The sequence below is a fragment of the Cinclus cinclus genome, chromosome 6 (assembly GCF_963662255.1).
Source record: "Cinclus cinclus chromosome 6, bCinCin1.1, whole genome shotgun sequence".
In the NCBI taxonomy this organism is placed as follows: domain Eukaryota; kingdom Metazoa; phylum Chordata; class Aves; order Passeriformes; family Cinclidae; genus Cinclus; species Cinclus cinclus.
This window is the reverse complement of record NC_085051.1, coordinates 19,440,710-19,512,798: the sequence shown is the minus strand read 5'-3', so window position 1 is coordinate 19,512,798 and position 72,089 is coordinate 19,440,710. Positions and strand designations below refer to the sequence as shown.

At 41.5% G+C, this 72,089-nt stretch overlaps 1 protein-coding gene across 4 annotated transcripts; it reads left to right on the top strand.

Moving 5' to 3' along the window:
* The first annotated feature begins 16,432 nt into the window (after positions 1 to 16,432).
* PAMR1 (peptidase domain containing associated with muscle regeneration 1) lies at positions 16,433 to 70,796 on the top strand. 4 transcript variants are annotated; one of them, XM_062494612.1, is made up of 12 exons: positions 16,433 to 16,505; positions 25,065 to 25,241; positions 25,990 to 26,118; positions 31,881 to 31,995; positions 37,300 to 37,517; positions 42,680 to 42,787; positions 60,253 to 60,423; positions 63,091 to 63,303; positions 64,869 to 64,935; positions 67,048 to 67,280; positions 68,652 to 68,947; positions 70,260 to 70,796. In XM_062494612.1, exons 1-12 carry the CDS (start codon positions 16,433 to 16,435, stop codon positions 70,794 to 70,796), a joined length of 2,337 nt encoding a protein of 778 aa, XP_062350596.1. The 4 variants fall into 4 exon arrangements, with proteins under 4 accessions (XP_062350596.1, XP_062350595.1, XP_062350598.1 ...); XM_062494611.1 differs by having other exon boundaries at positions 60,223 to 60,423; XM_062494614.1 differs by lacking the exon at positions 60,253 to 60,423.
* Positions 70,797 to 72,089: the final 1,293 nt, after the last annotated feature.

Here is a 72,089-nt window from a genome sequence, read left to right as displayed (position 1 = left end):
GCTGTTCCCTTTGCATTGCATTTGCAATGCAAAGATCTGCACCTGGATTTCCAGGCTCCTGTAGCTGCTCTCTCCTCATCATGTATGTCCAATAAGTTGGAAGTCATCTTTGTGAAAAAGACATATTTCCTTGTAAAAAAATGGTTCAGATTTAACTGTTTTTTAATTTTAAAAAGTGACATCACAAGAATGCTTCTCAGCACTCAATGACAATAACACCTGAATCTCAGGCATAGTGACTACATATCTGTTTCTTATTCAACTGCTCTGAGCATCTCTTTCCCAGACTGGAATTTTCTCCTTCTGTAAGGTGATACTGCATTTCCCCACTGCCCTTGCCCTTACCACAGAACCCGTGCTGTAAGACTGTCCCAGGCTGTGAGGACTCTTAAGGAGGAGACATATGGCCGGGACATCTGCTGCTCTGAGGACAGGACAGGCTACTTCCACACAGCAAGGCTGCTCTGAGCCCCAGTGTGATGTGAGCTGTGCTCTGTGTGTGTGCAGAAGGTCTGTGTAGCTGCTCAGAGCACTGACTGCACTGCAGCAAAGCAATGACAGTCACAGCAAACCTGCCCTCTTCAGTGATGCTCTTTCTGTGTCCACGCTGCTCAGGGTTTGGAGACAACATGCCAGGCTGGCAAGATGGATGAAGAGTAGCAGCAGCAGTAGAGGAGGAGATGAAGTTTCATGAGTGTTAATTCCTCCCTCAGAAGATCAGACTGAGGAAGCAACTCTTGCCTTCAGCATGTTTTCCAACATGTGGGGCAGGAACAGGACAGTGGTTATTTCTCTCCCACAATCTACCATTTGATCTTAGACTAGTTCCTTCATTACTTGTTGTAAAAGTTCCCTTTTGCTATAATGATAGGGTAAGAATGCCCTCCTTTGTGAGGTGTTTTGGAGGAAAAACATCATATCAGAGTTACAAATTATTAGTTTTATCACAGCTATCTTACTCTTGAATAAAGCCTCCCATTTGTACAAAAGACATCATTGTTGAGTATCTCTCCCTGGTGTCACACTGAAATATACCTGCTTCCATTGTACAGAAAGAAAGAGAGTTGTGTTCCTTCATTCAAGGACCCAGTAAACTTTTCAATGTGTGCCCTGGCAAGGCATCATGAGGAGAGGGTAAAAGAGCAAATGAGAATAATGACAACCTTTTTCTTTGGCTTCTGTCTCAGTGGATTTCTTTTCCTTCAGCTTCAGCAACTTCCAAGTTAAAAAAAAATGCAAGTAATTTATGTTTTTCATTATTACATCCAAATTTCCTCAGAACCGGGACCAGCTACCTTCCAGACAAAAAGATCCTTTCTGTCTAAAGTTCTCAAGAGTGTAACACTTATTCTGTGCAATGTTGTGTTTCAGCTGAGCACATTTCACACAGCTTTGTTCAGGACTCTCATGTTACAGCAGCTTTTCAAGGACAGCACAGTGCAGTGTTCTACCCTCACCCTATTTTGTGCACATGTGAACAGCTTCTGTCTCTGATAAACTCTGGTTCAGTGCTGCTCAAGGAGCACTGGGGATCCCTGTGGCACTGTTTCCTGAGGCAGGCCTGGTAAGTTTTGCATGGAGGTAGAACCCAAGATTCATGAAATAACCATGGGATTAGAGGTATTCTTGTTCAGATGAGTGTCTTTTGAAGGCTGAAAAACTTTTGGTTTTCACTACATCACCTGTGTGCCTCTTGTGTAATGGAAAGCAGCCTACTGACCCTGAGCAGGAGAAATAAAAACAACTCTTAGAATTATAGGATTATTTAGGTTGTAAAAGGTCGAGTCCAGCATAAACCTACCACTGACAACTCCACCAATAAACCATGTCCTTAAGCACCTTGTCTACAAACCTTTTAAATACCTCCATGGTGACTTAACCACAGCTTTTCCCAGCCTTTGGAGATGATGCCAAGTGAGAAGCACATAAGTCTGTGCCTTTGTTTTGCATTCTTCTATCTATAAAGAAAGCCTGAAAGCATTTGCATTTTACAGATTTTCTCAGAGGACTTTTCAGCAGATACCTTGCACATGAAAAATTCAGATTTTGTCTCTTCTCTTTTTCCTGATAAACCCTCTGGACAGCTTAAGAACTAATAGGATTATGATATCTATGATAAAGGTATGGCACAAATAACTTAGAGAAAAAGTAAATTATATCTTGACTGTTTAAAATTCTGGCTTTTGTTAGTACATGTTTAATGCAACACTGCTATATACAGCTGGAAGAAAAAATTAACAATTTGCTGAAGACTCATCTCAGTCTGTTCTGTACAGCCAGTAACACAGATATCCTTGCATTTCCACAAGGAAAAGCAATTCTGATAAGTCTTGACCTTTCTGATCCTTGAAAAGTTAAAAACAAGAAGAGAATGGATGTTTTTCAGGAGGAAGAAAATGTCCCACTTTTCAAGCCTTTTCTTATTTGTCTCTGAAAGGAACAAGGACAGCACAGACTCACCCTGCATTTCCTTTTGCCATTTCTCTTTTCTGCTTCTCCTTGTATCTCAACAAATGTCAGAAAGGAGCCTCAGTCAAGGCAGAAGTTTCTGGCTGGAGAGTCACCAAGTCACAGGCAGCCCAGCTGTGCATCTCACCCTCAGCCTTGAGAGGCCAACCTTGCAGCTCATTCTGGGCTTGAAATGTCTCAGAATGTTTAAAATAATGGAATAAAAACAAAACAGCAATTGCTCAGACAGCAGGGTTTCCAGGGAGCACTGAAAGTCCTGGACATAGGCGCATCATCCAAACAAGCATTTCTACCAATTGCTTTGCTTATCTTGTACAAAATGACACAAAGGGAGAGAGCTTTGTGAAATGTTGCCTTATGGTGTTTAACCAAGGGTAGGAAGTGGTCAGACATCTGCCTTATAGCCTTCAGAAATTGGTAGTATTGTGGAGAATTAAATCAGGGAATACAAGAAGGAGACCATGCCTTCTTCTCTAACAGGCAGAATCCAGCAGATTTTATCCACAGTTCTGTTAAAGAGTGGCACAGAAAACCCACACACTTCATCTGGGTTTCTTAAGCCAAGCTTTTCACCTGTTTCAATTTGGTTTTTCCAGATTCCTCACTTGGCATCCAAAGATTGGACCACCAGAAGGATGGTCAAGGACAGTAATGGAAGTCAATGGAAGTCTGCTCTGGTGCTCTTAGAAGAAACCACAGAATTTAAAAGCAAACAAAAGAAGAAACAAACAAAGAAATTATCTAAGCATCTAATTTTGGACCATGTAGACAAATACACTTGTGAACTGAATCCATCAGCCCATCTGTCTCAGCCCCTCAAGTAAAAAATGAGATACAGTCATCATCTCCTTGCTCAGAGCTGTGAGAAAGCATTCATTATTGCCATGAGCATGAGAATAGGATAATTACTTGAGTGTGTTAAGAAGAAAGACATTCATAGTCAACAATGCCAAATCTTAAATTGCTATAAAGTGTTTAATTCCTTTTGTGTCTTCTTTCAGTCAAAATCCAGTCAGGAGATGTAGGGGTTATCTCACAGAGATGCTAATATCGTGCACACTTGTTAAGGTACAATCTACTGTGATGTGTGGGGTTCAGTGTAAGGACATGAACACAAAGTTATACGCATTTATGGCTGTGAGAGGATGGGGAAAGAAGCACAGTGCATGGGCAAGTGGTCAGAGAAGAATGAGAAATAGCATCTGCTACACAGCAGGGAAAGTCAAACAACCCATATTTTAATAAAGAATAATCAGGAATTTGCCTGGAATGAAAAGAAATAAATGGATTTCAGGGAGTGGGGTCAGATGCATTCTCTGGAAGGCTTCAGGGGGAAACCAGGCTTGAGGCCTGTGGTAGTCTGCCCAGTTGAACCTTCCTGTGGGTTAAATCTGAGGGGAAAGGCAAATGGCAGGACTACCCCTGCAGGTGGGCATGGGGAAAGGCTGAAATGAAATGCTAGGCAAAAGAAATATCTGTAGGAGGGAGTCCCTCCCTAATGAATCTCAAATTAGTTTTCCTTCAGTAACTTCAGCTTTGCCTTTCATAAATTTTGAGGCAATATTATCTATTTTGGATCTCATGGAAAAACGCTTTTATTTGTATCTGATTTTACTGTGGATTAAATTAAGAGTAATTTCAGGGCAGCAAGGGACTTTTCACCCAAGGCTGCGCCAGTTTATAAAGTGGGATGCTAGGATACTTCACTGGGCTCCCTTGCTCCCAGCACATTCTCCATCCTGTGGCCCCAGAGGATCCATACAAACCAGGTCATAGAGGAAATAGCTCTTGTAATACAAAGCTACAGAGCTGGGAAAAACTGACAAGGTTCTGGGCTAATTTATGCTTGTGTGTTTGAAAGCTTGTCTGTTTTTTCCAGCTATATCACTTGGCCTGATCAATAATTTTCCTTCACCTGTGAATTGTGCCATATCGTTAGCCATGACATTTTGATCATGTCTTTTCCTTCTATTACACAGGGATAACAAGATGAGTTAGGAAAGAAAAAGCAAAGGATGAGGAAAAAACCAACAGCAAATCCCTTATGCCAGAAATATAACCACACTTCTGGAGACATCTGAAAACTTTTGAAATCTCACATTTGATAGGCCAATTTAAACCAGATTATGATCTTGATATGATATTCCAATATATCTCAGTTCAAGAAAACATTTCAGGGCTCATCCAATGGTAAACATTATCCTTATGAAGATAAGCATCTTTCTGAGAAGTTTCTTGGCTATGTATGCTCCACCACAGGATGGGTTTGCCTGTTTTTGGTGCAGCTGCCCAAACCAGCCAGCCCTCAGGTCCTGACTGGGCCTCCCCATAAGGTGTCCTCCTTCCTGGCTGTGTGTAGAGGTGCTAAGTTACCCTCTTCAGACCACTGCTGTGCCCAAAGTGCCCCTCTGGAAGCGTTGCTTTGGCATCTTGGCTGCTGCCATCTTGTGGGACACGGGAGTAGGAGCCTCTCTTCCTGACATTTCTGCCTGGAGGGAGATAATATTGTAACTCCCACGACAGAGAAAGCAAACCCTTTGGATGTAAAACCTTGCAAAATACAATGATTTACTTAAATAAAAGCAAACATAAAAAACGGTAATGAACAAAGTAGAAAAAAATGTTTAGATTTTAGTTTTCTTTGACAGATGTTCAAATTGAGCAATAAATAAAATTTACTTTGTTCTTCAGTCATGGTGTTTTTCTTTCTCTTTCCTTCTTTGTTGAAGAACAGCTTGCTTTGACTACCTATTCCCACACATTAGGAGAAGATCTTCTGCTGTGAAAACATTTCTTTGATCCTCTCACCTGCTAAGATTTCTTGTCCTCAGTTTTATACAGCCCACCACCAGCATCTGGTGCTCTTGTTTTGATGTTAAACATGTTTCACTTCTCTGTTGCAGAGAAGTTGGAGAAGCTCATGAACACCTGTTAGCCAGCCCTTCCTTCCAAAGTGTTTCCCTTAGGCAGGCTATCAGTAAGTCTGAATGAGAGACACCTCTTTTTTTACTGACAGGCAATTGCTGAGATGCTCACAGCCCCACCTTCCATGGCAGAGCAGTTGTGGACACCAGGGTTCATGCTTGGGACTGAAGCACCTGCTTCAAAACAGGTTTCTGCTTCCAGTAAAAGTACTCTTAGAGTGTGGTAAGGCATTCACTGTCACACTGACTCATCACCAATTTAGTTCTGTGCCTCATAAATTAGAAGCTATTTTGCACAACAGATAAATGGGTAAATCAAAGGCAATTTGCAATGCTAAAGAATATCTCCAATAGTGAGGATCTTCTTTTTGGTGACCAGTGGACAGAACTTGAGGGAATAACATAAAGCTATATTGTGAGAGGTTTAAGTTGGATATTAGGAAAAGGTTTTTCACCCAGAAGGTGGCTGGGCACTGGGAGAGGTTCCCCAGGAAAGTGGTCACAGCATCAAGTCTGGCAGAGTTCAAGAAGCTTTGGGACAACTCTCTTGGCCATAGACTGTGTTTTTCTGGTCTAGGGCCAGGAGTTGGACTTCAGTGATCCTTGTGGATCCCTTCCTACTCATGATATACTATGATTCTAAGGTTTTATGGTTCTGTGATTCTGTGATTCTATGGTTCTGTGGATAGTGTGTGCCCAAGGCTGCACCAAATAACTGTCTGACAGTTAATACTGAGAACACCCACGTGCAAATTTATGAAGAGTCAAAAGAGGGTGTAGCAATGGTAAATATCTTTCCTGGGAAACCTACTATCTAGATATAAGTCTTCTATAAATACATGCCTTATTCTGTGGAGTTACAAAGAATAAAAGAAACAGTGACACTTTCCTGTAAAGGCTGAAATTAGATGTTCATTGCATGTGATCTCTAGGGAGATCATATTTATTTTATTGAACATTTTACCAACACTGGGAAAATGCTTTCTTTTTTTGAATATTTTCCCTTTGTCACATTGCCAAAGCTGTACAGAATGATGAATCATTCTTTACTGACAGTAGTGCTTTTATTTCTCCTTTGTAACATAAGCAATATCTTTGGTGCAAGAATTTCAGACATTTGACACTGATATTGCATTGGGACCTAGTCCCTGCATATTTGAGCCTATGGGGAGGAAGGGCATGAAGACGTATTAAAAATATATGTGTTTGAGTGGGAAAAGTAGGTGGTGTTCACAGTGACTGCTCATACCAATAGGGCTGCATGGGAGATCCACATCATGAATAATGGAACTGCGCAGGTGAAAACAGAATTTCAGCAGGAACCATCTGAGGCTGCAGCAGATGAGGACAGTGGCAGTTGTGCTGGTGCTGGGAGGATCTCTGGGCCCAGAATAGGAAGGAGCATTGCAAGACAAGAAAACAATGAATTCGCAGGAGAGTAAAGCAGCGTGTAGAGGACGGGTTGTTGTCATAGCTCAGACTTCCCTGCAGCCTCTGTTGAGGTGCCTTATAGAAGGTCAGAAATGAATTTAAACAAACATGGCTCAGAATCAAAATTTATGGATCAAAACTGAGACATAGAAAGAAAGACCAGGAAAATGAGCTGGATCCTGCTCTGGGCAGGCCAAAGGTGGCTACAGTGGCAGCTGCATTCCAGCACACCAGCAAGTATGGACACTGGAGAGCATGAGAGTGATGCAATGCTTTTATCTAATCAGTGGAATGACCCCTGTGGGATACTCACCTCATCCCAATGACTACATTTCAGATGGATATTGTGGAACTAAAGGATGGAGAGGAAAAGGGGAGAGGCAGGGTAAAGAATACTAAACTTGTCTATTGGTGGCAATAAAAAAGCCTGGAGAACATTTACTTAACAAAAAATAGCAACCTTGTGAGTTGAGAAAATGTTAGAGAGGTACAGTTTAACTGTTTGTCTTGGTTTTTAGGGATAATTTAATGAAAGAGAGTGTAGGAACTTCAAACCTAGATAAATTGTTTCTTGTTGCAAAGTAGAGGTACATAATCAATTCCACCACACATTTCTGGGAGCAAAACCTTAGTGCAGTTAAAAGAGGAATGAAACATCTAGAGATAGAGAGAGCAAGAGGCAAGAAGCATAATTACTAAACCAAAAACACTTCAGGAGCTGAGTTGGCCTTTATTAGTAGAGAACAAGATAGAACTGTGAGCTAGAAAGGTTATCCCAATGAGTTTACTGGGTTTATCTGTTGAAGGAATATGGAATTATCTGGTCATTTCTGGAGGCAGAATGCTATACAAAGAGGATACTTAATCTTGTCTGGCCTGGCTGCATTTATGTGACAATATTCCAGCAGATCTATGAGCCCTAGGCCTGAAAAAAAAGAGAAGGATTGAGGAGTGAGGCTTTTTGGCAAAGCAGTTTGTGGACCAATAATGAAATAGCAGGGGATACTTCAGGTTAGTCCTGAAAGTGCACTGCAGGAGCCATCCAGTAATAGAAGTCATCCATTATCTCTCAGGCACAAATATTTTGAAAGGAAAATTTCTGCACAAGCTTGGAAAAGATGGCTGGCTCATCATTCTGATGAGATTTCCATAGAGAAGTTACAGCATTTGCAAGGTTGCCAACTTTTAAGCAATCTTCTCTCAGCCAATTTCTTTCTTTCCCTCCCCGCACCACCAAACATGATTAGATCATATTATGAATGTATTGCCTGCCAAATTTCATATCTAGTTAATCACACTGAGCACTGTGACCTTATAAAAGGATCTTAAACTGATTAAAATCCTTACTCTGTGCCTACACACAGGGAAAAACAAAGTCTCACCAACTTATTTTTAAGTACTGTTTATTAAGGCATTTTGATTTATGTTTTCTTCTTATTTTTGCAGTTGATAGGTCATATTTCAAAAGAGAAAAGCAGTAAAAGAAAGCAGTGGGTCCACCTTAATTATGATCACAGGGAGGAAGAGGATAATACCAAATATACTCCAGATAGTTGGGAATATGCAGATTTCTTTCATATGCATCTTATTGTTCCATTTATTTGTGTACAGCAAGGCCCATGTGGCTTATTTTGCTTAATAAAATGGTAAAACACTTAAAGCAGCTTTACTCTTCTAGAACAGCAGAGCAGGGCTGGTACCAAAGGCCAGATCTTGCCACCTTTCTGGCACATGCACTTTGCAGAAGCAGACAATATTGTGCTTTTTGATGAATGGCAACACAAACCAGCACAACCTGCCTAGCTTTGGATCAAGTTTTCCTTTGATTAAAAATACATGAAATCTAAACCAAATGTCAATGGCCAAGAGATTCTTCACACAGAAAACAGTGATTGAATGTGAACAATCGTATTATGGACAGAAGCAAATATATAGGAATAATCCCCCCACAATAGTCAATAATCTTACAGCACAAACTAAAAATTCTCTGCTGGATCCAAGGCTCTTCTAAGGTCCTTCCTGAAGCAGTTTAAACTACTTGAAACAGATTTTCTGTGTAGACTTTCTCTTTTCTTGAATGGTTTTTTTTATGTCATAGTGCGATAAGAGTTCATGAATGTGTCATATAAGAAGTTTAAACCTGTGCTGCACACGTGCTCTCATTGTGACTTCAAGATAGAGAAATGATAAAGATGGAGAAAGGTGGATTTTCAAGCAGGACAGAATGCAATGGAATAGACTATTCTTTTCTTATACTGCTCAAACTTGTAAGATCAAAGCCCTGGTGGAGAAAACACGAATTGCTATTATTTATTTTCTACTCCTCTTTATTGCTTCTTTTCTAGGAAGAATGTTCAGAGTAGTAAAAATCAATACCCTCTCTGTCAACTTGCACGTCACTGAATGCTAAAAGCCAAGGGGAACAACAATAGTGTGGAAAAATCTTTTGACTTTTGTTTCAAATGAGTTCTTCAATCTTTAAAGCGAACCAGCAGTGTTGATTTCTAATCCTGGGGGCTTCTACATAAATACTTGCTAAAAACTCTGATACACTTATTAACAATGTATGTTGAAGGATTTAGAAATTAGAAATTCCTGTCACTCTTCCAGTTTCTCAGAAGCAGTGTTCTGGTGCTAGTCTGCTGGTAATCCCAGAGAGAAATCAGTTCTGATGGAATCTATTTCTTTTTATTTCTTGTACAAAGCAGGCAGCACACTGCAAAATGAGGGCAGCAACTGCAGTACTGATAGTGATGCTTCACATCTCTGCAGGTGAGGGAAGCCCAGCCACTCCAGGACTTGGGCAGAAAGCTTTCCACATCACCCTTGGCATTGTCACTACTCTCAGTTCCAGTTATGGCTATCCACTGGTAATTTTAGGCTTCAAAAACTTAAAAGAGTCATTTAGACCCACTGAATTCAATGAGACTGCTGATGCAACCAAAGTTAGGCACATGCTGAAGTTTTTACTAGGTCAGAGCTTAAAATACCATTGCAATCAGTACTGTGTAGTATCTTCATGGATATTTTAAACAGACATCTTACACAAGCTACAAGATCTATTAACTTGAATAAACATTTTAGTTCACACTTTTTGTATACAGAGTATTTTTACTTGAGTAACAACTTATAAGTCTTCAAAACCTCCCCAGTTTATATAGCTATGTAAATAGCAGAATTATGTCAAGATGCTTTTTTCCTGTGGTACTCAGTACACAGAGGGGGATTTCCTGATACAAACATATCCTAGACTTGCTGAGGATGCATTCCTGAAAAGTGCCACAGTTGTGATTCACAGATGTAAATCAAATTTTCCCCTAATAATTATGCAAGGGCAGTAGGTGAGATTTGTGCTTCAGAATCATGCACAGGTTAAATACTGAGGGACAGTATTTAACAATGTGTGATCCAATCCATATCCCAATATCCCTGCAACTAAAAATAACAGAAGAAAAACTTTTAGGAAAATTTTTCTAAGATTTTAAGTGAAACAGTAGCTGTGGTCTGGCACACCAGAGTTCAGAGATGACAAGGATGATGTGGAAGATAACTATATGGGAGCAAGACCATCAGGACTGTCCATTTAGCACATCACTGGGCACATCTGTAGGGACAGAAAAAGTGGATAAAATATTTTCAGCAACTTTCTTCTCAGCACTTGGTTTTGCAGTAGCTGAAGACGGTGATGACTTTTTAAAAATAAAAATTGATGATATGACTGCACATTGGTCTGGGATTTTGAGCAGTATATATTTTTATAACAAGAGATCAAATTTTGCAATCCCCTGGTGACCTTGTCCAACTGTTCTCAGAACAGACTACTGGTCTGAAAGATCTCAGACACTTCATCTATTAGTCGGAGTAATCTTGTTCTTTCTTTCTGAATCATTATATATATTTCTTTTTTTATCGTCTTTGTCATCTTGTTTCAGTCTCTCCCTTTTTGTCAAGGTCAGTCAAGTCAACCGAGGGAGAAGTACAAAACTTCTGAGAACTGACTAGTGTAAGATGGTGTTAGATGGTGAATGGCAGAACTCCCAAAAGTTGTATCAGGAAAATAAATGATGTGTTACTGTACTTTCCTGGTTATTTACTTGTATGACATGCAAAACCACTGTATAAAAGGTGAATGGTTTTGTTACACCTTGTTATTAGAATTTCACTGTTGTTCCCAGATAGATATTTTCACAGAACCTTCTTAAGGACATTTTAGCAATTTTGATCTACAGGGACAGAGAAAGTGAACCTTAATTTCAGTGTTTATGAGGATCAATGAAAGGAGAAAAGAAGATGACAAAAAAGCAGTACTTCAGACTAAGCTCTTAATTTATTATACAGCACTGCCCAAGTGCTACATCACTCTATTCTTTCCATTACCTAGCAGCAATACAGTTACAGCTTGTGTGAATCGCATTTCCAGAACTGATACTTTCACATTTACAGTGCAAAAAATCAGGTACTGAGCACCTCTGAAAAGCTGACCTTCTACCAATTATTTCCCACATACATTTTTCTGACCTTTGTTTCATGCCTACATTCATCTGACTGGAGTTTATGCTGCAGTTGGCCTTCTTGGTGGAATAGGGTTATATTTCTGTCCCAAAACCTTACTCTTTTCTTGGCTTCCATCCTGATTGACATGTACCCAAGACCATAAAACATAAGCCCAACTTAAATAAAATCAAAACAATTCCTAATCTTCTCTGTCTCTGATGTTTTGGTGATCAGATTGAATTTACTATACACACTAAAAGTTTTATTCATTAACGTAGAAAGCCTTATTTGTTAACCTTCAAACCAAAAAATGTGCATCACAAGAATGACTGAATCTACAAGCTGTTAATTACCACATAGGGAAATAAATAATTGAAGCCCTTTTTTATTATCCTCTTAGACAGTAATATCAGTGTCTGACTAATTGTTAAGTAGGATTAACTACTGGCTAGTTTTCATTTCAAGCCGAATTTTCCACCTGTTTCTTTTCTTATACGTTGCTATGGTAAAGATTATCATAGACTGCATACAAAAGTGAAACACAGAAGGATCACTGAAAAAAACATCCAGACAAAGACATGTAATAACAACTGAAAAAAAAGCATATTGCTTGGTAGGTGCCATTAAGCGGTCATATTTTTCTGGCCATATTTTGCTGCTGATACGTCCAGAAATATATTTGGAATTGTATACTTTAAACTGTTTCAATTTTCCTGACAAAATCTTTCTAACAAATGCATTATCAAATACAAATTCTTTCTAACAAAACATTATCATTGTCTTTGAATGTCCCGTTAGGTCAAGGGCTGTATTGTGTGCTGGCACTGCGGCTCCTACCTCTTTTGACCACTTTTATTCACACCCAGTTAGCTCTCCTGGACTGTAATGCTTCAGTCACAGGATTAACACCCCACAGAGAGATGGGAATATTTTGCAGAGCTCAGAACAGAAAAAGCCAAACAAAGGGCCCTTATCTGTAGGTGCCTGTGTGGATAGGCTACCACAATTCCAGTGTAATTCATGAATACTGGATATTTGCATTGCACATGTTCAGCAGAACTTGAAACCCAAAGGGCAAAGAATATTCTTGATAATCCTAGGAATTTATAAAATGTTCTTCAGATATACCTGTAAGGTCTGGAATTTAGTTTAAAAGCTTTATTTTAAATGCAAAAACTTTATAAACTCTCCTCTGAAAGGACCCCTCCTTACTGGACAACAATGCTTTGAAGGGAGAAGCAAACTATTAGTGCTAATCTTTTGTTAACCTCTCTTGCTGTTACTCCTGAAGTGCCAGATCTGAGTTGCATCTGAACTTCATTTCCCCCTGAGATACAAATCCTTTCCACCCTCTCAACGGGTCCATTTTGTTTTATGATGTCTTTCCAGTGGATTCTTCATATTGTTTGAGTGAGACGGGTATTATTGGACAGCCACTAAAATTCAAGATCTAATTCCAACAACCTTCTTAGGATCATGTTTGAGTCCAGATGATTCAAACTCTTTCTTTGGCAGAAGACTCCTCTAGTTAAGTGGGAATATTGCCTGTAAAAAAGAAATGGGCTCCAAATGTTCTTGTAAGAAGGAAGTCCTGTGAAGGAATTGATATTCTGTAGTAGCAGAAGTGAATAACATTGAAAATCACAGATTTCCTCCTAGCAGAACCTCTGGAGCTTTGGACGATGATCAAGAGCATTTGGGACAGAATTGTCTGAGCAGAAGTCACAAAAGCAGATTTTTTGTCTGGTAATGTTACAGTAATAGAAACAAGAGATTTCCAGGAAAGTTTGGGGGGAAATAAAAATTCACTAAAATTTTAAAGACTGAAAAGCAATAATTTTTATTTCAAGTCCAAAATTAATTTATTCAGAACTATATATATGTCCTTAATTATTCTTCACTGAGTCCTCTCAAGTAGGACAGTCCGGAGCTACAAGTACCAAATGGCATGAATTTTCTGTGTTCCACTCTGGACCTGCCACTGTTTTTCAGGATATGTGCCTCAGCTCATATCCCTGTATGTCATTTTTCCCCAGTATAAAATAATGGCATTCTTTCTGTTTTTGCAGATTGGACCACACACTGTTTTCCAGGTTTCATGGCAAATTATTAGAATCATGAGCCAGTGGTATTGATTGCACATAATTATTCACTCAGTGGTCAATTATTAATTATTAAAGGTCTTGTTTTACTCTAGGTTGAAATGGATTGCTAGGTGCTTGGAAGTTATTATTACACAATAACTCTATCAGTTTTTGCAGCACTCTGTTTTACAATTCAGTTTCAGAGGAATGTACTTTCCAAACCTTTACATTCGACAGTAAGGCAGATACAAACATTGAAGCCAAATGCTACAGTAAGATTCCTCAGCAGCACAGACACATGGTTAAGAGCTTTTAGCTTTCTTTGGTGGGGGATTACATACAACCTGAAATATTTGGCTGGTGCACTGTGCCTGGTTTGGCCCCTGCCTCTTAATAGGAATGCAAGAAGGGCATTCAGGAGCACTGTGTAAGTTGCCCAGTGTCATTCCTGGAACTAAAGCTACACCCCAACAGACAACTCATGTAAATAGGCCATGTGCAAACTTGTGGGCTCATGACTGAATTCTCCTTTTTGGCTGCTGAGCCATTCTCTAAGGAGGCAATGGATCCACCATCTAAACTGATTTTGCAAGGTGCCAAGCTAAGCTTAGCACTGTAGAGTAATGCTGAGTGTGGTTATATCTTCTGGTAGCATAATTACATTCCCTCAGAGAAAAAAAAAAAAAAGAAAAAAAGATGTCATAAATCTACCAGTTAACCCTTTAGCTCACACCCCCTTAGTACATACAGAAGGACCACTTTTCCACCCTAAAGACAGAAGGTGTGCCTACAGAGCTGATTCCTGCAAAGACACAACTTCATCTACTCCTTTTCTACCATGCTGAAGGTCTCACCACAGGAATTAACTCAAATGAATAGCTGTGGCCCTTGTGGGTGTATTTTCCCCAGTGGTTCTGGCCTTTATGAAACGAAATACTGAGTCGTTTATGTCTGGCCTTAAAACTCTCTTTCCCTGTGTCCAGCCTCATTCAGTACTCTGTGATTTGCATTCACTTTACACACCAAACCCAGATTTTGGCTTACATTCCCCATGAGCCTCCCCCTCAGAAATATCTAAGCCTAAGACATCTGTAAGTCAGCTTGCAGTCCAAAAGGGTCTCACTAGCTTAAATAACTTAATTGCTTACTGGAAAGAATGGCTATGAAATAAACTAATAGTGATTCCACAGGCTTTACAGCAGCTTAGCATTTCTTTGTGAAGATGTAAGAGCTTCCCATTTTCACTGTTTTCATCTACTCTGGGGGCTTAATTTTTTTCCTCATTTTTTTTTCCTCCTGCCACTGACCAGCAGTGGCTTGTCAGAGGAACCCAAAGCTGGAATTATGAAGGAGTTTAGAGCATTTATATGAATGATTAGAAAGGAGCAAGGGAGCACCAAAGCAGAGTTTCAGGACCCTGGGGCAAGAGATGTCCATCAAGGGCTCCAGGAGAATGTAGTACCTGAGCCATAATAAGGCCCAGTGGGGCTTGGAGAGCTTTGGTGACCTTCTCCTGAGATGCAAAGCACCCAGAACAGCAGCCAGGCTGGCTCAGCAAGGATTATGTGCCATAATGGTCAAAATCTTGGCATCCACCTCAGGTCTTCTTCTATTGGTGTTCTCAGTGGTAGGTTTGTATCAGTTTTAAGAGATTCGGAAAAAAAAAAAAAACACCAACAAAAAACTTTGGTACTGTTTTATATGGAAGGTGCACAAGCCCTGAACAGACTTCACAGTGTAAAGTCAAGAGGCTGGCAGACAGACAAGCCTAAACTAGAGAGATACCTGGTTAAAGGAATTCACCCCATGAAAGACCACCTAAAGGTGTAGGGGATTTTGCACTGCACTAAACTACTCAAGGCTTCCATTGGCAATAGCTCTAAAATTTATGAGGCTGCTCAACATGCCTGAGTCTTACAAACTGCTGTAGGTTTTTGTTGAAATTTTTGGGTTACTTGATTTTCTACTCCAAAGCAAATGCCAATTTTCCAAATTTTCCCCCTCATATTATGCATACATTTTGAAATCTTGCTATAGAAATCAAATGGAGAAAGTCCGATTTAGAAGTAAAAAACATGTCCTTTGGAAAGTATTAAAAATTGTTCAAGAAAAATTTTAGAGAAATTAAGTATGCTGCTATGAAATATGGGTTGAAGACCAGAAAAAAATCAGTAGCATGTGCTAATAGAAAAGGCAAACAAAATATGACACAAAGATGAAATCCAAACGAAATGATCTCCTTTGTTTGGATTGAACATTTCCTCAATATCAACATGTTCTCACAAAACATTTCAATTTTGCCAAAATTGCATTTCCTGGCAGAAATGGACAGTAAAAAGGTTTTGACTAGCACAAGCACATGTATGCCAAGTGATTCCTTCTGCGTGTTGTGGTTTTCATCCACTGTGGAGTGAACTTTTACTGAGTCTCATTCATTCATCTGCCCCACCATAAAAATGCACGGCTATTTTAAGCACGTCGTAAAGTGAACCATGTCACTTGGCCAGGCTGCCCAATGGCAGGAGTGTGGAACAGGAATCCATCCCTGCAGCCACCCTACAGCCAGCCCTGCCCACCCCGGGATGCACCAGCCCCACAAGCCCAACGGGAGCCAGGACCAAGTGCCTCCTCCTGGAGATGTCTGTAACTTCAGCTCACCCGCAGCAACCGGGATAGCTCATGGGGAGAGATAACTGCATTTCTCTTTCTCCCTGCTTTAAAACATCTTTCTTTACATAAGGAAAGTTGCTATCTCTGTTCTGAGCACTGAGCCAATAAAGCCATCACAAAAGGGATCTGTTGCCAGAGTCCAGAAAGGGTTAAGGCAGCACTTGGAGAGGTTTGGGGTGACGTGTGCTTCTGGACGACTGAGAAGTCTCTTGAAGGTAGTTCCCCTCTGGTGAGGATGGGAGCGTGCTGAGGTCTGAAATCCGAGATCCCTCGCAGCCTGGAGCTGGTGAGGTCCCAGTAAAAGCTGTTTGCCTGCTTTCCCTTCCCGAGCAGTCACACCGCTGCACTGGCCTGGGCACTATGGAGCGAGCACCCTGGACACTTGTAGGACTCACCCTTCTCCAGCTCCTGCTCATCTCCTGCTTGCCAAGAGGTACTGTAAGAGAGCGTGTGTGTTCCCGGCACGGTCGAATGAGTCCCTTTCCTTCAGTGCGGCCAGAGGGGTTTGATCTCACGCGCTGTCACGGGAAGCAGAGAGATCTGCAGGGATAGCAAGAGTAGAAAGAAGGGGCTCTGCTTTACGTACTTTTTTCTTGTCAGCATGGTGTGTGTGTGTGTGTAGATTTACCCAGGAATGATTTTCAGGCAGACTTAATAGCCTTAAAGAGAAACAACTGGCTGAATTTGTTTGCCAATGACCATTAAGAAAAAGGTACGCAATCACTTTGCTCATTACTCCTTTTATTTTCTCAACACTCAGTGCTACGGAAATGATGATAAAAAGAGGCATTTAAGTCTCTGAATTGTAAAGTGTAATTTGTTTAGTTTGGCAAGGCAGAGATTTTCCTCTCCAGCCCCAACACCGAGAATGAAGGCAAGGGAGAAAATAGTGAAGGAAAAAAAGAAAACAAAACCCACACATTGTTTCCAATCTGGGATTTAGTTCTTCCAATATTATTCTTTCAAAGGGGAAGCCTTGTTAAAGCAGAATGATCTTTTTTATACTCAAGCCCCATCCCAGTTTCTGCTGAACCAGCATGTATTATCTTGATAAGGTTGAGCAAAAAGCATTTACTGTTGAGTGCAAATTTGCTGTAGTTATGGCCACGAACCTGGGCTGTTTACACCTGGAGGTGTCCAGACCTGCTTGCAGCAGCCAGCTGTCAGCATCACGGGCTGCTTTCTTGGGAACTGCAGCCCTAAGGACTGGGAGGCGAGGTGCCCTCAAGTCACCTACCCTTGAGGCTGCTGCGTATTTCGGCACTGCTGACTCTTCTTCCCAGGGGAGCTGTCATATCTGCAAGCACTCAGATCTCAATGGCTGTAAAAAATTGATGTCAAGGATGGTGCTTCAGAAGCCCCTTGAACAGGGGCTGCAGCAGACAGTCTGCCTCTGCAATGCCCTCCCCTGCTGACCCCTCAGGACACAGGGAACAGGTGATGACCAGGGTCATCTGCCCACCAGGCTGGCCACCAGCACCTGCAGCTATTCTGGGAGGCACAGAGAGCTTCTCCCCACCTCTGTGCCACGTGCACTGACTTGTCCCTGTGGTGGCCTGTCCCTCAGAGATGTGCCACCTTGCACACTGGCCAGGAAAGGTGGCTCCCTGGCATGTGCCGTGTGCTGGAGTGTCACAGAACTAGCCCTGCCAGTGGCAGAGCATCCCTGGGCACACACTGTGGCTGCCAGGCAGCTGGGTGGGCATGAGTCCCTCCTGCTGCAGGGGCTGCACACCTCTCTCATGGCAAGAATCTGGTCCGCAGGGTAATCTAGCGCTGAGTCCCTGGGCAGCCGTGACAAGGGGATGCAGGAGGAAGGACATCGGTGGCCAGGGGACACGAGGGCTGTGGGGCTTTGGAGGGAGCATACTGGTTCCCCCGACACTCACTCCTCGCACACCAGGAGCAGTGTGAGCAGAGCCTGCAGGACACAGGGATGTCAGCTGTCCCCCTCGCCCCTGCCCTGCCCTGCCATGTCCCCCCTGCCCTGCCATGTCCCCCCTGCCCTGCCATGTCCCCCTGCCCTGCCATGTCCCCCCTGCCCTGCTGCTGCAGTGGCTGCTGGTGGCACTTGCTCATCACACAGCTGGCAGCATGAGGGGGCCAGGAGCTCCCCTCAGCCACAGCAGGAGGGTCTCTCAGGGACAGGGGAGACACTCAGAAATGCGGTGGCCTTAACGTGTCAGGGCAGGTTGGAAAACAGCATTTTGTCTCCTCCCCACAGATGTATCCAATTTTTATCCATATTTATCACACCCAGTTGCGCAGGGCCTGCCTCGAGAGTTGAGGGCAGGAGTCAGGGCGGTCTGGGAATTTATTTTTTGGAATAAACTTGGAGTGCAAGTGACTCATGTTTCCTTAAAAATATATGTGTGTTTTTGTGTGTTTCTGCCTATCTAAGCCCTTCCCAACCTCTCTTCCCCTCCCCCTCCAACCTCTGTCTAGAGAAGTGAAGGCCAGATGCACTCAGACACATCCAGATGCATTCAATCTTAGCAAATGGGTTACTTCAGTTCACATGTTTAGGTTCCTAGCATGGACAAAGGGAAAGAGACTTGCTTTTTATTTTGGAAAAAATCTGGGGTTACTCACTTTTGACCCTGAGGTCTCTTCAAGTAGCTCCCAGGAGTCCCTGCAAGCCTGCCAATGCCCAGGATTTTTCTCTCCACCAGCCCTGACCACCACAGGACGATGCAGTTGTCAGCAGCAGGACCTCCCTTGGGCATGTGGATGCCCCTCTCCCTCCTGCAGGAACAGGGACATGGTGAGAGGCCAAGTGGAAGGAGAGCCACAGGGCAGGGAGGCAGGAGATCAGCAGGGACTGAGGCTTGGCAGACTGAGGGCATCTCCCGTTCCTGGTTTAGGGCTGGACTACACGCTCCACAGGAGCTGCAAGGACTAACATTTGAGGAGGGTTGCTGCTGTCTCTGTGGACCATTTCTACCTGGGCAACATTAACTGCAAGTTAAGTTGTCAATGTGTTGCAGGTCTCACAACATTACAAAGGGCAAGTCCTCAGGACAGGTCCAGCACCACTCCTCTGTGTTTAGGACATGAGCACATTCTCATGTGATGTGGTCATGAATTTCAATACTGCAGCTGCTTCTTCTCCACAGATTTACAAACATCCTTCCCTATTGCAGAAGTCTAACATCATCAAAGTTCTATATTCATTACCTGTTCCTGTTCCTTGTCTTGCAGCATAGAGAAAACAAATTCTCTTCCTGATCATACTAATAAAATTTTTCTGCCCAGAATAATATCCTCTGTCCCAGAAAGAATTGAAGCCTGAAGGGTAATATGGCCATCTCTGAAGAGCCTTAACTTGGCTATTTCTTCCTGCCACAGCTTTTCTCAAATGAAGCCACAAGGCCACAGTGCCAATAATAAAATCACAAATGCCAAATCATAAATACTGACAAGAAAATAAAGGAGAGTGGTATGTAAAAAAGACAGTCAAATTAGTGTGTGTTTATTAAGTGGACAGATTCCACTTAGTGTAGATTTTCTCCTGTGTTCTCCCACCGGCTTTGACTTTTTTTAAAGTAGAAATCCTTTCTTTCTGCCTCTCTCTTGCCAATTGTGTGAAAGCACACACTCCTGGCAGAAAAGGATGCTAACTGACTCTGCAGAAGCAGAAGTCTAATTATTCAACAAAGGTCTGTGACCATAAAGTAAGCACTCTGAGTAAAACTAAACCAGGGGTGTATTTTAGCTCCTCTTTTAATTAGCCCAGCTGCTGAAAAGAGTAATAGGTACATAATTTCTATAGAGAAGCAAGTGGTTTTAGAGACAGCATTATCCCTTTCATCCTTTTAACATATCAAAAAGACAAATAGACGTAATTTGCACAATAGTTTATCTGAGGCAAAAAGGTTAACCATAAAGACCTGTACTTTCCTTTATTATTAAGGTCTTGGGGTACATCTTTTCCAAGAGCTGCAGTAAAAGACTCATAAAGGAAACATTCTTCCTCCCTTCCAAGGTGTCTTCCTCTTGGCCTCACTGAAACCAAATGAGAATTTTAGTATTCACCACAATGGAGCACAGTTTCAGCCAGTGTTGCGCTCAGAGCATTTCCTGTGGTCAGTGTCCACACTCGTGGTCACTGTGGGGTGAGGCCCAGCTTGCACATCTGTACAATGGCAGCAGAGCCAAGTAAGAAAGGAGTGGAAGAATGAGACAGACCTAAAGAAAGTGTAAGCTGCTACTAGGTTTCATCTCTGTTGAACCTGTCTTTTCTTTAATGAGAAGTTAAAGAATCCTTTCAGATTAGAGTATTCTTTTAGAATTATTACATGGTCAAACATTCCCTACTAACAGCCTTAAGAAATTGCTCCTTCAAATTCAACTGCTTGTCTCTTCAGTGGAAGACAGTAGTTGCTGTTGAGCAGCATGTTGAAAAATTAAGATGAAATCAAATACAAAGGGGCATGTCCTCATCTGCGGACCACAAACTGGTTAAATAATCACTTTGAAAAACTCATCCTCTATGGACTTAATTTCTAGAAATGTATCTATCTGTTTGTATCTTATCTTACTTACACTGCACAGTTACTGCAAACGGCACTTTCAAAGCAGTTTGAAATAATATTTCTTAGAGATTAAGTAGTGCTTACCAATGTCCTGATGGATAAATTGAGGCATGGAAGGAAAAGTTTTGCAGGATAGCAGAATGGACTTGTAGCATAGGAAGCATGTTCCCTCCAAGGACAGATAGGGCAACTGTTTTCTTGCTCAATCTGTTGTCTGATCCCTCCACATAGCAACTACTGTCAGCACAGGGATGGGAATGGGAAGTCAGGGAGAGAAGGGAGAAAAATGTCCCATCTCAGCAGCAGCATGGGCTTATATCAGCTTAAAGTGACTGTACTCTAAAAAAATCCTCATGCTTCCAAAGAGGTAGAAGACACAAGAGATAATTGGTATAATTGGGCTTGCTTCAATTCACCTTAGTTCTTAGCTACACAGTTTTCCCAGCTTTCAGATCTTTGGAGCAGAAATCCCTTTCCATCTAGTGAGGTATCTATGCTATACAAATTCAGTATGGCAAAAGATTAGTCAGCTGAAGCTGACATTTTACCATGATGAGTTGCCTCCCACCCCTGAGGCAATAATGTGCTTGTGAATCTGTTCCTGAATCACCAAAGCTTTAAGCCTGATCTCAGCCCTGGGGATGAGGGGAGGCAGCAGCATCACTGAGGTGAATTACTGTTGGGCTGACACTGCCAACAAGGAGAATATTGTCTGGGAGCATCGCCTCCATCTGGTGTCCTACCAAATCCATCACTGACAGCCTCTAGGATCTGACATGCTGTAGGGATTAGGAGGTCTTGCTAGGTGCAGTTGTAGGTAGCAAGCATGAATGTGCTGCCATCTGAACCTGGAAATGTTGATCTCCCACCTCACAGTCCTGCTCAGGCTGGACCCAAAGCATCAGGTGAAGTGCTGTGTTGGGCTGTGCCAGGCTCCTGAGCCGAGCAGGTCCTCCCTCCAGCACACACCCTGGACGTTTGCGTGCTTTCCCAACACAGACATTTCTTGCTTGTTTTCCATGGTCTTGAGCTGCTTCCATGTGACCTGTTTATGCCTGGATTTAATGGGCTTTTCTTCCATCATTAAAATATCATAAATTAATCCACGGTTTATTTGCCTGTCCAGAGTCTTGTTTGTTCTTTGCAGCTAAATATTTTGCATGGGTTGTCAAGCAGCTTCTTCCGGCTAGTCCCAAAATCAAAGATAGAGTCACTGCCTGCAAACCAGACTGCCTGGTTTGGAAGATTATCAAAGTAAAGCTCACAAAACACCCCACAATTATCTCTGCCACAGCTGGCTGAGGCCTCGCTTTCAGTATTTTATTCAGTCAATAAATCTTCCTCCACTATTCTGTGCCTCGTTCTCTTCTGTTTTGGGGTAATAATGGCCAAGTGTGTGTGTGGGAGCTGCCAGTGGTTGCCCATCCCCAAACACACAAGGGGGAGCAGGGTTATGCCTCTGCCTCCCTGGAGCACAAGCTGAGCTCAGCCACACAAACAAACATTGATTACACACATAAGTGACTCTCTGCATATCCCTCTTAAACTTCTGAGGCAAAGGTTTTATTTGCCTTTTTTTTCCTGTAGCCCAGAGATATAACGAAAGAGATCCTGCTATTATTAAAGGGATGCATAAACTCTTCAATCATATTTCTTTAAAGAATAGCTTCTACAGATTCTCAAAATAATAGATTGCATGATTTCTGTGAAGAAAATCCTAAAAAGGCCACTTTAAAAAAATCTCAGATCCACGTATTTCCTTGTCAAGGTTATATAAATTGCCAAACTCAGAAACTGAGAACATAAAAGGGAATTAAATTGTCAGTAAATAAAAAGACAGTTTATTTTCACTGTCTAAGTTGAGACAAAAGAAGTGAGAAACAGCAGCAAGCATAGGTGGCAGCAAGTATATTTCTACAATCTTTTAAGGGCCAAGATCTGCTGCTCCCTTCTTAACACTAAATATTACCTCGAGGCAAACTTATTCTACAAATATACACATTTGATCCACCAAGAATAAGCGTGGCCTCTGCTTTTTGGCTCTGTTGTGTGCACAAGCTGTACATTAAAAAAAAAGTGTATGTAACCATTCACACTCTCTACCTACCTACAAATAAATGTGTAATATTTTAGGGAAGAATTGAGTAATTCAGGTTGAAAGGGACCTCTGGATTTCACATGGTCCAGCACACCTCTTGGTGCGAACTTGAAAGTTAAGTTGTGTTGCTCACAGCCTTATCTTGCCAGGATTTGAGTTCCTGCAAGGATGGAGACATTACTTTGTCACCCCAATGCAACTTTGCCTATGAATATTTGGATCATTGTCATACAGACAAAAATTTCTCTTGGATAATACATCCACTTTATTAATCAGCTTTAGCAATCTTGAGATAAATTACAATTCTATCTTGAGTTAGAAAAAAAATGAGAATTTGAAGGATGCTTTACAAAAGCTCTGAGTGTTGAGTAGTTAGTTGTTAGTCAGACTTTAGAGAGTACTGCTTCAGGAAGGAGTGACACCCCCACCTCATAGACCAGAGACACAGCTATTGTCTGTCTTGTATGGTGAGATGTATCAAACTGAGTGTCAGTTCTATGGAGATAATTAGATGCGTGTAATTAATTTTCTCCAGAATCTGAATCAGATACAATTCATAGATAAAAGGCTTAATTAAAAGGGAATAACAGCCATGGGTTAAGAAGCCCCAGCTTGGCCAGGTTGATTGACTGACATTGTGGAAATTAGAAGGCATGAGTTTAATTCCCAACTCTACTATTGTTTTGACCTGGGACCTTGAGCAAAGTCACTTCACCTCCCTTGTGCTTCATTTTCCCATCTGGAAAGAGAGCTTTGTAAAGCATGTGAAGATCTACAGGCAAAAGGGTCTATAACTGCTGAACACTAAGATTATTTCAATGCAAGATTCCACTCCTTGAATAAAAAACTACAGAACCTTATTGGATGTCAGGAACAGCTTTTTCTTTTTGGAATGATTATAGGGGCAGAGAGGGGGGACAGAAAGGTTTCAGCACAAACAGCAGCCTCATTCCTAAACTTAGAGCAGCGGTGGACTCTCCCTGGTCAGTACACCAGGCACAAGGGAAAGGCTCAGTTCTGAGGAGCACAAAGGGCTGCATTTCATTTCTCAGCCAAAGGGGGGTGTGAACAAAAAAGAACAAAACACCAGAAGAAATAGTTTGGTGGCCCTTTTTTAAAATGGAGTCAGTAGAAATCATTAGGGGAGAAGATAAACTTCAGGGAACCAGGCTTCATCAGGTCATAGAGTCAAGTGAGACAGAGCAGCAAAGCTCAGTAGTACGAAGCTTCAGCAGGCACAGTAATTAGGTTATCAGTGACAATGAAACAAAAAACAGTTGTGTGAGAAGAGAGCCAGGTACAGGCATGGATGGGAGTGTTTCACCTTAGAGATGTATGGCTTGTTTTGTGACAAGGCAACCCTATTACTCAGAATTTAATACATGAAGAAAAAGATTGTTCCCTAACCACAATTAAAAAGAAAAAAAAAGAAGAAAGAGGATAGCAGGGGAAGAAAGAACTAGTCTCATTAAGTTTTCTTCATGTCTTATCTTTCAAGTCTGCTCTCTCTTTTTACTATCAAACTCCATGAAAACAGTCATCAGCTGGTTAGAAGGCACACTGACAGCTCCGTGCATTATTTGGATCTCTCTTTGCAGAATTTAGACAGCACACTGGTGGGGAAAGACAGGATCTGCACTTATTGTGGCAGTCCTGAGTCACAGTCTGAGGTTGTTTCTTAAAAGAGTACTTACTTCCAGCATAGATTAGATATCATATGAGGTTATGCTAAATAATAGAAAGATGTTACCATATGAGAAATTCCAGGCAAAACAAACCCTAAAAAATAATAAAAAATCTTGTTTCCTTTGGCAGTGAAGTCAGATATAACAACATGTGCTTCTGGGTCAAAATAGGGAGTGAAACCAGCTAAAATTCAACTTTTAAAAGTGGCCTTTTCTGGTGGGCCCTCTAGTTTTCAAGAAGAAGCAAATTCACAAGCAGAAATTCAACCAAAATATGCAATAATCATTGAAATAATCTATACTATATATGACGCTTTAAATCAGTCCTGCAATCTGAAGACTTTCTCATGTGATGTCATCCTCTGTGGTTTTTTAAAGCTATTTTTCTCACCACAGAAGTAGGGACACCTTGCAGATAATGTGAACATATTCCTTCCCTCTTGTCTGTTTGCTTCCTCTGGCTGGCACTGCAAAACTCCTGCAGTGTTCTTTAGATATGCACACCATTCTGACATTTCAGGTGCATGTTACCATGTAGTTTGGGTTTTTCTGGGCTGAAGACCTTGGCCAGCCTCATGCCATCCATGATCTGACAAACCACTGGATAATAGATCCTGCCATTCCTCATCAGATAATGGATTGTTTCTGTGTGTCCTCCTCTCCATTCTCTGCAGAGTACACAGTGATCAATGAAAACTGCCCAGGAGCTGAGTGGAATATCATGTGTCGGGAATGCTGTGAATATGACCAAATCGAGTGCATCTGCCCAGGACAGAAAGAAAGAGTGGGCTACACCATTCCCTGCTGCAGGAATGAGGAGAATGAGTGTGACTCCTGTTTAATCCACCCAGGTATGTTTGTAGTTATGCTTTACTCACATGAAATCTTTCGCCAAGGCATCATGGCAGACGCTGGGCAGGGCAGTAGTGAACAAGGACATCTCACTGGGGCCTGGGATTGTCCTGCATTTTCTCAGAAACTTCCTCTGCCACTCAGCTGATAGCAGCAAGACACTTGGCAAGGCTCCCCCAAAGCAGGTAGCATCACTGGCCAAAACAACCCAACACTTTCTACTAGCAGTGCTGCCCTCAGGGTGTCTTGGGCACACTTGGAAGCTGCCAAAGGGTGACACTATAGCTGGCTTCACATCAAGAGTGCTTTGGAGGTATTCTTGGTTGATTTGCATCCCCAAAGCAAGAAAGGAGAGAGAAGTCCCACAAGCAAGGAGGAAAAAAAAAAAGTGAAAGGTGAGAGAAGGAGAGAACAGGAGGAGCTAGGACCAGTTTAGAAGTCATCAGAATAATTTAGGCTGGGCCAAGTGGCATCAACACACACATTCAGACTCATGAGAGAGGTGTTTACAGTTAGAGCAATGAGATTTAGAGGCTTGGGCAAGTCAGACCAGGAGTTTGGTTCCAAATCTCAGTCTGAGCTGCCTAGGGTGTGGAGGTTGGGTATGGTTCCCAGTGGGAAAGATGTCAGCACCTCCACAGTCATTAACGTCATTGGCATTTTCTGTGGAAAAGACAGAGAGGCTGCTCCTCTACCTGCAGGACAATCCACCTTGGCTTTCATCTAACACAGTGGCTCTATTTTTAGGCTGCACCATCTTTGAGAACTGCAAGTCCTGCCGCAATGGCTCCTGGGGAGGGACACTTGATGACTTCTACATCAAGGGAATCTACTGTGCAGAGTGCAGAGCTGGCTGGTATGGAGGGGACTGCATGAGTAAGTGTCCTACACGGGCAGGGAGGGATGTCAGGGCCAGGGAGTGGTGGGACAGAGCCCGGGCCATGCTGTGCCTTTCCAGCTATTCCCGTACAGCGACTCTTGCAAAGGGCACAAGGAGGAGAAGGCAAACACAACCAGGCAGCAAACAGATCTACAATCAGGGAAAAAACTTCTCTCCCATTGCTTGTCTGAGAGGAATTGGACTGGGCCTCATGCCATGGTGGGTTAGAACCCTACTAAATGTCTGTTTGGGTTTGGTTTATTTTAAAACTAACTACCGTGACTCTGGAAATCTTCTGTAATCTGCATTTCTTGGACACGCTTCATCATAGCCCTGGTGTATAAGCATAAGCATTTACAAGGGCAACAGCTTTATCAAAGAGCTTACCCTCTGTCCTCTTTCAACCCCTGCCAGCCACAAGGATATCCCAGTGTTTCCCTCCTCTGCCACACATCTTCAACACACTTCAAGGCGTCACTAAGAAAACACTGTCTTGCAACTTCTGATTACGTCACAACAATGAGTGTTTCAGGCCCTAGTACCAATATCTAAAGGTTTTGTTCTTGACAGTGTACAAAAGCTCCTGCTTTTTAGTTTTGCTAAGTTGTTAATCCCAATTCTGTCTTTCAGTAATGAACTCCATCAGCTAATCCTATAGTGTTTAAGACTGGTATTTCCTTCACAGATTTCCCACCAGTGAAGGTGTAGCTCTCTTTCAATTTTTATTGACTGTATCTTTGTTAATATTTCACCGGAAGAGATAAAATCAGATTCTGCTTTCCCTGCTTTGTTCTGTCCATTGTTCTACATACCTTAGGCTTGTGTCCTCTTAGTCATTGATTTTAAAACAACAATTTAACTTGCTTTCATAACACTTCACATGACTGCTCAGGAGGTGAAAGCATAAAAAATAAAATCATTGCTTCAAACAGCAGAATGTGGGGAATCAACATGTTTCAGCAACAGAGCTAATTCAGCCTTGAGGCTTTGCAAGTCAATCAACTGAGTCCCTTGCCGTTTACAGTGTGATTTCTTGAGAACACTTTAAAGTCCCATTTTCTCTAGGTCCATGCTAGAGCTTCTCTGGAATTTTCTTTAAAAGCAGAGCCAAGAAAGCATCATTAACTCATCTAATTTTTCCTCCATCTGCCTGAATATATTGGTTGCCTACAGTAAATGTCAGTTTATTCTTCCCACTTATATTGAAGCAGATACACCTTCACACAGAGGTCATCCCACGTTTGGACATTTTTCCAGTACTGAAATTTTTGACAGCTTTATCTTACAGTGTTTTTCTTACTAGTTGCTCTTTCAAGGGAAGCAGCGTGACACTGAGGCTGTAGTACTTGAGAGGTAGGGTAGGAAGGTTAGATAGTGCTGCTGTCTCTCCCGCTCTTAAAATGAGCACACAGACGATAGTTGTGAGCCCAGCACATCCTGAGGTCCTCTTTTGTGGCTTTCATGGCTATCTCAATTTTGGCCTTGATTGCAGACTCAGGCATGCACAGAACTGCATGTCTGAAAAGCAGCCCATAACCATGCGGGTGCTGGACCGCGGGCTCACAGCGATGCGGCTTTGGGTCTGAAGGGTGGCCAGCAAGTATCCTTGGCATGCCAGCAGGCACTGGCTGCTGGAGCCGTGGATGTGCTAACACATCACACCTGGGAGAGCACAGGAGGAGCCATCTCTCTTTGGTACCTGTGTAGGGCATCACAGCCGAAACTTTGCAGCCAGCCCTGGGTGCCTCGCCAGCGGCAGAGGGCCAAGAAATCCCAGAATTACAAAGAAGCGCCACCACGGTAATGGCGGAATGTAATCTCCCTACTTTGTCCTACGCTGCCGAAGCCAGAGCAGCCGGGCTCTGTCTCCCTCTGGCGGGGCCGGCGGGCGCTGCCTCCGTGCTGCGGCTCCCGGCACCGGGGCACCCGGGAGGGCGGGCGGCGCTCCGGCCGCAGCCCTGCGCTGCCGGGCCGTGCTGGGGCAGCGCCCCGGGCACGGCGGGCACCGCATCCCCGACCGGGCACCGCATCCCCGACCGGGCACCGCATCCCCGAGCGGGCACCGCATCCCCCGGCGGGCACCGCATCCCCGAGCGGGCACCGCATCCCCCGGGCGGCAGGAGGCGGGCACCGCATCCGCCAGGATGGGCGCGAGCAGGGAGCGCGGGGCTGCGCAGCAGCTGCGGGCAGCATCGGCGCCCACTGAGCTCTGTACGAGGCTGGGGACCTCCGGGAGAACAGTGAGGCCGGGCCCAGGGACGGCGCTCAAGGGGCTGAGTGCATTCGCCAGTGTGGCGTGAGCCCCGGGGAGAGATGTGTGGGAACTGCCAGCAAAAGCAGTGATGATGGAGGGCCGTGGCAAGGAAGAAGTACCATGGGATGGCCCTGTTCACACTACAAACCGGGTCTGGTTTGTAGTATCCATTAGCACAGCTGGCAGGATGGGTATGGCTGAAAAACCACCAAAGGATACCAGATCATTTGATTTGGTAAAAAAGATAAATTATATAGGGTATGCCAAAGGAATTTTATTAGGAAATAAACACACTGACTAGATTTAATTGGGTGCTAGGATATTTCCTGGTGGGACTTCTCTTGGATTGAATCAATGTGACCTAAAAGGCACATCAGGCTCTAAAACCAGAAGAAAACTAACCCTGCAGAATCCTTTCCTCTGTACCCTGCACTCCAGCAGCTTTTGCCAACCCCATGTTGTAATGTCACTTCAAGGCACGTGCTCCATCAAAGCAGGGAGAAAATGGTGTTTTCTAACAGCTGTTCTCAGCTCTGCTGTCCAAATGTGGACCCTGTGCCAAAAACTTCTAGTTTTTGAAACTTTCTGAACATTACTGTTTCACGTAATACTGGTGACCAACAACCAACAGGAGGCAACAAGCTGTGACCAGTGACAGCTGCCTTCCCATATCATCCTGTTTCTGAATAGCAGTAACCTTTCTACTGTCTTTCTCCTCTATTCAGTCATCTTGACCTTTGAAGGAGCCTCACATCTAAGATGCAGCACTCAAACAGAAGATAATGGGTTCTTACCAGAGGTCATCTCAGGACCTCTCCCTCCATCGGCCCAAAGGTCTCTGTGGGCTACAACTCAGAGGTCTCCTGAATTTTTTTATTCTGTTAGTAACAAGCCTTGGAGGAAATCTTACTGTGGCCCTGAAAGCTGCCTTTTTTTCAGGAACAGGAACGGAACAAGGATGTTGATACTCTGCCAAAGTGGTTTATTTTTTTGTAAATGAGGCAGAATTTGCCAGCATTTGTGTTTATGATGTAAATTATTTTTGAGAGCTTTCCAGGTCTCCTGCAGATTTAGAATACGAAGAGAAAAGACTCCTTTTGATAAACATATGATTGAACTGTTGGTCTGGGGAGTCAAACTTCTACTAGAAGTGCTGGAGATTCAAGAACACAGTTTTGATGTGTTTGCAAAGGTGCTTCGTGCAGAGAGGGGTGGGAGCAAACCTGAGAACGTTCTTTTGGAGAGGGTCACTGAATGGCTCCTCTTTAGTCTCTGGACCACCTCTTTGCTGGCCAAACCTACTTCCTCGGTGCCAGTGTTCAGAGAGTTCAGGCTGTACCACGGCAAACAGAGAAGTGTGTTTAGTATGCCGTGCATACAAGTATCTCTTTGCACCAGTTCTTTGGCTTTCCTTTGTTAAAGGCATCGAAAACTCAAAAGCCCTTCAGGACGAAAGGGAAACTTTCTTTGAGGTGGTCCAAGCCCCCTGTCAAACCCTCTGAAGATTTCTAGCAGCTTTGTCTCAGGTTGTTTTTGTGGCAGGAGCCAATGGCAGCACAAGGGCCCGTTTCTTGCTGTGGGAAGGAGCATTATCATTTTCACCACAGCAGATCCTGCTGTACTTGTTGAATCCTAATGTGGTTGCTGGGCACACTCATTAATCCTCGCCTTTTACAGAGGGAACTGAGCGAGCCACAGAAGAGGATGAAACACTTTTGAGGAACTCTTCTGAGCAGGATTCCTGTTTCCTTGGGTCCTGCTTAATTAAGGGTAACTGAGGGTAAATGAACAAAGGGTATTTCATTTGAGCAACACTTTCTTAAGAAGAAAGAGGAGGATTTGACCTGCAGTCTTCATGTTTCCCCATACACCAGATGCAGCAGGATTGATTTCCAGACAATGTGATCAATGGGAACCACAGACGCTTGGTACTTCACCAAATCAGGTCACTGTCACCCTTTCTCCCTAGGGAAGGAAGGGCCCGGAGGCGAGTGTTAAAACCCTCTGTTTCAGTAGGAAACATTCATCCTGGGTTACTGGCTAAAAGCTTAGGCTTTCTCTAGGGAAACAGACAGAAGCAGCAGAGCTTTCTGTTGGACTGAAGAGGTAAAAAGAAGTGAGAGAATTGCTGTGGAGGTCTTTTGGGTCATTTGACTTTTTACGTATCCTCATCTGCAGTGTGTAGGCTCTCCTGATTAGGTGATCCTGTTAGACTGAATTGCAATTTTTGGCTTACAAATACATCCTCATACTCCAGCAAAGCAACAGAAGGCTTACCAGGGGATGTAGCCATGTGAAATACTCCACTCAGAAAGATGTAGTCAGGAAAGTAGGAACTGAAAAATTAGGTCTGTCTGGTACATAGAGATTTAACTGTGTGTTTTGCTGCGATGTGCATGTGCAGATCACAGTAAGCTCTGCAAAAATCACTACACAACTTTTCATCTTCCGCAGAGGAAAATATCATTAGCCATATTTTATAGCTGGGGAAAAGGGAGAGGTTACTGAAGGTGAGAGAACTCTGTGGGCTAAAAATGTTCAGCATTCAAGATGAGGAATTAGGACAACTATCCCTGGACAGAGGCCTAGGGACAGCTGCAGGATAGTAATGAAAAGATATTGCTCCCCCAGTGTGACCTTGTCTGCTGTTTGTTCAGCTCATTGTCCTCTGATCGTTTTCTTAGATTGTGCACAAATGACTGGAGCACTTCATCTTAACCTGTTGGTGCTGAAGTACATTCCATAGTATGGTGAAAAACGGAGCAGCACAGGCAGAGTGGAACAAGACTAGAGGAAGGATGAGAATGAAACTGAAAGAAGGGATAAGGGCTGTGTATTCTACATGTGTCACAGTGAGGCATCAGTGCCACACTGTTGATACAGGAGCTGTGATGTTTCTGTATTTTCACTGGCATGGTGGCATTAACATGCAAGGTTGATGTAATGAATCCTGAGGACAAACGTGTCCTCTAGGAATACATCAGCTCTTTTTCCTCCCAGAGTCTCCTCATGGACTAGCAACCATAGTGTTGGGTGCAACAGATTTTTTCTCTCATTCTTTCACTCGCTTGAGCTAATTCAAGTATTCTTTATAGTTCTGTCACTTTCCCACTAGCTTCCTCAGCCTCAGTGGTTGCAAATGTCATCATGGGCTCCATCAAAACTGTTCTGAGCTAGAGCATCAGCCAGGTGGGTGGGTGGGTTAATTAACAGAGAGGCAAAAGCTGCAAGAAATGGTTTGATGGGGCTACATTGCAAACCAGGGAGAAGCAATCAACAACTTTCCTGGGGTACTCTTAGCCTAGACAATACTGCAGAATAGTCATAACTCCTTAAAACCACTGTGTGGCTGTCCCAGTATTTTATACACTGCCTCGTAAGAAACAGTGTATCTTCCTAAGTGATCCCATCCTCTCCTTCTGGTGTTATTTCTACATATATTTTTTTCAAATGGCTCTTGAAGGTCCTTCACACAATTTTTTTTTCTTTCTTTTTTCTCCCCAGGGTGTGGGCAGGTTCTTCGGGCTTCTAGAGGTCAGATTTTGCTGGAGGGTTACCCACTGAATGCACGATGTGAATGGACTATCCATGTTAAAGCTGGATTTAACATTGAGTTAAGGTGGGTCCTACTGACTTTTAGCCAGCACTGATTTCAGGTGGACATTGGGGCATGTAGATAACCAAGAGTCAATGAGGTTCACTAGCTGTGAGCCCTGGGGCAGTAAAGGTATGGCAGCCACTTTGCATTTGGTACCACAGCTCTTCCCCTGGTCTGGCTTGTGATGGACAGGCACTGGAAAAATCAGTGCTGTGCTTTCAATTCCCGTTTGCAACAGATGGATGCTGAAGAGAGTTTCTCAGGCATTGGGCACAAGTGTCTCTTTAGAGGTGATTTCAAACCTTGACAGTACAGCACCCAATATTTTCTGAGGACTGTACCAGGCTGAGCATCCTTCATTCTTTGAAGAAAAGATGCAGGAACGTTTCAGTATGATGTCTCATGCAAGGAGAGAGTTGCCGATGAGTCTTGCCTTGCATTTAGCCTTCATTTTCCCCTTCTTTTTTTCCCCCCCTCTTTTCACCAACACTGCTTTCTATCAGCCTCAGTTATTCCTCTCACCATTCCTATACCTAGAGGATGTGATTGGTTCTCCTGCAGGTCACAGAATCACAGAATTAACTAGGTTGGGAAAGACCTTTGAGAACATCATGTCCAACCTATGACCTAACACCACCTTATCAGCTAAACCATGGCACTCAGTGCCACATCCAGTCTATCTTAAAACACCTTCAGGGAGGGTAACTCCACCACCTCTCTGAGCAACCCATTCCAATGCCCCATCACTCTTTCTGTGATTAATTTTTTTCCTAATGTCTAGTCTAAACTTCCACTCACACAGCCTAAGACTGAGACCTATTGTCTGGTCATCACTCTTCTGAGCTGTGTATGCTTAGACCTGTTAACCAGCCCTAATGACTCAAGCTCACAGTTCCTGCCTAGTGCAGGAGAGCCTCTTGTTGGGGTAATTAATAATGTTTTCAAATGTGCACAGCACGGTGCTCACACAAGCCACAGGAAGTATGGCAGGGGATGGTATTCGAAACACACTGGCTAATATAACAAAAAAGAATAGCTTAACCCTTCACATGGATATTTCATGGACTTTGGAGCTGAGGCAAAAGAATGATGCTAGATACACTGTTAAAATATGTTCAAATAGTTTAAATATGTTCCTGTATGTTTGAAGAGCAACTTAATGGGAGGAAGAACAACAAATCAGCTGAAAAGAAGAGTTTGTGGTTTTCCCACACTAATGCACTTTTTTCAGAGCTGTAAATGCAAGCCTATTGTGTAGTTATGAGCCATTATTGCCTTAATAGCACAGGGGCAATGCTTGTGAGGAAGAGTTTTGTGTTCAAATGACATGACTTTGCATCATTATCAGTGGGCGTGGGTTGTACTTGCCTTCTTTTTAAGAGATATTGTTGGTGAGGTTATGATTTGCACAGCACACGCTTAGGGAGGTGAGGCATTTCTACATTTCTGAAAAGGGCTTTGTCAATTGTGAGGTTTAAAAAATGCTTCAAGAGCTACAGGTGCCACCTGTCTTTGCTGTTGTGGGAATTGATGTGAGTGTGGAAATGGAAATGGATCCTGTGCATTCATGTAACTATTGAAAGCACCTATCTCTGGGTGAAGTGTTAACAGCCAGGTGGCATCAGGCACAAGGTGCAAGAAAGGGACCAAAGGTTATTTTAACAAAGGACACTATCGAAAAGCAGAACTTGCTGTGGCTGCACTAAGGAGACTAAATTTTTTCAAAGCAGTAGAATGCTGTAGTTATCAGATGTAGTAACTCTTTGGAGAAATCAGGCTTTCATTCTAGACCCTGAGGGCCACCCACACACAGGCTAGAAATAGGAAGATGTGTCACATGAGATGCATACAGTTCATGGAATGGTTCACAGTTCGCTGTTCAACTTGCTGCTACAGAAGATGGAAAACTTTAACACAAGACTGCCTTTCTCTTCCTCCTTATATCAATCCTTCCTGCAATCAAATAAACATACTACTAGGTGTCAACTTGATGTTGAATAATTACACTACATTTCAACTGTGAAGTCTCCAAGAGGAAAGCCTGAACTACCAACTTCTGCTGTCAACATCTAATTTATTTGAGCTGGGTAATGTTGGAGAATCCTAAAGCCCTTTGCCTAGCCTGATGATGAACCCAATGTCCATAGCACCCCCAGGGAATGATCAGGAGCTCTCCTGAATGTCCACAGTTAACACTGCCACCCAGCAAGTTCTGCAGAAGGCATAGAGGAAACCTTCATGGAAAAGATGGAAGAGGAGGTCCTCACAGAAGGTAACCCTGCAGTGTGTTCTGAGTCAGTTGACATCTTCAAGGTGCACCACCTCAGAGCTGTCCACTGAGGTACTTCAGCAGTTAGATATCGTGGGAAAGATGTACATTTAACCTAAAACTTCATCTTTAGGCTATTTTTACACAGAAGGGCAGGTTCACCTAAGCTAACCAACGAAGCCTGCCTCCTGGGTCTGCCATCCATGTTTCCTTCACTGTATTTTCATACAAATGTGCTGATCCCCTCTGTGGGTGGTAACTGCTTAGGGCTGTAATGCACAGCCAACACTGAGCTGAATCAGCACAACTGCCCACAAAAGAACTCCTTTTTTCATTCTCTCTGTGCACAAATCCTGTTTGCTGCCACTCTGGTTTGCAAGGGCAGGGGTGGAGACAGCATAATACAGAAGATGAACAAAGTGTTTGCCTTTGCTTACATGGGGCAGGAAGAGTAAAACTCCCAGGAGCACAGATAAATCTTCCCTTGCTTTAAGCTGTGCCATGCAATCCTTCAGGGGTTGGCTCAGTAGAGCTGTTTTGATAAATAGTGTCCATGTTGTGGTGGTAGTTTGTTTTCCCTGCTTTTTTTGCCAGACATGGAGTTTTTTGGGGGTTGTGATGTATAGGCTCCCTCAGCCTGAGCCATATCAAGGATGTCATATCACAGTAGAAGCAGCTCACAACTTTCAATTCTTTAATTTAGTGCCTCAGCAGAGAGGCAGTTTTAAATATGCACTTTGGCTAGAAGTTTTCCTCAGAGGGGTTGGCCAATATATGCTCACTGCAGGCATTGATGAAATCAAGACAATACTTTTCATTCCTTCGTGTATCTGATGACCTGTAGCACAAAATTAGCATGCTTAGTTTTATAATATCCAAGAGAATTATGATATAATTATACTTTCACTGGTGAGGAAACTGAGGTCTGTTGAATTGTGTGTGTACCTGTGGTTTAAACAGCAATAGACCTCATGGTCTGTAAAGGGTTCTGTCATCTGGGCTGTAGCCAAGAGGTTTTTAAAATCTTTGGCAGGTTTCCTGACCTGCCAATTCTGAGTCTTAATCACAGGATCCTATGTTGTCAGTACAGTGTCTCTGCTTCTTTGCCAAGTTAAATAAAATGCAAGTCAGAACCCCTATGCCTTTCACATTCTCCGCTCTGTTTTCATCATTTTTTAAAACAGAGAAAGCAAACAATTAAAACCAGTATTCTGTGTACAGTTCTTTCATTCTCTGTGTGTATGTCTTGATATTCTTTGTTAGGGGACACACATCAAGACACAGTTTACCTTTACAGCTATAAATAATACTGCTCCCAGTACATGGTGGGCATTCCAGAAACTTCTCTTCTGTACTTGCACACATACTTAATTTTAATCAGAAATGTACTAGTTCAGAAAACCAGAAAATATTTTTAGGATTGGCTGAGGATAAACTGCAGCCTGATAAGTGTGACAAAGATGAATGAATTAATTTGTATTGCTCTGTAACTTCCATCAGGGTAGATCCCTGGGGTGTGTTTCACCAGTGAAAGAATGTTTTGAAAATGTAGTGTATAACCTGATACCTGGGAGGATGTCTCTGGCAGACCTGACAGAACTAGAATTCAACTCATGCATTTTGTGCAAAGCGAAGTTCAATTATCTCTCTCTAAAGCATATTCAAAGCAGATGTCCTTTTTTTTTTTTTCTACAACATTCCATCAGATGATTTAAAAAAATGAGGGGCTCTCTTCCACTGGTGTAGCTTCCTACAACTGCTCAATCATTTCTGTGTTGGTAGCATACTCCTGGTGCTCAAAAATCAGCCATATGACCTGAACAAAGGTGACTGAGTGAAGAGGCCTCTTAAGTCAGTTCATGAGTTGTCAGGGAAAGGTTGAGGGTCATGGAGGTCTCCTTAACATGGTGGCTTAGATGAGGAGAGTATGAAACAGGCTCCAGAATTCTCTTCCCTTCAGACTGTGAGGTCCAGGAGCAGATCCAAAATCCATCTCACCTCTGGTGTGAAAATTCAGTCTTTGCAAACCACTAGGCCCACACTGGAATAGGCAGTGTGGGAGATACAGCCCAATCCTAAATACACATCTGCAGTGTTAGGAGTCTTCAGGAAGATGGAGTACAGAATGAGTTTCATTTATAAAATATCCTGCTGAACAGTTAGCAGCATGGCCTCTCCCAGGCCCATTTCTTCTCCTTTTCCTGCTATTCCAAGGCTGAGCCCAGCCCCCTGAGCTTTGTACATTCTCCAGAGGCACTTGTTATTGCTCCCTCTGTTTCTCGTTCATATTCTGGAGGGGTGCTTTGGCTCTGTGCCCACCTGAATTCCAAAAGGAGTATATAGCATGGCTGTTAATGAACAAAAGCCGGGCGCAGTGGCTGGATCGAAGCTAGGAAAGGACAGACATTGTGGGAAAAGGCTTTAAGTATTTCCCTTCTGCACTAATTCCTGTGCCTTATTTCTGCTCTCAAAAGACAGGCAAGTGCCACACATCAGGGATTTACTACCATTTTGCTTTCTAATGCAAAACGTGCTGTAGTATTTTGAGTCTGTTTCCCTGGCTGTTGCTGCTTCTGTTACATCCCCAAGCTTTCCTTGTATCCCTAATTGCTGACTTCTGAACATCACAATGTAAATAGCTTTTGAACCTTGTTATTTGATACTGCAACTTCCAGTACTTAGAACTTTATTTATGGCAAATAGAACAATTTTTAGTAAACAATGACAATAGAAATATGCCCTCTGCAGTGCCTGACCCTGGATGATAGTTCTGACATTGTATTTTGGTTAGGCATCTGATGCAAGTGAATAGACTATATGACTTCAATTTAGACTTCACTGTTCTGACACTTGAGTGTTCTCATGGAACAACTGTATAGCGTTGAGCTGGCTTCTAGGCATCATGATGCAAAAATTGAGATGAGTGAGGAGTCTTTGTGTGGTCAGGGACTTGTTGATTCACTGGGGGAGGCAGGCCCTAAATACCTAAATGCCCAAATAAATAGTATTCAGGGTGCACAGGTAAGGAGTTTGACTGTTTGTCCTTGTTCCCCAAGATTTTCCATGCTGAGCCTCGAGTTTGACTACATGTGCCAGTACGATTATGTGGAGATCCGTGATGGGGACAATTTGGACAGTCAAATAATAAAGAAATTCTGTGGAAATGAGAGGCCACCTCCTATCCGAAGCACTGGGTCTTCACTCCATGTCCTCTTCCAGTCGGATGGATCCAAGAACTTCGATGGATTTCATGCTGTCTTTGAAGAAATTACAGGTAACATAATCTAAAAGTGGAACATGCCACTCATTCTTATTAATTCAATTTCACTAATCTCTTACCCTGTTTTGCTTCATTAAAAACTTTCATGCTGTGTTGCCAACAGCAACTTACATAAAGTCAGTGTGGGGAAGATTCAAAAGCTGTCAGATAGCATGTGAATATGAGGCTCTTCTAAAAAATACTAAATTCCTTCTACTCGTGTGAAGAACAAGCACATCAGCCAGCAGAGAAAAGCTGCTGTTTTGTGTGACTTTTCTGTTTGAAGAATTAAGAGCACAGAGGAAGTACAGGAAGGGGCATGTGTATCTGAAGAGGCAGAATTGCTCAATGCTGTATTCAGGAGCAGAGTTCACTATCTCAAGCAGCAAAAACCTGGTGCTCATAGATAGCTCAGTGAAAATGCCCTGACAGGACTATTGTGTTAGCACATGTATCATTAAGAATTAAAAAAAAACCCTACCAAGCAAGACCAAAACAAACAAAAAAATCCCCAAGTGCGTACAAAAAATAATTATTTTCTTTTAGAAGAGGTGTTTCCCATTCTGTGATTATCTCAGTGTTTTGAATTGCAGAAGCAGGGCTCCAGAATTACTGGTTTTGTTACTACTCAGTGTTTCAATCCTCTATATTGCTTTCCATAGTTTCAAAATAGCACTGAAGGTGTAGCTGGCTTGTCATTTTGCCATTGTATCTGCAGTAGCCTCCACACTCATTCTAGATCTTCCTTGTTTAGCTATGTAAGGAATTTTGGTCAAATCTATCTACAGTACTCCTAGCACAGGTTAATCAGACTGTGCTACTTTGCCATAGATAAACCCTGCAGGATCCATGGCTCACCATATCTTGTCTTCTGTATGTACATCCTGGTGACCCACATTTCATGAGGTCATCCAGGGTATATCGGGCTCAGGAAATATAGTCAATATATATAATCCTGTTGAAAACATACAAACATAGCTCCTAACAATGGTTAGAGGTGTAACTAGCAATCTGAAATGTTCGTACTTCTGGATATAACATCTATGCCATTTCTCAGCCTGCCCTGTTCTTCAAATGCCACCTTTAGTACCTGTTAGCAGGAGCAGTTAGCTATTGATAGTTTGCCTGGGCTTACAGCAGGAGAGGTGATATAGAACAAATGAGTGTGGCATGGGCTTGTTGCATAAGGGCTGCCTACACCCAGGGAACTAACATTTTCCATATGGTGCAAGCTGAATTGGTTCTGTTTTCTCTGCCCAGCAGGGAACACTCGGTATTTGAATATTGTTGAGCACTTTATTTCCGCCCCATTTTGAGTGGTAATTATTCTGAGGCTGTGAGGCTGCAAGTGTAGTAATCCACACAGAGCACATTGTAAAGGGCTTCTCAGAGTTGTGAGGAGCTCTATTTGTGCACTTTATTATGAGGCTGTTCTGGTCTAATGTGTAGTGCAGTGAAAGGCTTTTCAAACACTCCCAGTGTCTTTTTATGTGAAACACTAACCTGGCCAGCAGGACCATTTAAGGGAAGAATACAGTGTGCATGGGGCAGCATAGAATTGAAAGTGGGGGCAGCACAGGATCGAAAGCTCTGGCAGCACATTGAAAACTGAAGCATTTGCCCTGAAATTTCCCTTTCTGCACAGTACTGTGGAAGAGCCAAGGTCCCCAGAACAGAATTCACAGGACTTGCTAAAGCAATTCCCTGTGCAGCAGCAACACAGATGATTACAGGATGTGGACTAGGACATGAAGGTGATCTGGTGTCCCCAGCACCATACTGCTGCAGTGGAAAGGACTGAAGAAGTATGTCAAAAGTGAATTCCTTCTTTTTCTGCCTTCTCTTTCTGTGAGCTCTGTACTGGCTTAGAAGCCATAGTTTGCTGAAGCAGAGGCACTGACTGCACAGAGATCACTGGTTCAAATTTCAGACAGGTCTTGATTGATACAAAATAAGCTGCAAAGCCTGTATCTCCTTTAGGAAAGGTTTCTATGTGTATAGTTATTAAAGGATGAGCCACACAACCTGCTGTGCTGCCTAGTCTGGAGGCAGGTGCTAGGTCCCATCCTATGCCAAGTGTGAAATGGGAACCAGTTATTGGCATGAGTGACTAGAAGTCACTGAACAAAATTCAGATGAGAAGCAAAGAGGCCAGATGGGGAGCTATCAGAGTCTCTAAAGGATTAGATATATGCTGGATCCAGTTAAATGAAAGCCAGTTGCTAACTTTCAGTAATGCTTTCCTTTCTGTGCAGCCAAGCTAGTGGACATAACATAGTGGCTTTAAACTATTGTCCCTTGCTGTTTCACTTAAGCCAGGAAATCAAGACTCCTTAAAACAGAAAAAATATTTAGTGGTTTTTAGTATCAGGCATTTTCAAGGACAGTACCTAGCACTTAGCCTTGTTCACTTGACATTCTTACTTTTCCAGATTCAGGAGAAAAGCTGGGACAAAGATAAAAGTTTACTGGCTTCAAACAGTGACTACAAAATATCAGTCTGTAAAGAGTCTTCTGCTCCTCCTTCCCTTTCTCAGTGATATATTACATTAGTTGTATAAAGTACAATTGCCACATATATATTTTCTTTTAATGAATGGATTACTGTCCTTAGTCAGGCCTTAATCTTCAATGAGACATGGAAGATATTAATTGCCCAGCCATGTATAAATTGCTCTTAGATCACCACATGAAATCTTCAGACAAATCCATATGTGGCATCTATATATTTCTTACCTCATGCCATCTGGTTAATAAGAAACTTCTCTGAGAGAAGCTGCTCTGAGGTTGATCCATATGGTGTCAGTGACAGATCCTGGCACATGGGGCCTTTTCCTGATGTGGGAAACACCTGAGCAGCTTGTGGGAGGCGCTGAGGAGATCTGCACTTTGGCAGAACAAGCACCCTTCTGTACCCCCATGCCTTTCAGAGCAGCCCAGGGGTCAGCCAGGGTGTGCAGCAGCTCATGACACCTCGGGAGTGCAGGGAGGGCAAGGTCCTGATGCTGCTGCTGCTGCAGAGCTGAGCCCTGAGGGAGGGGTCAGCATCCCCTGGGAAGGAGCACAGCCGGGGTGTCCCCTTGGCAGGAGCTGCATCCTCTGCATGCACCAGGAAGGAGGTGACAACCCAGTCAGGGCTGCCACATAAATATGGAGCCATCCAGGTCTGGCTGCAGAGAGGGCCAGAACATGTCTCTTTTGACTCAGCCATTGCTGGCAACCTCTCTTCCCACACTGCTTGAGCAGAGGGACTGCAAGGCAAGGGCTGGGGCAGCAAAGCCCTTCCCACCCTAAGAGAAGATCAGTGTTGTGACCTCCCGAGGAACCTCAACATACATGACCCTATGGGACCTGATGACATACATCCCAGAGTCCTGAGGGAACTGGCTGATGTAGTTACCAAGTCACTTTTCATGATATTTGAGAAGTCATAGCAGTTAGGTGAAGTCCCTGGTGATTGGAAAAGAGATAAAAATTCACCCATTTTTAAAAAGGGATGAGCCCAGAAACAACTGAACTGTCAGCCTCACCTCTGTGCCTGGGAAGTTCATGGAACAGATCCTCCTAAGAGCTGTGCTAAGGCACGTGGAGAACAGGGAGATGATTCAGGACAGCCACAACAGCTTCACCAAGGGCAAGTCCTGCCTGACCAATCTTGTGGCTTTCTACAGTGGAGGGACTACACCAGTGCACATGGGAAGGGCTACAGATGTCTGTGGAGTTTGATAAGGCCTTTGGGCATGGCCACAACATCCTTCTGGCTAAACTGGAGAGAAATGGATTTGATGGGTGAACTGCTCAGTGGATGAGCAACTGATTGGATGGTCAGATCTAGAGGGTGGTGGTCAACAGCTCAATGCCCCAGTGGACATCAGTGACAGGTGGTGTCCCTCAGGGGGCCATATTGTGGTTTGGATTTTGTATGATAACACACTAATGTTTTAGTGATTGCTAAGTAGTGCTTACTCTAAATCAAGGACTTTTCAGTTTCTCCTGCTCTGACAGAGAGGAGTTGCACAAGAAGCTGGGAGGGAGCATGGCCAGAACAGCTGACCCAAACTGACCAAAGGGATATTCCTTTGAATATCCACCAAAGAATATCATGCTCAGCACGTAAACTGGGGGGAGTTGTTTGGGAGCATGGTTTGCTGCTTGGGGAGGAGCTGGACTTCAGCCAGTGGTGTGGTGAACAACTGTGTTGTGGATTGATAGTTTTTTTCTCTGAGCATGATTTCTCTCTCTCTCTCTCTCTTGCTCTCTCTCTCTTTTCCACCCTTCAATGTAATTATTATTCCTATTATTATCATAATCATATTCTATTTTGTTTCAATTAAACTGTTGATATTTCAACTGATGAGGTTTATATTTTCTTTCTCAATTCTTCTCCCCTCCAGGGGTTATGGGGTGGGTGAATGGCTGTAGTACTTAGCTACAGCTGGGGTTAAACCACAATAGCTCTACTCACTCATCTTCTCTTAGAACAGGCACCAAAAATGTGTGTGTGTTATTACACAATGGAATTTGTTGGTATTTGATGCACAGTTACACATTCTGATATTAAATTATGCTTGCTTATACAGTTTGATGTGTATCACTGTTAGATTGTTGTATGCAAGGGTTTCCTAGGGACAAAGCAACTCCCAAAATCTAAAGCAACAAGATCCGAGACACAAAAAGACCTACAAAAACTATGGATCCAAGAACTTATCTCTAAACTCTGGGTTGAATGGTAGGAAAAAATGTAGGTTGCTATTAAGCTTCTTTAGTTTAGTTTAAGCTCTAAACATTAATTGAACTTGATGTAAATTATTTTTATTCCATGAATCTTTCTCATTACTTAACTGCAGTTAAAGGAAAATGGTAAAAGTAATGTATGCTGGGAAAAGAACTGTTTAAAAGAGACATCAACTTCACTTACAGACACAGAATCAGTTAGGTTGGAAAAGACCTCTGAGGTCATTGAGTCCAACCTATGACTGAGCACCTTATCCCCATTAGATCCTTCCTCTAGTAAGTAAGAGCAGAAGACATTTCGACATGGAACAGGCCCTTTACTGTGTCTTTCTAACTTCTAACCAAAACACGTAATTTACCCCTAGACACAACCACGAAGAGGAAAAACAGATAGATTCCCCATCTTATGAGAGACCATGAACATTCTTATTTTTCTTTTGCAGCTTGTTCTTCATCTCCATGTCTTCATGATGGGACGTGCATTCTAGACAAAAGCAGCACCTACAAGTGTGCCTGTCTGGCTGGCTATACAGGGAATCGCTGTGAAAACTGTGAGTATAGGCACTGTGTGCATGACCAGCCTCCAGAGTTGTCACTGATTAATTAATTTTAAGGAATGTCATTGGTGTGTAAGTTTGGCCAGTCACAGAGCCAGAGAATGCACTGAGTTTCTTGTGACGTTTTTCAAGACATGTTTCTTGCTGTTCATGAAGATTTCCACTCAGTCATTCTGGAGCTTTATGCCAATGAGTAAAAAGGTAAAACAGATTTGAAGCTGGGAAACTGCTCACAAGAAATCTTTGCAATGGATTAGCCTCATCAGACAGAGGTATCCCTGCCTGCTGCTTTCCACTATGTGCATCAGCTGTTCTCTACTGCATACCCCAGCTGAGCCCTGTGCTTAATGCTCTAGACTGAGTCATTCATAGGAAATTCATCTTCCCTCACAGTCACCTGGAAAGTAGAATTCTAGCACCATGAATGAGAGACACTTGGGATCAAAACAAATGAAAAAGGGTAGATTCTGTTCATATCCGGGTTGGTACTCCTCACTGTACCTATAGTCATAAGTACATAGTCATATAGTCATACTCATACCTGGTTTTGTCCTAACAAGTGAATTGTAAAATAACTGGATTCAAATCAATTGTCTGTTCCAGTGGTTTATTTCTTCATTTGTGAGAAAATCTTCCTCTAGCAGGGCTCAAAAGAGCATGAGGGAGTAAGAATTTTGCAATATATGCCATGATAACAGTTGTACCACCTATACTAGCTGAAAGGAACATTCTGCAATACTTAAAGTCGTTGAGCTAGAGCTGATCCTGGAAGATTTCAGTGACAGAGGTGAAATCCACTTGGAATCATATTTATCCTGCTGTGGCATTCCTCTGGCCATAAGGCACACAATGCTTGCCTGCTAGCAGAGTTCTCAGTTCTATTGCAGAGGAACCAATATACACCAAACCTCACTTCAAAATCTTTCCCCCATGAATGCCATTGTTAGGAGTGGATTTATCTCCTGGAATTTATTTTGTTTTATCAGGGGAGTTAAATCATAGTGGCATGGTGCCTCCTTTGATGAATAATTTTGAGGTAAAAGATCTTTCAATTTCTACAGATCCAGAAGTAGCTCAGATGTGAGGAGAAGTCATTTAATATTTTCCATAAACCTGAAAAAAAATTGTTTCTGAACAGATTGCAAAGATTCTGTATGGTATGTTTTCTGTAGGGAAGAGGTTGCTAACACTTGGAAGTTCCTGACCTCAGGACTAAGAGTGTCTGGCTCTTTTGCTAACAGCCTCTTTCCTATGAGTAGTTGTTTAATAGGTCATTTAGGGACTAGAAACTCCTGAGCTCTTTGCAACTGCTCAGCAAGATTAGTTCTGCTCCTTTAGAATGACTGAGGGAAAAAAAAACCAAAAAAACAAAAACAGGGAAAGATTCCTGTTTGATTCAGAACCAACTAAAATTTTAAATAATTACATTTCCAGCAAACCTCAGCCTGAGTTTTGGCAGTCTCTACAGTATACAGGCAAGGCAAGGAATGAAGCTCATATTCTTTTACTGACTTTCTTTTGTAATTCCAGTGTAGAAACTTCACCCATGCAACCCACACAGCAAACAACAGGGGAGATAGTTGAAAAACAGTAGGATGAGATTTCTGTCACTGTAAGCAATGAAAGGTAGAGGTACTAACAGAATGAAAGAGAGGGGACACTTAAACATATATGCAGTAAAATTTTGAACTTGATGGGAATCTTGTAGTTTAATTTGTGAAAGAACAATTTCGGTGGATAAAATTCTGTTACTTTATGATGTTTGTGGCTGTATGTTTGGCTTTTGCTCATGCTAGGCATAATATTGTTTTCCAGCACCTATATTGCTGCCTTCAATGTTAATAGCAAGCCTCACAGTTGGAAAACATCATGGCAAATCTTTTTTATTTCTGGTTTCGAGTAATTTTTTTTTTCCTTAAGTTATTTCCTTCAGTTTTGCCAAAATGCATCCTAAGTATTTTCCAGTGTATGGGGAGAAGAGTCATAAAATTGAAGTTTGATTTGGTTTTTTAACAATAAAAAGAAGAACAGGGGAAAACATCGATGGCTGTAATTCTTTAAAAGCTAGTTGTAGTTTCATGAACAGCCTTTTAGTATAAATGTTAAAGAGAGATTAAGTCTCCCTCAGAATCTTTCTTTCTGTTAGATCTTTCAGCAAAAGTGCTATCTTGTGAGGTGGAGCCAAGGGAAATAATTTTTTTTCTGCAGAAAACTGTCATAAAATAGTCACTTTTGGAATATTCAATACTACTTTGGACACTATAAGACTGACATTTTTCAGTCTGGTTTTCTTGGAGTAAGTCAGGTGCAATCCCATTAAAGTTAATGGATGAATAATAGTTATAAGAGAGAAGAAAATTAGAGTGCTTTAGTGTTAAGTGCACGTAGAAGCTCTGAGATGGTGCAACAGAAGGTACCTAGAGAGATATGAGGGTTTTAAAGAAATCCAAGGGACATAGTTTAGATGAAGAGAGACTGTGGGATTATCTCATTAAGGAATAAATTAAGGCTAAATTAAATAAATTTAGCAATGGGTATTTCACAACAGAATCAGAAATTTTTTTAGAAAAATTTTCCATACCATCCCAATGCAGATCTCTTTTTGTATGTTGCCAAGTTTAATTTTAAAGATGTGGGAATCACTATTGGAATTATGGAAATCACCTTAATGAGATAAACCACATGGAACCTATTGTTTCCTCCATTAAATTAAATTCCATCTATTTAGCAGGATGAACAACATTGGTCAACCTGCTTTCCTGGGGTCATATTTGAACTAATTGCTCTTACAATTAGGTCACTTCCAATTTGCAATATTAATAAATTAATCCAAGGCACAGGTTACTTACAACTAGCAGTCTCCTTTATCTTCTACTATAACAGCCAAGAAATTAACATTTTGTTTACAATTTGAAGGGCTAATGAGGTGATTTAAAGGCTTCAACTGCGTGGAGTGAAATGTAGGCATTTATCTTTCTGACAGCTGCTAATATATTTCGGTCAGTCTTGTATTAGGGCAAGAAATCATTTATATAAATATGTCTTATTTCACTTCAGAGACTGTTAAAAATGTATCTGAAGTTGTAAAGCAAATGCTAACCTTCTATCTTGTGACCCAAAACACAATAAAGACAAATCCTAGGGACAGCAAAAAATACCTTCTTACAGATAAACATGCTTTGCTATCATGATACAGCAGCTAGAGAAAACTAACTCCTGTTTTAAATACTTACGCTTCTTTCTGATCTTAAAGTCAATTTGCAGTACCTACATACCCTTCCCAGTGACTCCTTAGCCATGCTGACATGATTGAGAACAAACTCAGGCTTTTCTCTTTGACCTTTGTATATTCTACTGCTGTCAGAGGTATTAGGAACCCACAAAATCAGATAATCTTCTTCTCCTAACATACAAATACACATACTCTTGTTGCTGAGACAAGCCAGCAACTTCATCAAAAGATGCTGGGGAAAAGTAACAAGCTGACTAGTGCACAACCTGCCTGCTAAAAACCATCCACTTCAGTGTCAGACTGTCCATGATGCTGTGCAGCGTGACAAATACTTGTTCAACTCAAGCTAAGAAAGGTCTTTTCCAAAGTCTCCCTGTTGAGTTTGCCTGCTGAGGATGCAGCTGTAGAGACAGTAATCCTGGTACCCCATAGCAAATGCTCTTGCCCTCTGCTTGTCCTCCTCCTAGGACAGGCTGTTCTGACACAAGAGTCCTCCCAGGGCTTGTTGGCCCCAGAGCAAGCGACCTTGACCTCATCCTGCCCAGAAATTTCCTGTTACCTTTATTTCAAACAAAGCCAGGCAAACTTCAGTTCCTACACAAATAAGAAGAGCTTCGCTGAATGGGGAATTCAGGGCTGAGATCTGATTTCCATTTTTATTCTGTTTCTCGCTCCTGTCTGCCAAGTAAGAGAGGTTTGTTCTGCATCCTAATGAAGAGTCTAATCCAACTGACAAAACTGTATAAACTAACTCCTTGCTGTAGCCTTTGATGTTGCTAGGGCTGGCCTTACAGGGTGCCAACAGGCCTCTGAATATAGCTTTCAGGCCTTTCCTCACTGCTGATATAATCTACTTCCACCCTTTTTGGCCCCATACATCTGTGACTTGGGATGGTTCTTAGGGATGCTCTCATCCTATCAGAGTGACTGATACACAAGATAGGGAGGAAGCATTAACATCCCACCAACCACACCCCACCCCCTGTTCTGCTGTGGGAGAAAGGAGTGCAGCTGTCAGTGCTTGGCATAGGCTAGACAGAGTTTGAAACCCAGCAGAGCTTAGGATGAGGCACTGAGGAGAGGTTCTGGGCACTGAACCTAGTTTTCTTACCTAACCTTGGATATGTAATGCAGAATTTTCTAATAGATTGCTTGGAGGATTTTTTAAAAAAAAAATTGTCAGAAAGATTCTCAGTAATAGATTTTAAGGAGTGTCGTAATCACTGTGTAAGTGTATAATTATACATTATATCAGTGTATAATCACTGTGCCATTTGCAGCTCACACATGTTACACCTTACCTACACTGCATGATTACAATGGGGAGCTACAGGTACAATTAAATATATGCCCCTGAGTTCTTTCTTGCAATGTTGTCCTGGAAATCAGTCCTATTCCAGCAAGGGAAAATGTTCCAAATAGAAATATGACTCTTAACTCCTAATTTTCCTGGGACTGTCATTGGGTCTTTTTTTCCTTTCTTTTTATTGGTTTTATTTTGTTTTGTTTTGTTTTTGTTTTGTTTTTGTTTGGTTTGAGTTTTTTGTGGATTTTTGGGGTTTTTTGTTTGTTTTTGTGGGTTTTTTGTTTGTTTGTTGGGCTTTCCTTGAATTTTCCAGTGGAAACTGACTTGTTACAAATTGTTTAAAGGGGAAAGTGTTCTTCCTCGCTTGTGTCAAGGTCACTTTTTTTGGGTGGCTGTGTCAAAGAGGTGAGATTAATGCCACACCTGCTCCACCACATTTCCACTGTCCTTCCTATTGGCATATGTGTATGGGATGGGAAATAAAAACCCTGTTGTTGAAGGGCATATGTACCTGGACCTGCTAAGGAGTAGAGGCTTGTGGCCTTTTTTCACTGTTGCAATCCAAGAGCTCGCCTGCCTTGAGACCCACACAAAAACTTTCACTCAATGTGACAGTTCTTAGGTTTTGAAGATCCATTAGGAGCTAGAGGCTGAAGCTTAACACAGCACCACCCTTTAGCCTGTCATGCAGCAACTCCATAGTGTGACCACAGAATGGTCTCAGAGGTGGCTCTTTTCCAGGACCTTCCTGGAACTGCCACTGAGAGGCAACATAATATGGAGAGGTTTAAAATAAGTAATTTCAGAGTTCAGTTCTGGTGACATAATGCCCTCTCTTGTTTTACTGAGCTGATCAGAAGAACACTGTAATGCTGCATAGATGTTTGCTAGGATGTTATCCATGCCTCCCCATCCTGCCTCACAACACACTCACTGCCCTGCAGTACACTTCTTTCCTGGAAAATCATGTGTTTACAAGGTAATCTGTATCGGTTAGTGCCTAGTGCAGGAATTTGGAGGGCTTGGGTTGCGATGGAGGTAGAGATTTCTGCTCCCACTTTTCTCTTCAGTATATTTCCTGGATATTTCTTCCTTGGTTAGAAGGATGTTGGAACTGCTCACAGAGAAACAGCCAAACCACCAACCACTGTGTGTGGTGCTTTAAGATAACCTAACATCAATTCTGGATTGTCTTAATTCACTGAGCAATAAACTAAAGCTGTGCAGTTTGTGTTACACAAACAGACAAGATGCCTCATAGGAGGACAGAAACACCTAAGAAAAAAATGATGTTGATGTCTGAGGATGGATATTGCTATAAATATCTGAATCAGCCACTAAACAACAGCTGCCTGTAAATCGACCGGCAAAAAACTGATAACAGATAACCTTTGGACAAGTTTCAAAATGACAAATAAAATTAGTAACAGCCCCCACCAAAACCACCCCCACCTTAGAATAAAGAATAAAACACAGCTATTCAACTAAAATTTGATTGAACAGAAAACATATCCCACTATCAACAGGAGCCACTCCAAACTAACAGCATTTAGTAAGCTCCCCCAATAACTACCTCCAAAAATTAAAACAAGTCCCACACCCTAACAAGCACTCTCTCCAAGTCTTTGAAAAGGATCTGCCAGTAAAGACAAAGAATAAACATAATCCACTGACATTCCACCCAAATAAACCATAAACAGCACCAAAGACATAAGGGAGATCCCCAAACTCAAGACCCACCCACACCCTGCAACAGATGCTAACACCAAACCTGCCTCTCCAGAATACAGTGATGGGTTAGATGCAACTGCCAGCCCTCCCAAAACAAAGCACAACCCTATGAAAAGCACAAAATAGGTCATAATTTTTCCTGCTTGGCCTCTCTTCAGTGTCCATGACCATAACATGTCACCATAAGCTTCAATTGCAGGAACTCTCCCAAAATACAACTTTTTTTTTCCTTTCTTCTCCCTCCTACCCTTCTTGTTCAGTCCTCTTTGAAGACTGCTGGTACACTGTACTTCTGGGGTGCAAGCATACACAGCTCTCGCAGTGCTTTGTGATGATCTTAAAAGTACTTTGAAAGTTTGCTGAAATAATCAGCATTCTTCGATGCTTACAGTTTTGTTCTTTCCCTTCCCCTTCCCCCCAAGTTCATTAAAAGGCTTTGTTCCTCCTTGAGGATTTTACACTCAAACATCTCTGAGGCAGCTACCTTACACTCTTCCCTTCCTGGGAATAATTTCATTGTCTTCCATGCCATTTGCTGGTGATGCAAAACACTGCCAAGGCAGAATGGCCCCAGGAGGCAGGAATGATGACAAATTTGACCAGGCAGAATCCCACTTGTTCTTTCTTATGACTCCCAGTTCCATTTTGGTTTCTTCAAGAGCTCAGAAAATGCATTCCACAGCCAATCAAATTGTCCTGCTATTTCCTTAGTACTGTTCTCCTTTTCAGTTCCCTTCATTTTCTTTTCCCTATACTCTCATCTCTATGCTTGGTAATTTCTATGTCTTTTTCTAAAATGGGCAATGCCAGATCTTCCTTCCTATATGAAATTCAGCTCAGATCCCTGCAAAAGGCTGAATGAAATATTCTGTCAGCAATGCCAGGGTGAATCTATACCATTAAATATTGTTCTCGTTTCAGTTAATGTGCATGCAGAAACATTTTTTTCACAGCAATATGCATTTGTTTAGAGTGCCTTTTTCAACCAGTATTGCCTGGGCTTGTCCCCCTTTATTTGGAAAAATGACATCTCCACAATGAAACACCAAAGGATTATTTACTCTCTCATTTGCAATTTGATGTAATGATGAGCATATCCACTTCTTTCTTGCCCTATAATCTTCCCCCTGAGCAGACAGCGCTCTCCCCTGCAGGATGATATTGTGATTTTTTTCCATGGGACACATTAGGGAACATACGATAAATATTAGTTCTTGCTACTGATGGAGAAAATGAATACTGAGGATTGTTAGGATTTCATTCACTCCAGTATCCCATGCACAAACAGGTCCAGTTTTATAATTAAATAGGCCATCCAAGTACCGGAAAGGTTGTATCCAGAGACACAGCTTTCTAAGGGCTAAGAACAATGCTGATAAAGATCAAGTGGCTAATTGTAAGCAACAGCCTCCAAATTGCCTCCGGATGAATAAATCACAGTGAGTGATCCAAGCATATTTTCTCATGGATACGGTCTCATTCACAGAGGCAGGGAGCTAGAAAACATCAGGGGAAACTTCCAATTGGCTGGAAGGGAATGAAAAGATTTGGATTTCAGTGGGGATTACGTCATAATTTTGTGTAATTATTCCTAGCTGGTGGAACTACTGCAAAAGCAAAGAGGCCCAGAGAGCAGGACTGGAAACCTCTCTGGTTCTTGGAGCTGGTTGATCAGCTGCTCTTGTTATGATTTCCTTTGACATTTCCAAGATTAATGTGAGGATTGGCGAAATGTAACAATGAGATGCAATTTGAACTTCCAGGACTCTTTCGTGGGGTATAAATTAAGGCCAAAGCCCTTTGTAATGAATAGCCTGTCCCAGCACTTCGGCATGAGCTGTGGCTGGAGCTGGGCATGGAGCTGGGAGGATGTGTCCTGGGACATCACAAGAGGCATAAAGGAAGTTGGAGTGTTTCCTCTCTTTTGAAACACAAGTGACTGAGGTCAGAGATAGTTTATCAAAAATCCTCCCTTGCCAGCAACCTAAGTGGAGGCTACTGTAATGCACGGGCACACTTTTGGGGAATAATTGTTACTCCTTTGGGACTGGTATTTTATACTGAAGGCCAAGTTCCTGAGGGATATTGGCTCTTTTAGCTATTGCAATCACCATGGCATGAGTACTTCTGTGGAGGTTAGTCTTGACTAAGTTCTTGTGATAACACAGGGGCTTGAGGTACCCCTGGGGCCCCTGCCTAGAGGCTCACCCACTCATTGCTGAGTCTGTGGTGACAGACATGACCAAGAAGAGCAGAGCTCCTTTGATATGTGGCTGTAGCTGTTCAGAAAACACTGCCATCACTGGGAACACCTTTTTATCACATTAGTTTCCATGCCCTTTCCTGTACAGGATCTACTGTGGTGTTTCCAAGCATTTGCTCTTTGCTATGAGAGTCTTGTTTTAAAAAACATTGAATTTCAATCCAAACCTTAGCATTCTTGGCTTCCTTCTTCACCCCCTTCTAATTTCTGGTTCTAAAAGTTGCAGCCACATTCTTTTTTCACCTAAAGTGCAGAGCCTGTCAGCTTCAAAAAGTAGAAGTTTTCAGAGGAATCAAGGAAGACAAGCGAGCATTCTAGTCATCACCAGCCCCCTCAGGCACAGCCCATGTAAACACACACCACCCCCAGACAGCATTTTCTTCAGAGTCCTGACCAAGACCACCTGTCCTCCAAAGCTGTTCAGCTCCCAGCAGTCTGTTCCTGCTGTGGGGAAGAATGAAGATCACATTGCAAAGCTAATGCCATCAAGCTCTCTGGCTCCTTTTCACATCCAGCTCTTGCCAGAATCTGGAGCAGAACAGCTGGGGTGCTTCGTGTGGCTTCTTAGTCATCAGTGCTCTCCAGTGTAGGAGAGGTGGGACGTTCAGGGAGGCGGTGAAAGAATGTTGGTTTCCTTATGCTGGATCCTGCCATGTTTGCTCTATTTATTCAGAAGTTGGGCTGAGAGTTGTTCTTGAGAACAGCATCAGAAGATGCCAGGCTCTTTCCTGAGTGTAAGTACCATCACTGTGAGTTGGGCTCCTTGTAGAAACAAAGCCCGAGATGAAACAATTGTAGGCTCAGAGAGAGTGTCAGCAGTGTCACAGAGAGGACATACCCACCACAGTTTACACAGTTTGCTCTATGAGGCACTAGAGGACTTTATGAACCCTGTATTGCTGTCAGCAGGCTTATGATATGCCCATGATCCCAGCATGCAGAGAACCTTGAAGGCAGACAGGAGCCAGACAAGAACACTGGGACTCCTAAATAATCAGTCTGGGGTCAGGATACCTTCCTCGTACTGTGTGTGATCTAATACAAGAAGGTCTCTCATGAGCAGAGAAGGGTCATGCTGCCTCAGGATGGCAAGATGGCCTGACACCTCCCAATGCAGATTATTTTATCAAATCCATTGCCAAACTCATATGCTGGTTTGAAAGCCCTGTGCACTGCTTATGAGAAGCAGTAGAAAAGTAGGTATGAGCACTCTGAGCCATGGCCTCCAGGAATCCCTCACCTCATTCCCTCTTGAAGGATACAGGCATTCTAAAAATATTTTGACAGCCAATGTCCTTATGCTTTTGGCTAAAGTTAGTCTCTGTGGGCTTATGTGTTAGGCATTAACCATCTCTGGCTGCTATGCCAAGCTGCAAAAGAAAGATGTCTCTGGAGAACCATCTGAGTCCTCCCCCGTGGCAGTTCTTCTTTGCTGGCAAACCTCATAAGAACCTGGGGCGTCCTCACCTTGTGGATGCATTCTGGGGAGAGAAGGGATAAGCATAGGAATAAATGGTATCAGAGATTTACATGGACCAACAGTGCTCATGGGCCAAGGTTAAGAAATAAGCTCTGTTATGAGTGAAGACTACAAATTCTGAATGTCTGAATTCAGAAGAGCTCTTTACACATGGGGCTTTGCAAAGGAAATCGCAATACCCAGCACTAACTGATAGGCTGCTCATGGCTGGGTCCCTCCTGAACTCACATGCTGTGTGTTCAGGCACTCTGAACTATCTGCTTCCATATGGCTCCATCACCTCTGGACAAAACCCTGCTGCTGAAAATAGTATGTCAATTACTGAATGGTATAAAAATTACTGCTGAATTTCTGCACAAAGTCAGGCCAGTTTAAGTGTAAATGTAGTAAGAATATCAGGAGATGACAGGACTGTTCCTAGCTCTGCCAGTCACTCACTGCTTGCCTTCAGGTTAATTACTTGATAACTCCATGATGTAGCTTCCCCAGCAGTAAAATGCAGATATGCTAATGTTATAAAAATTTTTGGAAAAACAGATATTGCTGTTATGTCATGATACTCAGGTAATCAGGATTGCCATCTAAACAAAACTTAAACCAAGGAAAAGAATTTGATCAAATCAGACTTACAGTCAAAATGGCAAACATTATGGGATTTACCACTATTGACTTTAGCAGGCTTGGCTGTAGGCAGCCTTTGCAAATATCAGTGAGCTGTATGAAGTGCATGTAGGTGGAGCTGGCTGGGAGTTTTCTGTCAGAATGGTTTCATAGCAGTAAATTTCAAAGAAATTTATTTTCTGAAATTGTATTTTCTGCTGGATTTTTCCTTTAATTTTTATTTTCTTAATTGCAGAGAGGAAAAAAAGTCACTTGCACATACTCTGCATGTTGTGCTCCCTCCAGCAACACGATCCTGGAGCCATGTTTCTCAGGCTTCCAGGTCCTCTAGCTCAGAGCACTTGTTGTCTGCTGCTGTGAAACCATGAAAATCCAAAGCTCAGATACAAAATCCTGATGCTCCCTGTGCAGGATCCTTCCCTGTGCAGGCGTTTTTCTGGCTCGGGGCTGCTGTAACTTTTAGTAGCATGCAGGGTAATGACAGCACTCACTGGGGAACAGAATGTAATTTAGGTTTCCTTCAGAAAAAATGTCCTCTTTTTGAGGATAGTTATTTAAATTTCTTCAGTTTCAGTCTATCAGGCTTTCTCTGACAGTCATTAGACTGGTTTGGGTAGCATGGTGGCCCCAGGGGCTCAAACATAAGTCCACGACTCTCTTTCTCTGCAGAAAGATGCTAGGATTCATAACAGCAGAAGCTGCTCTTATTCCCCTGCTGGTCCCCAAGTGCAGTTTCTGTGACCATTTTCAGTGTTTGTCCTCCACTGAGCACAATGGCACAGCTCATACAAAAACAACATTGCAAGCACCCAGAAGAGTTCTGTGGTCCTCAACACAAGAAGGATGTGGACCTGTTAGATCAGGTCTGGAGGAGGGTCATGAAGATGACCAGAGGGCTGGAGCACCTCTCCTGTGAGAACAGTCTGAGAGCTGGGGTTGTTCAGCCTGGAGAAGATAAGGTTCTGGGAAGATCTTATAGCAACTTCCCAGTACCTGAAGGGCTCTACAAGAGATCTGGAGAGAGACTTTTCACAAGGGCAGACAGGACAAGGGAGAATGGCTTTAAGCAGAAGGAAGGTAGATTTAGGTTAGGTACAAGAAGGAATTCTTTACTGTGAGGGTGGTGAGGCACTGGCACAGGTTGCCCAGAGAAGCTGTGGATGCCCCATCCCTGACAGTGTTCAAGGCCAGGCTGGATGGGGCTCTGAGCAACCTGGTCCAGTGGAAGGTTCCCTGCCCATGACAGGGAGGTAGGAACTAGGTGATCTTTAAGATCTCTTCCCACCCAAACCATACAATGATTCTATAAAAAATGTTCAGATCTATACAACATAGGCAAAATGTGCTATATACATTAGCACGGGTCACACTGAAAGCCAAACTCTGACTTGGGAATATGCAAGTAGAAATATTAAAAAACTTTGTAAGCAATATTAAAAACAAAATTCCATGCACCCTCTTGCCCCTAATTTCAGGGAGGGACAAAAAGGGAAATATAAACCTTTTATACTGTACCAGCAATGAGAAATGAGATTTATTTCAGGTATGCAATATATTATTGAAAGGTTGTGCAGAATATAGAGATAATAAATTATATGTATGAAGGGCTATATATTATTTAACAAAGTGGGTGAGAGGAAGGCATCAGAAAAAAATAGTGTTCATTTAATGAAGAGTCTCTGGGACAAAACCAAATGATAATTCCATCAGGCAGGATTTGAAGGATATTGGAGAGAGAAAAGTGTGGCTCAAGAGATCATGTAATTTATCTCATTGGTGATAAAATGAGCCTGAAGACTATTTCTAAATGGCAGATAATTCTGATCTGAGGAATATCTCTTACATATAATTTAAAAGGGAAATTAATTTGTACTGTTATTATTAATAATAGAATATTTCACTTAAAAATTCAGGAACTTACTGTTCCTCTAGTCAAATTTTTCTCAGATTGGGGAAAGTTATCCATGAAATGCAAAGCCATTTTAATGTTTCCTATAGGACAGAAATTGTTTTCTTTTTCCCAAGACACTAAAATAAGAGCAAGAAGTACAGTAAGTTTTATCAGGAATGTGTGAGTTTCTGATATAAACTCTTGAGGCAGCTCTGGTTCTTATTGTCTGACAGCTGGGCTGTCACAACTGAGCATTTCTGCCAGAGGAGGCTGTAACCACCCCCTCCATATACCTTCCTAATTTGCTCTCTTATGAACTCTACAGAGCTGTATCAAGCCAAAATTCACCTCAAGCCCTAAAGTGGCAAGGGTTACCTACATGCCTGTATAGATCAGTTGTGGAAATTCACAGCAAGAACAGTGTGTAGGAAAATAAGGAAAAAATTAAACCGAACAAAAATCTCTCTGCTCATGATGTGTTTGCTGATGTTGCTCTGTTCTCTACAATTCTATTCTATTTTTTTTTAGCTGGAGTTTCAGTTTTCAAATGACAAGACTCATAAAATTTCTACTTACATTCTACTATACCTTTCCAACATTTGTCGAGACTTTTATAAAATTGTTTTAGTAAAAATCATCCTGTTCCTAATTTTATCCTGCTTGAATATACTTCTTTGTCCTCCTTTAAACATTTTAATGTAGCCTTTCTCTTTTTACCTTTTCAATCATTATAGTTTGTAACTTTTGCATGAGCAGGGTTATCATTCTTAGCTCTTAATCACTCTCAGTATTATTTTTCCCTAACATTAGTATCACCTTTCTGGATATAAATTCACAGTATCTTTGTAGATCTGATGACATCCTGGCGGGAAGAATGGGATCAGCCTGACCCTCATGGAATCTCTGAGTTGATCCGATGTTTTTTGACAGAGCTTGAATGAATGTGTTTCATATTTGGCTGTCCATTACCACCTCACAGTAGAATTCTGTAGAGACCTAGTCCATTTTCTGGGCTCCTGGTGGCTTTGGTCCAAGAGGAAGGTGCAGAGGTCAGTCACTTGACACATGTTCAACTTTGCCCCAAAGGCAGGAAGCCAGAGTCACAGGGCAGTAGGAATGTTGTTTTTTTTTTTTTTTCATGTGGAGCAGAGCAGTCTAGCTAGTGGCCTAGGAATGGCTCAAGCTCACGGAGTGCTCCTGGCCAGCCCACCACCTGCTTCCCAAGGAAGTGCTGTCCAAACAGCTCATAGCCCTGTCTGTGCTGTAGCAGTCAGGGTAGACCAAGCACAGGTACAGCTGGTGGTGCAGCTGTGATGGGGATGGCTGCTGGTGAGTGAGAGTTGTGAGAGGGATCCAGCCCTCTCTGCTGGACCATGCACAGAAGGAGGACTGGATTTCAGAAATACTCAGGTGATGGTAGGATAAGGTCCATCCTGCCTAAGCAGGGGAATCTGAAATCATATCAAATACTTTAGAAAGCTTAGAAACTGAAGACATGTGGGTCAGATCGTGTGGTTGGATTTGAAGGCTAATGTGTATCCAGAGGACAGAACTAGGTATGAATGACATTTACAAAATGTTCTTTTCCTTTGTTTTTGACTTCTGAAAAATGTCTGTTGGGGAGCTGGATTTAGTCATACACCAGGAGAGAATGTTGAAAGACTTCAATAAAATATCTCAAACAAAGAAGGCTGTCTGAAAATTCAATGGAATACCTTGCACATTCTGAAAGATGTAAAATCCAGTTAAATTCACTCTTGATGGGAAGGTGTCCACAAAAAATAAGACTTGGATGAAACACATAGGGACTAGGATTCCTTTCATAGTAACTCTTCAAAATTCCATCGCCTGAAGTGTTCGCAAGTGAAGGGAAAAGGTGCAAAAGAGCTCCCTGAAACATATTAGGTGAAAGGGACAAAAGGCAGGTCAAAGTGAAGAAGAAAAAACCTATAGAGCTCAAACCAAAGCAGTAGAAGCAGGTACTGGAGTAACTGTATGACACTTTCAGACTAGATAATATCTCTGGAAACAGAGAGCTCAGCTGTGGGACTGAGATGTAGGGAACATCTCAAGATTCAAAACCACATTTAATTTGTGGAAAGAATGAGCTTACAAAATGATCCATAGAAAAAAACTTAATGGAGTGGCTCTGCCTCCAGTGGCAAATTCATCCCTGTGTTACAAGAGAACAGACAATCAGTAGCTAAAGGCAGGGGTAACAAAAGGGACACATCTATTAATAATGCCAAGGTGTTTTGCCATCAGAGAAACCCTACAGTGGCTCTGTGACACAAGTGGGTATGAGCCAATGCTTGTAACATCCCTGTGATGAAAGGGGTGCTCTCATTTGTCACATACAGCACATGAAGCAACCTACCTATGACCACATTTTTTTAGCTATGATTAGATCTCATGACCTTCTGTCTCCATGTGCTCTGCTCTAGGCCATAGTTCAATACTAAATGAATCTGTGTATGAAATACTGAATTTGCATCATAAATAAAACCAGAGTTGCTCCAGCTGGCTCACAGGGGCACAGAGAACCTAAAGAAAGTCTGGCAACAAACGAATCAAAAGGACAAGAAACTAAATCTCTTAAGCACTTAGGGACTGAACAAGAACAGATATTTATAGTTAGTATGCAAGTGTTGCTTGGAGGCATTTTTTTCCAGGATGGACCTAGAAAATAAAAGCACCAAAATATTTGTTCTGCAGAGCTGGACTGGACCATAAGCAAAACAGAAAACCTGTACTTATGACAAAAAGTAGAAGTCTGAGAGGTGCACAGATGGTTCATCTAGTTTTCTCATTTGACAGGCTGAGTGTGACATCACATTGAAAGGGAGAAATATAAATGTAGAGAAATAGATTGCTGCTCAGAGAAAGATGTGGAGGGACTGACTAGAAATACACAGATCATGAGTGGGAAGATGAGTGTTCTGGGAGTTTAAAACACCTAGAAATTCTGTGTTCCCATTATTTATGTTTCATTTATCATTTATTTCATTTCATTATATTATTTTTATATATATAAATAAATATATTTATTTTATTTCATTATATTATTTTATTTCATTATATTAATTTATATAATTTTCATTTATTTCATTTATCTATGTGAATTTCATTTATCTACCTATATTTATATATATATATGTATATACCACATGAGAAGCATCAAGGGCTAAGAATTATTATTTTTATTTTTTTAAATTATCATTATTCTTTTGCTAATGATGACATTGGTGAAGAATACTTGAAGCTGAGAGCAAATGTTGACCTCCCCTAACTGGATGTAATTTGATTAGGAACATTATAGTCCAGCCCCCTCTCTAATGCTTAATTGTTAGACAGTTTTTCTTGCCAAGACTTTTGTTCATTAGTGCAAAAATGATCCTTCCCACTCATTGTTTGATGTCTTCTTTATGTGAATCATTGGATGGTCCACAATCCATATAAATGGATGCATTTATGTGTGCTCTGGGTAAGAATTATAGGGCAGAGGCCTTAGAAAAGTTTTCCTCTGAAAGTTTTAAGCATAAAACTTTGGCTGCAGGTTAGCAAGCAACTGGCTATGAGGCAAAGCAGAAAAGTTAAATTCTAAAAGCATAGAGTAGGGATGATCTCTTTAGCATTGATCTATCTATTGTCAGCAGAGTACCACAGGTGACAGGTTAAAAACCCGTATGCATATCTATCAGTCTTGCACTGAACCCTCTCCCACGCAGTTTTTCACCATGAATGGCCCAGGCAAAGCCAGAGACAAAGAGATGGACAACTGTGTAGATAATAAACCATGTGTTTCCTACATTACCTACAGAAATACACATGTAATTTCTACATACAGGAAACTGGCCTTAAAAAGTGTAAAAAGTGACTTGGAGAAGGTTAATAAGGCATGGATATTCTCTGCCTTTCATAACGAAGAAAGTAGAGCATCAAATAAAATTATCAGGTGGCAGACTAGAAACAAAACTAAAGAGAGCAGTGCAATTTTTGCACTTAGTCTGTAGAACTCATTGCCACAGGATATTATGGACACCAAGTATGTGGTTTTGTTTAGAAAATACTAAGACAAATAAATGATAAAAATTATCAGCCAGATATGTTGTACCAGAAATACCGTTGTTGTTCAGGTAGTCCTTGAGCTTCAGACTTTTGAATGCTGACACATTATGCCAGGAAAGTATTCTACATGCTTGTTCTGTTTTTATAGTCCTTCTTTCAAATCTACTGTTTACCATAATTGGACAGGTTTCTGTGCTGGGTGGACCTTAGCATGGTTGGCTTGATGCTGTCAGAGAAATCTTGCTTTTGATGCTTAATTTCATATTTACTACTTGCAGTAGTTATATAGATCTGTATTTTCCCAATAGAATAAATCCTGTGAAAAGGGTAAATATCCCAGTTTAATGTAATTATGTTAATGTTTTCTTTACATAAATAATTATGGTTTCTAATTTCTGAGATGTTATCTGAAAATCTATATAAAATGTAAAGAGGCATTTGAAAGCAATTCAGTATAAGGCTTTTAAGGATCTAGATATTTTTCTTGAGCAAGCACGGTAGCTCATTCAAAACCCTTGTTAAGATGGAAAGTATTTCAAGTACTAATATTCTGAGCAAATGAGCCCTAGTGATTCCAACACTTATGCACATAGTCATGTGCAGAGTAATTCTGATCACTTCAGATCAAATCACTTCAGAGTAATCCTATTGAATCTAATGGATCTAGATAGGTTTTGAAAAGTGGGATGTAAGTGTGTTTAGAGCTGATGTCTCAATAACTTTCTAAAGATCAGCATAATCTGGTCTTTTAATTTTGACTCCTGTGTCCATTGTAATTGGTTTTTCTATGTTCTAAGTAAAGAATCACCTTAACACAGTCCTGTTTTTGTAATAAAGTGGATTTTTTTGAAATATCTGAACTGTCAGTGGTGATGTGTAGGACTCCAGGTGCTCCTGCTCATGGTATTGTGGAAGGAGATGACTTTAAATACGGGGCCCAGGTTTACTTCAAGTGCAACGCAGGTTACAGCTTAAAAGGCAGCCGTGTTGCCTACTGTCAGCTTGATGGGATTTGGTCAACACATCATCCTGAATGTGGTAAGGTCACTTTAAGTTTTAATTCTTATCAAATATTTTGGCCAATGTATTCCCGTGAAACTAGAGTATCTAAATCTCACTCGAAATTTGGTAGGTTTGTGACATAACACGTCCTTTTGTCTTCCTGTCTTTAAGAAGCAGTAGGAATTCTTATTTTACTCTGCTGGCACCCTTGCCTGCAAGACTTTTTTATATAAAAGTCTGACTGAAACATTACTTTACTGAAAACTAATAACCTCAAATCCTTACACATAGAGAGAAATCGTTCTTCTTACACATAGAGAGAAAATGTCTAGGACAAAAGCCAAGTGACAGACATAGTACAGCAATGAATAGTTACTTCCCTTACTCTGTATGTCTGAAACCTTCTCTGCAGCAGCCTGGTGCATTCTGTGGAGGTGAATAGGAGCTTACTGTGTGAACACTAGACTCCTATTTCAAATCCCATCCTAGACAAAAATTGATGAAAAAGAAACATCCATTCATTCTGACTGCGCAGGATGGCATGCTTACCATTCACAGTGGTTCAGCTGTAAAATTCTTTCTTGTCATCCAAAGAGACTTTACATTTCCTTTAGCTGATTTGCATTGCAGAGTGTATTCCAGAATAATTTGTTTCAATTGATAAAGTGTTTTATAAGTGTATTATGTCAAACAATGTAAATTTTTGGTGGAGTATTGTAAAACAGCTGTATATAAGTTCATTTAAAAGAGGTAGCAATAGGTGTTCTTCTGTCTAGAGAGAAGTCTCCAATTGCAGTAAATGTAATGTCAGGATCATGCCAAGTCCCTGCTGCATGATGGCCCTGGCTAAAGATCTATAGAAACAGCTGTCTCTAGACTTGGCAGTCACTGAAGTGCTAGGTCTCTCCTTCCCAGATGTTTTCTCTTTGTTTTTAATAAATAAAAAAGGTCATAACCCTGAACCTAAGGAAGAAGACAATTACTGTCAAAGTACTGAAATAAGAGAAGGCCTTAAGTGACTTACGTGGTCAAGCTTTTGGTACATTTGGAAACACGCAGTCTGCTGATCAGATGATGCCTCCAGGCCAGCCATCAGTGCAGAAGGCAACTTGCAAATAAAGCATTATTCAGTGGGGGATTCTCTGTAGTCTTTAGCTGCTATCAAGTTATCAGTCACTTATGCTTCACAAGTGAGAGAGCCTGTGAGGTACAGAGAGGGAAAACAGAGCCAAATGAAAAGGAGACAGGGCTCTGCTTTTCTCTTTCTCCTGATGGAGAGGAAGTTCAGAAATCTTTGTCTACTGTATATAACTCGTGGAAAAGTATTTAAGTACATATATAGCCTTCAGCATATGTTAAAATATAAGTCTTGTAAAGAAAACACTGAAATATAGACTTAGCTTGAATGCTGTACTCACTGTTAAAAGCACGTGCTCTTCACTGAAGTGGCATTGTTATGCCTGGCTGGCTGATCACACACTTTGCTGAGCTGGGCTTTGTCTGGTGGCACAAAGGTATGACTTTGTGGCAGGACAGGGCCATACCTTTGCACTGTAACTGTGCTGATTTCACAGCAATTTAAATAAATGTCCGAGTGCTCTATGTTGGTGCTTTTGTGAACTGAGGCTCAGCAGGCAGCCAAGCCTGAAGCCATGATACAAAGAGGTAATTTTGGGTCAATTGATATGGCCCAGTCCTCTGGGTCCTCTGTGAGCAGCACCAACACCAGCTGTCTGAACTAGCTGTTCACTGGTTATCATGCACTGAGACACCAGGCAAAGAAATTAAACAGAATTGCATGTTACTGTTGTCCTGACAAGAAAACAGAGGTGAAATACAAAGGTGGGGGGGGGGGGGGGGGGGGGGGTGGGAAAGCACCTTGTCAGCTGCTAAATAGAAAGAGAAGAGGATTTAAAAATAAAGGAAAACTCATATTCTAGCATCTTGTTGTGAATACTGTCCTCTAGATTTAGGCCAAAAATCTAAGTTTATTGAGGAAAAAAACCCCAAAACTCCCCCAAAAAAAACAAGAATTAAAAAGAAGTGGAAAATACTGGGAAGGAGGAACTAGAATAGGTTTTATAGGCAGAATATAGCATGAGTAAGTTTTTAATATTAAATTTTTATTGTCAGTAAATATATACATGTGTTTTCTTTCAATTACTGTATTTCCCTGGATTATTGAGATATCTCTCTCAATGCTAAGAAAACAAAATGCAACCATACATAAAAGCAAAATTAAGTAGTTTAGTTTTATTAAGTGCAGTGAAGTATTGAAAATACAGAAAAGGGAAAAGAATGCCAGGGCCTGTTTCCTGCAAATAGTTTAAGTGCAGTCCTTTATGCTATCAAAGAAGCCTTGTTAATATTAATGGGACATTAATATAATGGAAAGTCAGGGTTCTTTTTCAAGATTTTCAGCTATTTATTAAGGTTTTAACAATTAGAGAATTTTTACCAATTTGAGAACCTTATGCTTTCAGTGAGACTAAACTGTGTATTATAAACAGACATCTCTATATTATAAGTTCTTCTTTAATATTTGACATTTTCAAAGACAGGGATCCCAGATGGGTCTTGAAAAGGCATTTTTAATAAAGTGTAGATTGTTTAGTAACATCTGAATGAAATGCCAAGCAATGTGATGAGTGAAAATAATGCAGTGAACCTGATAAAATGGTTATCTTTGTCCCCTATCATTAGTTCTAGAAGAAAAAAACTGCTCAGATCCTGGTGGCCCACTCAATGGCTACAGAAGAGTAGTAGAAGACACTGGGCTCTTGAATGGACGCTATGCAAAAATCGGCACAGTCATTGCTTTCTTTTGTAACAACTCGTATGTTCTTAGTGGCAATGAACAAAGGACCTGCCAAGACGATGGAGAATGGTCAGGGAAGCAACCAATCTGCATAAAAGGTAGTTTACAAACTTTTTTACCACAACTCACACAAGCTGCTATGGTTTTACTGTATGATGTTTAATATCATGTGCACTCGACAAACAATCATATTTGCTAAGAGTAAGTTGTCTGGCTGATACCTGATACTGAGTTTTGTAGTTTGCCAGCTCTGCTGGCTGCTTTACTCAGAGAAGATGTCAATGATTCCAGAAGATTCCATCTTTAAACAGGGAAAGGAATGTTCCCTGAGACCCTTATTATTCTCATTCTAGACTGAACCTGCATAAGATCAAAATCAAAGAAGATCAGGAGGGAATTGAAATAGAATGAAATTATTGTCTCATGAGACCGTTAACAATCAGTTGCTGTCATAGGGAATAACTGTCCTTTCACAATCCTTTTAAAACAATGGGACCAGTCATGAATGCAAAAGGCACAGCCTGTACACTGCAGCCTTGAAGATATGATTAATCTATAAGTATTCATGAAAACACTGAATCACACCTTTCAATCCTATGCTCTTGACCAGGAGCTATTCTCTTAAGTGTGTATTAAACCCTGAGTGAGCGAATAAATGAATGAATGAATGAATGAATGAATGAACGAATGAATGAATGAATTTGGGCTGAGGAACTGCTAAATTCATTTTATGAAAGCAATTTCTTGACAGATGGACTTTTTAAAACTGAAATGATGATAATATAAGGAAATATGTTTTTCCCCTGGGGAATTTGCCTTATTCTGTTGTTTTAGATGAAAACAATCTCTCCCTGAAGCATATAATCATCTGTGGAAAGCATCTTTATTGATGCTTACTGTGATACTGACATAATGTTTAACATATATATCAATCATAAAGAACTAGATATTGTTAGATTACACAGAGAACTGCTCAGGCATACAGATAAAAATCCATCCTGCAAGACTCTTATTCTTCCATTCTGGGCAGCAGGAAGGAGACCCTGGCAGAGTTATTTCAACTTTAATATTTTATCCTACTCTTAAAGTAAGTAAACTGAATATGCAAAACTAGAAATCTTAGATCTCCTTTCTGTTATTTTATGCATATTCAGGTAATTCTGAAGTGTTCCTTTGAATCAGAGCCTTCAACTCCTTCCATAAGTGCACAAATTTAGAAGTTCATAACATCCTGCAGCATTTCTCTGTATGCTGTCACTGGGATTAGCTGTGTGGGGCTGCACAGATGGAAATTAAGTATTTTTATATATCATTCCATTACTGGAAAAGTTTGCTCTGATATAAAAGCATCATCCATAGTGGTGCAAGTGTGGCATTCAGACACACTGAATGATGGAAAAAATCTTCCTCCATGCCTGAAAGTGCCAGTGCAGAGTAGCTTCCACTGCTGTAAATGGGATAGATCTTGTGAACTGTGAAGAATTGTTTTTCCCAGGCTTTAGGTTCTAGGATCTATCTTTATTTTAATGCACGTAACTTAATTGCCTCTTTTCTTAATCCAGTGCACTATAGTTAGTGAGAAGAAAGGTTGGAAATGTGTATGAACCATAGCACTTGAGCTGTGAATGTGAAAAAGTACTGTGCAACATTATATTTTTTCTAGCCTGCAGAGAGCCAAAGATCTCTGACCTGGTGAGACAGAAAGTGCTTCCAATGCAGGTTCAGTCAAGGTGAGAATGCAATATCTCAACTACAGTTTAAAGAACAAAATATGATTGCTTTCCCCCTCCTCTCCTTTTCACTCCATATGTTTAGCCTGCCCGAGCAGCAATTCCTACAAACCCACTGATAAATGAGCAATGAGAGCTGCTGGGAGGGGAGCTCTGATTAAGCACAGGTTGCTGGAGGTAGCCAGGAAGAAATGCACAGATAGAGACGCACAATCTACGGATGATGTTGGAATTCTGCTTGTAATCTTGTGACAGACTATGAGAACAGTCTAAGAACAGTTTCTTGGGGAAAATTATGTGTGTTAAAGTATGAACATGTGCCATCTTAGTGCACGGAGAGAGCACAAGGAGAGAAGAGGGTATGGCAATACAATCTGCTCCCAGTAAGTTTCACCATCCAAAGCAATGTAGCACAATTCATATAGGCTGGGCATGAGGGAGAGGAGGGTAGGAAGGAATGAAAGATTAGACCCTTCCTGGCTTACCCTTCTAATGATTTCTTGAAATAAACCCAATCTGAATTAGCTATGTTGCAATCTTCAGGTTCATTTTCGTCCAAGTAGTAATTTCTCATTTCAGAGTTATTTTTGAAGTACATGACTCATTTAATTTTAGATTCAGTGCAAGAACTGTCCTCATCTTTGGTCTTAAGAACAGTCATGTCAGGTCAGAATAAAGGTCCAGCTCAAGCCATATCCTGTCTCTGGCAACAGCCAGTAGCAGATGCCTAGAGAAGATTTGAGGAACAAGGCAAGCATATACTTCCCAATCACTCTGCTGCTCACCAGGTCTGTGATGTATGATTGCAGAGATGGCCCTGAGAAGCTGACATGAGGCTTTAGTAGCCATTAGGGGATTTTTCTTGCTGAAATTTCTCTATTAACTTTTGAATACAAGTCTTTTATGTTTCAGATATGAACACCAGCTGTATTGAGAGAACATACATGCCCTCCCATCCATAAGATGCCATGAGATAATGTCATCTCATGTTTGTGGACTGTTTTATGTACAAACATGAGATGCCATCATGTTTGAAGTAGAATCTCTACATAATCCCTTGAATTAGAATCTCTATTTAATAGGTCAATAGTGAGGTAAAGTCTAGATTATGCAATATTGCAAGTCACCTGTGAGTTTGGAATGGTACCCTGGCAGACTAAGTACAACTACAGCAGCTCTCCTTCTTCCAAAATACAAGAGAGTTACCACTGCTCTTGTTCTTTATAACTTTATTTTCCTATTATATATCATCTCATAGATTGGATATGATGGAGGTGTCTGTGTCTCCCTGTGATAAAAAAATGAATACATCATGAGAAAAAAAAATATTTTCTGGAATTAAGCAGTACCAGAAATCTCAAGGGAAACTAATTTCCTGCTGAATTTTTCAGGCATAAGAAAGGTGGTTTTTTTTGGTAGATATGAGCTTTTAAGCATTAAAGCAAGGGACACCTTCTAAATAATAAAAATTTAAGTACAATTGTAGTCAAGCTTATGGTCCATATCTATGCTGGTGCATATATTTATTTCTTAATTATGTGCCCTGTTTCAGCTAATCAGTACAATTTCTAAGTGGAAGTTGAGTGATTATGAAATTATGAAATCTCTGTGGTGAGGCAATTACCTCTGTTAATTGCTAAATCAAGCAACTTTAGCAACATCATTTAATCTGAATCAATTCCTAATACTGTCTATTAAAATATTCACTAGAGAAAAAATGTGCCTAGCTACCCTCTACTGAGAATTAATTATGACAATGCCAAATTCAGGTGTAATTTCTTTATTTAAAAAATAGTATCTCAGTCTTTTTGTGAATGGAAAAAACTTCTACATTCAGAGGAAACTGATTTCAATTCAGAAACTGTAAAATGAAAAAAGAGACACAAATAAGATATGTATAAACATATGTATGTATAAATATATGTGTGCAGATATATGTAAATAGAATAGCTGGGAGTACTGCTAAACTATGCTGGAATTATATTTTTTCCTTATTCTTTCATTAGCAAACTTCATATGATTTTAAATTATACTTAACACAACTGGTGATAATTACAGTGATGATTGCTTTTATAATATTATAATTATTGTGTTCTTTGTGCCTTGAAACAGAGAAACACCTTTGCATCAACTTTACTCATCTGCATTCAGCAAGCAAAAGCTTCAAATCTATCCAACCAAGAAGCCAGCACTGCCATTTGGAGAGCTGCCCCCAGGGTACCAGCACTTGCACACTCAGCTGCAGTATGAGTGTGTTTCCCCTTTCTACCGCCGCCTGGGCAGCAGCAGGAGGACTTGCCTGAAGACAGGAAAATGGAGTGGGAGAGCCCCTGTGTGTGTTCCAAGTGAGTCTCCAAGGGAAAAAAAAAAGTGCATATCTCTTGGGTGAATGAGGGAACAGGATGTGTATTCATCTCAGATATTTAGGGAGTCATAGCAGTGTAGGCTGCCTATACTTCCAGCTGGGAGAAAGGAGCAATAAAGCTTGAAGGATATATGTGTCTTTTTATCCACCAGTAGAACTTGTGCACTTGATGGCAAAGTGATCAGGCTTCCAGAATAGTAATTTGCCATTAATTTTTTCTACTCTTTTATTGAGCAAAAGGTATAGTGAGTCTTTCTCCTGATTTGAAATAGCTTTCCTACAACCACTTCACATTTTTCTGTATTATTTACTACAAATGGGATTTTTCTTTCATTTTTATACTTTGGCACACAGCTGACAAAACCATCAAAGTTTAAGCAATAGAAGGGAGAGTCTGCAATTTTAAAGAGGGTCTTCCTTTAATAGACCCTGCTGAGGAAGGGTTCATACTGCAAAACTGTAAGTCTAGATAAAATCTAATCAGAAGCTAGTGCCTAAACTAAGTTAGGGTGAAAATGTCACAAGATTTGGTAAACCCCACTACTGTCATCAAGCAAGCTGTGAAAAGTAGATCCTAACAACAAACAAATTTTTATTGTTCTTGTTTGTGATTTTACTTTGAGATCATATCACCTATTTTGAAAGTATCACTTTCACTATGGACATGCACACACGATACACCAGGAGAAAAAATCTCCTAAAGGAGACTTAAAAATGCAACCATGCAATGTAACTCTTTCAAGTGAAGTAAACTTTTCATGGTGTAGGGGATTTTACCCCATGTCAAAGCATGGATGAAATATTCCTAGAAGAAGGCAGGGCTTTTTCTTTTCCCCAGGATGACCGTTGATTTAGATGCATATGCTTCAACATTCTTGTCGCAAGACAAGTCTGTTTTTATAAGCATGAACTGACCTGTGCAAAGATTCGTGCCAGGAGAGGCCTCAAAAATGCACTGTGACTGCCTAGGGTGAGTTTGAGTGCACTGTGGCTTTATGGTGTTCTATGAGAAACAAAAATCAGGGGTGTTCTTTCCATTTCTTTCTGCGGTTATCTCATTACAGTGCAACTCAATAAGTTTGCTGTGAAAATTCACCTGCTCAAGTGCTAAATCCACATTCCTACTTTACACAGGAATTCAGATAATAATGGAAAACATGAATATGTTTAAAAAGCAATATGAAATACTCCTATAATTTTGCAGGTTAAAGACAGGGGCTAATTAGACAACTCTTTGTACTCATCACTGCAGTTTCGTTTCTTTTAGCACATTCTAAGAAGGAATCAAGAGTAATGCTCAGATTCTATTGGGGAGAAAATGTTGCCTACTTTTTGCTTCATGTTTCCTCAGTCTGTGGAAAAGCAGAAAACATCACCCTTAAGAAGGCAGTGGCCTCTATGAGGTGGCCATGGCAAGCAGCCATCTATCGCACAGCCAGCGGGGTGAAGGAGAACAGCCTTCGGAAAGGGGCCTGGATCCTGATCTGCAGCGGGGCCCTGGTGAACGAGCGCACTGTGGTGGTGGCAGCTCACTGTGTCACTGACCTGGGCAAGACCATCGTGCTCAAGACAGCAGAGCTCAAGGTGGTTCTGGGCAAATTCTACAGAGATGATGACAGGGATGAAAAGACCATCCAGAACCTGAGGGTGAGTAAGCACAACAGGAGTGAAAAGCGATGAGTACAGGTAGATGCTGATGGCATCTGTCTTGTATGGGAAGAAAAAGGTCATCCTTCAGGCAATGCCGTCTCTTAAATGTTGTTCTTTGAAATGCATCCGTAGAGAATCGAGTGCCATGGCATAAGAAGGGCACATGCTGTAGTTCATTGAATTCCTCGAAGCCATCCAACTCATACATTCACCCCGAGTAAGAAATTAGCTCAGGTTCAATGGGCCATAATGTCTTGAGTGATATTGCCAGTAAAAAAGTAGAAGAGATGCCAGCTACTGTCAAAATTGATTAGCATAATTTATGAGGGAAACACTTGTGCTCTAAATTCTGGTTTGATGCCATGAGCACATTTTACTTCTCAGCCTCAAGGCTGTACAGCTCTAAACTGAAAAGAAATTTATTTCTGACTCCAGCTCTAAAAATAGCACCAAATCACCAGAGTGATTTGCTTTTTTCAAGCAGAACTAGAAAGGCTGAAGTCAAAATGATAAATACAACAATTTTGGGTATGTGTGTCTCTTTTTTGGTGGAAGTGTGGGGTGTGTATCTGAGTTAATTAATGAAATTTATCCAAAATATCATACTTAACTTGATTCTTTCCCTCCTGACTCCTTTTTATTTTCTTACTCTAATCTCATTTTTTTATTATTTTCCTGTAAGAAAATATATACAGATAGAAAAATATAGAAAATATATACAAATAGGAAAATAGGAAAATAGATATAGATAGGAAAATATATTACAGATAAGAATCCTATCTGTACTTGTAGCATTTCACTAAAGAAATTAGCCGTAAAGGTTTGGCCCCAAGATCATATAATGTATTGCTAGTAGTCTTTTTTGGCGGAAAGTCAGGTGCATTTCAATAAGAAAGGAACATTTTAGTTCAAGGCCCACCCCAGCCAAACTCCACAGGCTGAAGGTGTCATGGCAGAAAAAATCTTTTCAGTACAAAATAGAAAAACTTGAACTGCATATTAACTCCCCACATTACTAAAAAATGTCCTTGACTGCTTTTGAGTAAAAAGTGCAATAAAAACTTTCCTGAAAGCCAAAAAGAAAAAGAAGAAGAAGAAGAAGAAGAAGAAGAAGAAGAAGAAGAAGAAGAAGAAGAAGAAGAAGAAGAAGAAGAAGAAGAAGAAGAAGCCAGAAGATGTTTGATGTTTGTTTGGGTAGAGGAGAAGTATATAAGATAAACTAAAATGTATTTTAGTAGTACAGAAAGGGTGCTGCTGACCTGCCACTGCTGTTAACCCTGCAATTCTTCCTACTCTGTTTCCTCTCCAGATTTCTGCCATCATAGTGCATCCCAATTATGATCCTATATTACTTGATTCTGATATAGCTGTCATTAAGCTCTTGGACAAAGCCAGGATCAGTAGTCGTGTTCAACCCATTTGCTTGTCATCTTCTCATGACTTGACCTCATCCACAGAGGATTTAAAGATAATGGTTACTGGCTGGAAGGTACTGGCTGACATTAAAGATCCTGGATACAAGAATGACACAATCCGCATGGGAGTTGTTCAGATGGTGGATTCGCTGTTGTGTGAGCAACAGTATGAGGATAATGGGATACAAGTCAGCATCACTGACAGTATGTTCTGTGCCAAACAAGACCACACAGCCTTTTCTAATATCTGCCCTGCTGAGACTGGTGGGATTGCTGCCATAACTCTGCCAGGAAAAGCATCTCCTGAGCTAAGGTGGTACCTGATGGGATTAGTGAGCTGGGGTTATGATAAAACTTGCAGCCGAGAACTCTACAGTGGCTACACCAAAGCTCTTCCCTTCAAAGACTGGATTGAGAAGAACATGAAATAAAAATCTGAGTCTGGAAATGGCATTTTATAATATAATATCTCTCTCAGTCTCTGCTACTTTAGGCTTCTCATCCCAGTGATGAGACACATCTGGGATAAGGTTAAGGCAGACAGCCTGGTAATTTGTCCTAGGATCAGATATTTAATTGGGCTACTTTTACTTATCCCATGACAGAGAGTCTCAGTGCATGAGAAATTTTGCCATATTTTGTCTATCTCCCCTGGTGGGAGGATGATGCTCTGCTCCTGAGTCTGACATGCAGAAACAGGACAGTAAATTCTGTCTGAAATTAATCTGTAGTGTGGAGTTCCTCGGAGAAATTGATGGTGAGCCTCTCCCAAAGATCTGTGTGACTGAGTGGATTAAGAGTGTGGAAAGAGTAGCCTGAATTCATTACGACAGATGAGCTTGTTATGGTATGTGCTGTCTGTATTGCCATAGTACAATGTAATCTTCTTCCCTCCAAGTACTTTACACATTTAAATAAACCATGGTTTGTTTTTTTAACCTACATACTCATGTCTGACATCATTTAGATCCATTGCTGCTTTATCTATGTCATGCTCTCAGAACTCTCTACTGCCCTTGTCTCTTTGCATGTCACTCTCACTTGGGACTCTTCAAGAACACTAAAAGGCAGAATCAGAACAAAATTCAAGGACCACTTATGTATATAAATAACAAGATTTTTTTTTGGTCTTAATACACCCAGTACTGCTATTGTACATGAACCACTACAGTGAAATGTACAGAAGAGTTCTCTTGCACCTTGTATTCTAAATAGATGAAAACACAAAACACTTTAAATACTTTTTCCCAAGTGGGTTGTTTCAAAGAACTATGAAAACCTCAGGAAAACTTTTTATTCCCATTAGTTCCCATACATTTTTGGTAAAAGTACTACTCTGTAGCTCTTCAGGATGAAGAATGATGTTCAGGTCTCACACTTAGAAGGCACTTTTCTTGAACTGAGGCTGAACTGTTTGACATCAGAGGGTAAGATTCTCCCACTGGGCATGTTGTCCAGGAAGATACCTGGGTGTTCTCATGGTCCTTAGTCACTTCTCTTTCACTAAATCATTCTCTATTCAGCCATAGCTAAAGGCTGGAGATTAATCCAATAAAAGCTGGGAAGAAGAGACAATAATGACTATCTTCCATCAATAATGATTTCCTGGAAAGTCGTATATGACACCTTGGAGTTTTTAGGACCTTCAAATCATTACGGTGCCCAAACCAGCTTACAGCAGTAGTTGGATTTGAAAGCTGGGAATCTGATGAAAAGCTTTAGTG

Excerpts from the sequence above, each read along its gene's own strand:
- PAMR1 (XM_062494611.1), top strand. The coding sequence starts at position 16,433 with ATGGAGCGAGCACCCTGGACACTTGTAGGACTCACCCTTCTCCAGCTC. Across the intron at positions 25,242-25,989 it reads CTCCTGTTTAATCCACCCAG|GCTGCACCATCTTTGAGAAC; the intron begins GTATGTTTGTAG and ends CTCTATTTTTAG. Across the intron at positions 64,936-67,047 it reads CCAATGCAGGTTCAGTCAAG|AGAAACACCTTTGCATCAAC; the intron begins GTGAGAATGCAA and ends GCCTTGAAACAG.